The sequence below is a fragment of the Populus nigra genome, chromosome 18, assembly GCF_951802175.1.
Source record: "Populus nigra chromosome 18, ddPopNigr1.1, whole genome shotgun sequence".
Lineage (NCBI taxonomy): Eukaryota > Viridiplantae > Streptophyta > Magnoliopsida > Malpighiales > Salicaceae > Populus > Populus nigra.
Genome location: NC_084869.1, coordinates 8,191,176 through 8,263,264, shown reverse-complemented (window position 1 = coordinate 8,263,264; position 72,089 = coordinate 8,191,176). Strand labels below are relative to the sequence as shown.

General features: G+C 31.3%; 4 protein-coding genes and 1 pseudogene across 5 annotated transcripts; 4 read left to right on the top strand and 1 right to left on the bottom strand.

The window, feature by feature from the left end:
• The first annotated feature begins 21,928 nt into the window (after positions 1 to 21,928).
• On the top strand, positions 21,929 to 25,209 carry LOC133678263 (protein NRT1/ PTR FAMILY 4.6-like). Its single transcript, XM_062100533.1, has 5 exons — positions 21,929 to 22,037; positions 22,134 to 22,239; positions 22,400 to 22,617; positions 23,533 to 23,973; positions 24,066 to 25,209. Exons 1-5 carry the CDS (start codon positions 22,035 to 22,037, stop codon positions 25,053 to 25,055), a joined length of 1,758 nt encoding a protein of 585 aa, XP_061956517.1. The 5' UTR covers positions 21,929 to 22,034; the 3' UTR covers positions 25,056 to 25,209.
• Positions 25,210 to 36,957: 11,748 nt separating this feature from the next.
• Positions 36,958 to 37,941, bottom strand: LOC133678309 (uncharacterized). The gene is made up of 2 exons (XM_062100595.1): positions 37,693 to 37,941; positions 36,958 to 37,545 (listed from the first exon to the last, which is right to left on the bottom strand). Exons 1-2 carry the CDS (start codon positions 37,840 to 37,842, stop codon positions 37,102 to 37,104), a joined length of 594 nt encoding a protein of 197 aa, XP_061956579.1. The 5' UTR covers positions 37,843 to 37,941; the 3' UTR covers positions 36,958 to 37,101.
• A 5,664-nt stretch (positions 37,942 to 43,605) lies between these two features.
• LOC133679001 (hypersensitive-induced reaction 1 protein) lies at positions 43,606 to 46,472 on the top strand. Of its 2 annotated transcripts, none has more exons than XM_062101555.1 (6): positions 43,606 to 43,759; positions 44,290 to 44,483; positions 44,816 to 44,936; positions 45,057 to 45,148; positions 45,282 to 45,378; positions 45,827 to 46,472. In XM_062101555.1, the coding sequence occupies exons 2-6, from the start codon at positions 44,295 to 44,297 to the stop codon at positions 46,183 to 46,185; spliced, it is 858 nt and encodes a 285-aa protein (XP_061957539.1). In that variant the 5' UTR covers positions 43,606 to 43,759; positions 44,290 to 44,294; the 3' UTR covers positions 46,186 to 46,472. The 2 variants fall into 2 exon arrangements, with proteins under 2 accessions (XP_061957539.1, XP_061957540.1); XM_062101556.1 differs by lacking the exon at positions 43,606 to 43,759 and adding an exon at positions 43,819 to 43,994.
• Positions 46,473 to 53,532: 7,060 nt separating this feature from the next.
• LOC133678301 (peroxiredoxin-2E-2, chloroplastic-like) lies at positions 53,533 to 54,185 on the top strand (annotated as a pseudogene).
• On the top strand, positions 53,841 to 57,273 carry LOC133678300 (mitochondrial outer membrane protein porin of 36 kDa-like). The gene is made up of 6 exons (XM_062100583.1): positions 53,841 to 53,933; positions 55,125 to 55,225; positions 55,350 to 55,436; positions 56,081 to 56,142; positions 56,335 to 56,576; positions 56,666 to 57,273. The coding sequence occupies exons 2-6, from the start codon at positions 55,177 to 55,179 to the stop codon at positions 56,973 to 56,975; spliced, it is 750 nt and encodes a 249-aa protein (XP_061956567.1). The 5' UTR covers positions 53,841 to 53,933; positions 55,125 to 55,176; the 3' UTR covers positions 56,976 to 57,273.
• The last annotated feature ends 14,816 nt before the right edge of the window (positions 57,274 to 72,089 follow it).

Sequence of the window (72,089 nt, the reverse complement as noted above, 5' to 3'; positions counted from 1 at the left end):
AAAAAAAACCATGTGAGGAAAAACTGTTTCAATCCATAGTGTTTTGTGAGGAAGCTACAATGCTTTCCCCACATGATTTAGCCTTACTTATATTTACTTGTAATTGTAATTCATAACCAACTCAATATTTAAAAAATTAAATTGACAAAGATAATTTTAGAAAAAAAAACCACGTGGAAAAAAATACTATAGCAATCCATAGTAATTTATGAGGAAAGCTACAGTGTTTTCCTCACATATTATAACTGTAATTTTTAACCAGCTCAGTATTAAAAAATAAAATTGAAAAATATAATTTTGGAAAAAATCATAAAAAAAAATCATGTGGAGAAACACTATAGCAATCCACAATGTTTTAAAGAAAAAAAAATACAAAACTAAATTCTCAATCAGCTCAATATTAAAAAAAAATTCAACAAATATAATTTTTAAAAATAAAAAAAACTAAAATAGAAAAACCATGTGGGAAAACACTGTAGCAATCCACATTATTTTAAAGGAAAAAAATTACAAAGTGAAATTTTTAACCCGCTCAATATTAAAAAAGTAAAATTGACAAAGATAATTTTGGAAAAAAAACAAAAAAAAAAGAAAAAAGGAAAAGTACTATGGAAAAAAAGGGGAAAGTGTTAATTGTAGCAATCCACAATAACATGTGAGGAAAGTTATAATACTTTCTCCACATGTTTTAGGTTTATATATAATGGTTTTTCTTCTTGAAACTATTTTTTTTAACTATATAGGATAAACGATAATAAAGTCAATTTCAATTAAAAAAAAAACAAATCCCACCAAACTTGTAAACCGGAACAACTTCGGTTACCTTAGCAAATAGATAAAACATTTTAACCTTGTAAAATGGTAAAATGAAAAGAAATAAATTACAAAACTTAATTTTTAATTACATCAATATTTAAAAAAAATAAACAAAAACAAAAATTTTAAAAATAATAACAAAAAATTTAAAAAAGTGAAAAAAAGTAATACATTGTGAGTGAAAGATTTTTTTTAACCAGTTCAATATTAAAATGATAAAATTGACAAAATAATTTTAGAAAAAAAAATTAAAAAAAAAGAAAAGTATTGTACAAAAAAAAAAAAAGAAAGAGTAATACGTGAGTGAAAAAAAAAGAAAAAGTGAAAAGAAAAAAAGAAAAAGTGCAAAAAAAAAGTGAGAAAAAAAAGTAATACATTGAAAAAAAAAGTGCAAAAAAAAAAAAGAGTACAAAAATAAAAAATAACATGAAAAAAAAATAAACAAACTGTGAATTACTATTATAATAATTCACAATACATTGGATGTTAATAAACAGTAAATTCTTCACACCTTTTAATTTATTACTTAATTTCATGTCGGAGCTTCATTTAATGCTCCATCATGACCTCTCAAGCTACGTACAGTAATGGCCGAGCAAACAACAGAAAGTGCTGTGCAATCCCTGAAGATGAGACAACCTTTCTCTCAAATCTGGCAATCAGCAGCACAAGCGAGTGCCAAACCACACTGTCCTCCACTTCTCTTCTCTCAATCTTAGGTTTTTTTTTTTAAAATATAAAATGACTTAGAACTGCATTTGTTTTGCAGAAGATTCTGGACCTTCCACTAATCTAAATAATAATAAAAAAAACATTGGTTGATGGGTTCAGACGGATACTTGCAATCATAACTTCAAGTATGGAGTGACTTCGATCTGTTTTATTATCAGTAAACACAAGTAGTTAATTCTTTTTTCTTGTGGACATTACAGCTACTGCATGTGAATTGGCAACGTTTTTATTCTAAAAGCAACCAAACAAACAATGATTAGTTGAATTACCAAAATTTGAATTAATGGCATCCACAAACGTTGGTGGGTGGTTGAATTAATGGCAGCAGCGGATTTCAAATTGCATCTCACTTCTTACACTCTTTCTTGATGCAGAAACACACTCGGAGTGAACTCATAATGTCAAAATTAACTAATACATCGAGTTCACCAATTATTTTTTAATATTTTTTATTTAATTATATGATGAGAAAAATAAAGTCGCCACTATCATTCGTAGAAGCGCATTGATTTTGCGCCACCACTTGAAGGCTCCCATAAACTATTTCCTTGATCATAGAGTACAAGCTTTCCATCATCAGTCAGTTTTAAAGTATACCCTTGTGGTGCTGATTCTTTATTAGCAAACCACACAACGATTGTCTCAGGTATGTTATTGAACAAGAAGTGGTTCTCGTTATCATTGGGCATTTTCTGAAATCCAAAGGCAAATTCTTGATTAGGAGAAAGCCACGAAGGGTTTGCAGCAAGTGAAGATAGTGATGAGCCTTTATGTAGGGTTCAGTAAAGTCGATGGAAAAAACTTTTGGTAAGAGAAGCGGAAGAAGAAGAGAAGCAAAGAGGGATTGAAGAAGATGGAGATTTGAATAAGCTACGCATTCCTTGGTTTCTTGCTACAGATAGAATCTATAATCATCTTCTTATTTATTCTTGAAAGATTTGTTTGGTTTTGTGTGACTTCTTTGCAGTTTCTGAAATGAAGAGGTGGAACTTTTCAGAAATTTGAATTGATCAAATGCTTGTACAGGGAAAGTCTTGCAAGGCATTTCAAAATATCCAATGCTTTTTCCAAAAATCCAGCTATTGCTAACACAAAATCAGGATAAAATAACTTCTAAAATCAAAATCTAATTGCTTATGTTCATGAATAGAAACAAAGGAATTAAGAAAAGACACAAGAATAAATACATTCCGGGATGGTTCTAGTGTCTAATCCATACAATGAATATAGGAGTTATTGGTTTGAATTCTTTTTATTATTATTATTTTGAAAAAGAATGCTCCATGGAGCTGCAGTAACTAATATAGAAGACATTCTTGAAGGTTGGAGCGACTATGCATGCAATATTCTTACAAGCAATAGTTTAACATAATTAATGACAGTAGTTACCCAGAAGAACCATATACATATTACTCCATCAACTTTAGGAGATGATAGGTTTAAATAGAATATATAGAACAAATGTAAATTTTAATATTCCCGTGTAATAGCCAGATTGGGACAACCTACAAGATGTGAGAATCAGAATTTAAGCTGAAATAAAGGTCACAATCCAACTCTCTCAAAAGAAAAGGCTAAACGTGATGAGGAATCTATGGTTTATTGGTTTAAGCTCCTTCTAGATCATGAGCCACGGAACTAGATAACTCAAGATTGCACCAATACAAGGACAGTATTCTCTGCTTGTCCATCGCCTCTCCCACATCATCTTTAGTAAGACAATGTTGCAAACTACTTTTCAATTTTCCGTATGCTTTTCTAGAAAGAGGGGGAAAAAACAAAATGGTGTTAATTCATAACATGTGCAGTATCTGTTCTTACAAGGGTCAAATTAACTAGAGAAGGAACGAAAGCATGGTGACAATTCATGGGAGTTGATGCTAACCATCATGTAATGGCTTCTAGCCACCGAATTTGGGGAGGCCAGAGATTGTGCACCCAAGGCTTTTTGAGAAATTGCATCCACAAATTCCAAAGATCATGAGAACAAGGAATAAACACAGGTGGCTCATAAAGAAAACCAACACCACCGGGCATGAATAGTCCATTACGTGCTAAGATGACTCTTGTAGTAACGAGAACCAATTAATTCAATCCAAGTTGATGAAAGCTCTACATGAGCACGAGGAAAAGACAGGTACATAACAATAGAGAACGATGAAATATCTAATGTCTCTACTTTTATATAAAGAAATGGTGAAAATAGAAATCAAGTAGCCAAGCAGAAAAATTAATGAGTTAAAGGTATCTGCCATGAAGCTGTTTATTCATTGATCTCCATCGGCTAACACAACTTGGGATATATGTCTTTGATTTTCCATAGAAGTATCGCGATTTTAACCTTGACGACAAGGTATTCATACAGTGTTTTCCCAGTAAAATCAAGGTGGTACCATGATGACAGTTGGTACTATCTTATCTAGTGATGATTGCCGCACCCAATATCATGATAACTCATTTTATTTTCTAGAAAAGAAAAAGCTTTTTAGTGTAGAGAGAAAAGAAATATTTGAAACTTATAAAAAATATAAAGAAGTCATCACTTAATATTATATTTATTAGGAATTCTAATTAGTCATTTTAGAGTTATAAGATAAGAAAATGATTATATTAGAGGGAAGATTCTATTACTCTAAAGCATTTTTTTATAAGTTAAGTTATATTGCTACTTATCTTCATACCGCTGTGTCAAAAGTATATGTTGCTAAACTCTATATAACTCTTTAGCTGGTTGGGCACTCTTGTTCCACTGTAAGTGTTGCTATCACAAATGCTTCTGATTGTCCTTATATACATATTCATGTGATAAGGATATGAACCTTTGATAAATATTATTTTCAAGCTTCCTAGCTTGTTATATTCTTAACAAATTGTTAACGTGTTTCATAAAAACACTTCTCTGATAGTTATCTTTGGATAACTTGTATTTATTTTCTTTTGATAAAAATTATCTAATCTTACTATATAATTTCTTCAAACAAAACAAAAATAATTACAAAAATAATCAAATATAACTTGACTAATTCTTTATATAATTTGGATAAACTAATAATCTAAATAAATTCCTCTCCATCAACGCAAACAATCCTTCACTAATCAAAGTCAATCATTTTGACATTTACAATCTTTATATTTGGCTAATTTTTGACAAAACATAATAAGGATGAATTAGCATGCAAGTAATTCAAATAGTTCAATCAGAAACAGATATTGCATTAAAGTATACCTGCAAGTACAATTAAAACAATGTTATGTAGCATGAGAAAAATTCATAATATTTATGCAACAACATCTTAACAGTTCCTCACATGTTTCATGCAAACAGTTTATAACATATTAAAATTATACTTCATGCAACATGTTGTTTAACAGTTCATAATATGTTAAAAAACTATCATGTATTAAATATTATTATGCAACTAATTGCATTAAGTTTAAAGTGCATCAGGTATTCAACATAGAGGTTTCTATGCTAAAACAATATCCTAGTTATTACAAACTATAATATTTAATATTCATTACTAATTAAAAATCTGTAAAATTCCAAAAACAAAACAAAAAAAATTATATGACGGTCAACTTCCTCCAACTTTTTTGCATCATTTAGATGTATCCTTGTCTCCCTCTTGGTTTAACACCAATCTTAGTCCTTATCTTCACTAACAACAGACTGATACACATGTTTGACATCCAAGGTGAGTTAAATAAGTTTGTCGTTAACCTACATAATATCTTGTTGCATACTTATTAGCAATTTGTCAATAACATCAATCTTATGTTCCCACTTACAAATAAAACTATCAAACTTGTTTGATAGTACTTGAAATTGTGAAATTATAAGAGGGAGTAAGGGGTTAGTTTAAGGAGTTTCAGGCTGAGAAGAGATAGACTCTTCAGGATGTGACTTTTTTTTTACTAACCACAACTTCATATATGACAACAGTTGTAAGATAAGATATCTTTACCATTTTTGTTTAAAGGTTAAATGCAAGACGAAGAGGATGAGCAAATGGTTTGTCTTAGAATTTTTTTTTGTATTTATCATAATATGTCAAGTAAAGATGAAGATATTTTAGTGTCCATATCTTTGCTGTTAGCTTTGGCCGAACTCTTCTAGGTAGGGATCTTAAAATCTTCCTTACAATTCACGAGTACTCTATTTTTTCTCTTAGATTGAACTTGAAATTTACAATATCATTAAGTTTTGCGTAAAACTCATTAAAAGATTCATATATCTCCTCAAATCATGAGATTAGCATTAATAATTTGGAATTTTTTGTCGTCGTAGTTTTTTCGTGAGTAATTTCAAGAATATCCTAAGCTTCTTTGGCTATTTCACATATGGAGATTCTTTTAAATTCATCAAGATACATTGCAATGAATATAACATTCAAGCCTTTATTATTCCAATTCCAATTAGTGGATTCATCTCTGGTCCAATTGCTGAAAGGTGTTTTAAGCATGGTTCATCAATGCTCAACTAAGTGCCCAACTTTCTCAATTAGTGATTTGAGGAAAGTTGTCATCCTCACCTTCTAGTAGGCATAGTTCTCACCATTGAGTTACGGTGGTGAAGTCAATGTTGATATATTCAATAGGAAAAATAAATCTCACTCTAGAATGAGTGAACTTGCTCTGATACCACTTGAAAGTCCCATTTTTGTTCCTTGTATGTTAAGAAGCAATTTGCTAACATTGATTAGTAACCAAATAAATGTAAGTGTGAAAAAAAATTAAATGAACAAGTTATTTGGTTATGAAGGGAAAACCTTTTGAAAAACTCTTCAAAAGACAAAAAAAAAAGAACTCTTCAAAACAGCCAAACCCAGGGTAAACCATTCTTACTAGTTTAAAAGATTACAAGATGAGTTTTTCCAACGACAAATTCTTTATACCTTTACTACCTTGCTTGTCAAGACAAACACTCTGTTTTGTCTTCTACCACAATAGTTTGCCTGAACACCTGGTGATCTTTAAGCTATTGGCATCTTAACTGGAACATCTAGTTGCTAATAGTTAACATAAGAACTCTTTCTAGAAGTTTGTTGGCTGTCCAACTCTTGAGCGAACAATTATCATTAAAAAATATATGCTATAAAACTCTACAAAACTCTTTAGTTGGTTGGGCACTCTTTCTCCGCTATTAGTGTTGATCGTTTTTCTAATGTTTCTAATTATCATTCCTTATATACACATTCATATGATAAAGATAAGAACCTTTGATAAAAAAATATCTTCAAGCTTCCTAATATGTTATGTTCTTAATAGACTGCTAATGTGTTTCATAAAAACACTTGTCTAACAATTATCTTCGGATAACTTGTATTTATATTCTTTTGATAAAACTTATCTGATCTTTCTATATAATTTATCCAAACAAAACATAAACAATCACGCTATATTCTATAAGATAAACTTGACTAATTCTTTATCCAATTTGGATAAATTAACTATCTAAACAAATTCATCTTTATCAATGTAAATAATCCTTTATTAATCAAAGCCAATCATTTTGACATTTACAATGAGATAAACACTAGGTGTACGAGCTCAAGCCTATCCTTTTCACGACGACATCATTTTTTTCATTTCTATTTACTTCGTGAATTAACATATCTATAACCGACTATTCCTCATTAAGACCCCTGACTAATAATAGTCTATCAGTAGATATTAGTTAATAACTGGATGCAAGGTTGTTAAAATCGCGATTTTAACATGGCACGGAAAATGCAATACAAACTCGGATCGTAAAAACGGATCGTAAAATCGTAAAATCGTAAGGAATTTTAAAATACATTAATAAAAAATTCATGCTTCAAATAAAAATTGATACATAGTTTAAGCACCTGAAAATACATGTTTCAAATAAAAATTCATACATAGTTCAAGCACCTTAAAATACATGTTTCAAAATAGTTCAAACATCTTAAAATACATGATTCAAATAAAAATTCATACATAATTTAAATAACTTTTCATTAGCTAATAATTAACAACCATCTTAAGAGGATTATTAGTTTACATGACACAATCTGCAACAACCAACTCGCTAATTGAAAAAAGAAAAATTAGAACATAAAGCAATATCAAATTGATCGGGTTAAATAAATGGTTAAAAATATAGTCGAAGTAATCAAATTTATTAAAATTAGTGTTTTTATTTGTATAAATTAAAATTTGACACGAGTTAAGCTTTTAATTATGAGTTTTGCAAATCAACCTATTATAATAAATATAATTTTTTAAATTATCCCGTTACTATTTTTATATCTAATTTATATTTATAAAATCTCTTCTACTTGCTATCGTACTTTTAAAAAACATAAGTAATTTAAGGGGAATGAATAGTAAAAGATATGAGGAAAAAATCTGAATTAAATTAGAATTTAATATTATTGCCTTGACGAATTTTGTTACATTCTATCTCTGCAGCCTTCTTGATTTCTGACATCCACTTCTTTATGGTATGCACTATGCAGACAAAATTCACATGTTCTGCAGCGAGTGAAGACCGCGTGACTGTGCATTTAATTGCACAACCAATAGGCGCTGGACAACTGGAGCAGGGGGAGACATTTTGCTTCAGTGCATGCGTTCTGTTAAAATCGTGAAATCGGCCCTAAAATCGTGATTTTTTGCAATTTCACCTGATTTTAACGATTTCACCCGATTTTAACCCGATTTCATCCATTTTCGATTTTTTCAAACGATTCAGCACGTAAAGCATGTTTTGACTCGTAAAATCGTACGATTTTAAGAGTCAAAACACGATTTTAACAACCTTGACTGGATGGGCCTATATTAGGTTCATTGAACCCAATCCAAATTTTAGAAAGAGTTGTCACTAAACATCTATTTATGCAACCAAGGTTTATGGATAATGACCGATGAAGTTTTATTTATCCTAGGATGTGTTGTTATTATCAACCATGTTGATGTTTTAGTTTTAGATTTTTTCCCGATCAATATTTATGCACACTAATTAAAGATGACTCATGTATGCATAACCATTATCAATGGATAACCATTCAAGGTCAAAATATTTGCATCACACATAAATAGAACACCTTGTCACCCCTAATTGATACCTAAGAGTATTGACTTTTAAGGGTTTATTTACTCTAGGAATTGTTGATGGATGTTTGACTTATGCACTTTAAAACAAGGTTTTGATTTTGTAAACAAAATTACAATATAAGGGTACTACTCTCATTCAAATCCAAATTAATAACTTGTTATAAGTTCATTTACCTTTAGCATTTTAAGTGAATAGTACATATAAAAAATGAAAAAAATATATTAGAGATTAAGCTCATATGATTTAGTAAATGAAATATTTTTGAAAACATTAGAATGTCGACCTTTGTTAAGCAAGGTCTTTTAATATGATTCGAACCCTTGGTGGGTTTTATAAATAAGTTACAAAACCCACTGCAAATTTATATATAAGTATGAACATTATCCTCTTATATAAAATCAAATTCATGTATAAATAACATAAGGGATTGGCCAAGATAATCAAATATCGGCAAGATGCAAATTTTGAAGGATTCGGCCTAGATGTGCAAAAAAAAAAAAAAAACTTGAAATTACATTGAATGTATTCATAATGCACACAATTCAAGTCATATCAAAATATCAAACACACAATAAATTCAAATGTCCACACACGTGCAATCAATCTTAAAGTTTGTTCAATTCAAAAAAATCTTATCTCAGTACACACTAAGATAAAAAAATAAACTAAAATAATTATTCAAAAGATATTTGGGGTTCAAAATAGATCTTTTAAGGTGGTCAAAGTGGACTAAAAAGGGATGAAATAATGGCTGGACAAGAGGAAAGAGTGATGGCGCGTGACAACCATATGCTAGTGAGGGTTGTTATGGTTAGCATGTTGTTCCACATGCCACCAATACTTGATTGATACATGGAAGGGCCAATAGGATATGTCACTCCATGATCTTCCTTCTAGTGCCAACAATGTTATCCACCGTTACTAATTAAGAGAGTTTAAAACCAATGAAGTTTTGGTTCTTTTTTGTCTCTCTACTAGTTTTGCCTTCTCTCTCTAACCACTCATATAAAGGTCATTAGGTCATATGATATATATGGTGTTTAGTACTCGTCAAGGAGAGCAAAATTAGGGTGGTGGTGCTTTGTTTAGAGGTTAGATGAGAGAGAAATTTCAATGACTATTTTTCTTTTTCCCTGATCTACAATGATGTAAGGGTTTTAGCTTTAATTGATGGAGGGGTTTTATAGAGGGGTCCAATAAGAAGAGAATGGTGGTTGTCTTGTCAAAAATAGAAGTCAGAAGTGAGGGAAATTAAGAAGAGAAGTTTTGGTTGTTTCTTGGTTTACTACCACTATCAACAGAGAAGGATCATTGCTATTATTGTCATGGTTTAGTTGTTGGCATCATGGTTCAACTGATGTCATCATAGGTAGGTTGTTAGCATCATGGTTGGGTTGTCGGTGTTTATGGTAATGGAGGTTGGTGTTAATAGTGGCTAGGGTTTGATTGTGGGAGAGAGAAAGAAAAAGATGACTAATGATTTTTTTCATTTTTTTTTTCACACAATGACGGTTAGGGTTTTTGGAGAAAAAGATGAGGTTAGGGTTTTTTTTGTGGTAGCTCCCTTTTTTATTTTGGCTTAATATCTCTATTTATACTACTATTCTTAAGGGTATTATTATTTTTTATCCCTTATTATAAGAATATCCATATTATCTTTTTTGGTTCTTTATTTTTCTTATCTTGCACTTTAGCTTACTTGTTCATTTTGCTCTATATTTTGATTTTTGATTTTCTTATTTTTTGTATTTTGTTTTTTTTCAAAAAATAATGCTAACCACAATTTCATAAGAAAAGTAATTAAGAATTATAAAATGGACATGTTAATGGTTGAGATGTGTTGAAAGCGTATTCTTGAATTTTTGTTTTTTGAAAAACTAAAAAGATGTTTTGACATATGTATAAATGACTAAAATGCATCAAAAACATGTTTTTCTGATTTTGTTTTTATCTTTTTTTGTATTTTTGGAATATATTTTGCAATTGAGAGTCAAATTTTGGATTATGATAGATGCTTCTTCTTTACATTGCTTATGATACAAGACCTTTTAAACAATGTTTTTTCATGGACTTTATGTAGTAAGTTTGTAAGGAAAAGATAGTTTATGAAAAATTTTAAAAAGTTGTAAAGTCAAGAAACGACTTCACTAAGGAATTTTGAAATTTTCTGAAATGTAGTCATTTAAAGAGATGACCTACCTCATGGTCTAGCAGTGACTTATCTAATCATATTTGAATTGAAGTCTTCTGATAGTAAAGTTAACTTTCTGATTGCAACGCTTCTTCTCCTGATAGCAAGGACGATTCTCCCACTTTTAAGGCTTGACTTCTTGATGACAAGGTTGGTTCTTCTCATTATAGGGCTCTTATTTTTCTTCATGATGGCAGGAATCACTTTTTCCTGATGGAAGGGCTGAATCTCCATATTTTTTTACAAGAGTAATTTGTATAAAAATTGAAAATTGTACAAAGACATGAGGGGCATGCCCCAAGAAGTATAAAGACTCATTGTTGAGAGTTGATAGACCTCAGGAAATAGGTATAAAACAAACCAAAGAAAAAATCAAAAGGTCCAATACCTAGAATGCCTGAACAAGTTAGGTATCTAGTCGACTGATTCCTGGTAATCCCATAATCAGTCGACCGGTTGTACAAGTAGAAACTTAGAAAAAAATTTGATAAATTGGTTAACTGACTTCTAGAAGAGCTTGAAACCGATTTACCGGTTTTGCAAAATAGCTTAAATGCAAACTAGAGCTCAAAGGACACCATGAATGGTGGTACCTCATGATACTAGAAGGTGTTATATGAATCCGAGGGTAGTTAGGATCTGATATTGTGGTGCAAGCTCAATCAACCTAGACCGGATAAGCTAAAAAATATCATTACTAATATCATAATGAGGTCGATAAGTATATTGGAAGACCTGATTATTTTTCTCATATCAAATAAAGTAAACAATGGCTTAAAGGACTAACCAAGGAAGCAGATGAGTGAAATCCTTCTTTCAAAAGTGCGCCTACTGAATCAAAGTTCACCATGTCAAAGCAAGCCAACCCATAAGAATCTTACTCGTGGTAGCCCCCTAAAATACAACGGATAAAGGGCACTGAAAGAATAAATGGTTGTGTCTCAATATCCCACAAAGGATACATAATGAAGAGGTGATGATCTAATTTGCATGGTGTTTATCCATAATATGAAGCCGATCTAAATAAAGCAAGCCATTGTATAAAAAAGTGTCTTGGGATGAGACTTGGAAACTAAAGAAGGTGATGCATAGAGTCTGTGGGTTTAGAATCTCTAAGAACCTTTCAAACAGAGTCAATAGTAAACTTTAATAATGAATGACCCTTCCAAACATAGTGATCTAGAACATCAATCCAGTGATGAAAATGAATTAAGTCCCAAAAGGAGTTGAAGATCCTGCAGATGACCCATAGAAAAAGCTGAATCTCTATCTAAAATAATATTTAAGACCTTTGTGTTCCAAGGTAATCCTGTAGAAGATAACACCTTGAAAGATAGAAGGTCACAAAACTATCTCTCATCTGGAAACTAATAGTTCAATCATAGAGATGTACTCATACCATTGCCATTTCAAGAAACAAACTTCTCTATACACTAGTCTCTACTGAGTAGAATCTTCCTTCAAGATCATGGAGTGGCTGATGTAAGTCTAATATGCAAAAAAGAATCTCTCTCAATGAAAGTAGCTATGAACTTATTGTGCCCATACCGAGGAGTTGTTTGAAATGAGCTGTCATACATGTTTTAGAATAGCTAATCTATTCCAAGTGTTTACCTTTTTAATCCCCAATCCCCTTCCTTCAAAGAGTAGCAAACTGAGGCCAATGCAACCTTAGCCCCTGAGTAGGTAAGAGAGGAACTTTTTCAGAGGAAAAAAACTAGAATACTCTCAATCCTCCTAACAATAAAACAAGGTAAGATAAACATAGTATACCTGAATGAAGTAAAGAATAAATCTGATCAATTGAAGACGACTAATATAAGTAAGGGATGTTAATGTCCAAAGTTTGATTCCAGAGATAATCCGCTCCACCAAAAGCATACAATCATTGTGAGTGTATCTAGTTATGATTAAAAGGATAGTAAGATATTTAACCGACAAAGCTCCTGACCTAAACTCTTGATGATCCTAAAAAGCAGTTCTTAAGTCCTCATCCACCCCTGATAAATAGAAAAACTCTTATCTTGGTTAATGACTAATCCACAAAGCCTAGCAAAGGTATCTGAAGCTCCTCACAAAAGGCCCACTAAGTGCATATCAGCATGATAAAATAATATAAGCTTATCAGCAAAACAAATATAGGTAATAGGGTTCTGTTTACATCTCTAGTGAAACCAAAATCTGAGATCATGAGTGGTCTCCCTGATAATGCCTCACAACCCTCCATAACTAAAATAAAAAGATAGGGAGAAAGGGGGTCACCCTACTGAATGCCTGTAGTAGACAAGAAGAACCCATGTAATTCTTCATTCAATGCAATGTAAAAGGTAGCTGGAGAGAGACAAGCTTGGATCCATCTAACCATATGATCCGGAATGCTAATAACCATAAGTCTTATTATAATGGTAAAATTGATGTTCTACATCACTAAAGCTTATTATGATGGCAAGACTAGGTACTTGAATATGGGAAAAGGTGGTCCTTACCTTAGTACATGCATCTTGCAAGCTTAGCCTTGCTTCTAAGTGCACCTAGTCACTATCCTAACTGATCATTCCCTTAGATAGATCCTTCATAAACCATATATATTTAGATAGATGGTTAAATAGACATTGATATTTGGGAGTTTGGCTTACAATATCAACCTTGGTCGACCCTTAAAGCACACCAATTTATGGATTTTATTAGAGAATGCTTATTGAATAAACCATCCGTGGAAGATCAATTTTTCATGCCATCCCTATCAGATAGATCCTGGAATTTATTTATAAATAGAGCCTATATTATTAAAGGATACGAGGCATGCATAATGCTTATTAGTCCAAATTAGAAAGTGTATAAATATGACCTCTATTTTGAATTCCCCTTCTTCAACAATGTGGTAGAGTATAAGGCACTAATCATGAGACTAGGTTTGGCATAAGCTTTTAAGTACCATCCTTTTTTTATATTTATAGTGACTTCCAACTCATTCTTGGTTGATGCTAAGGGCAGTTTGAGGTTGTCCCTTATATATTATCGTATAGTACAATATCATGGTATAAAGAAGGGACATGTGATCTCTATCACTAGTATTAAGAGAAAACAATGAATAAGTTGATCTCTTATTTAGCTATTACCAACCTTACATACATTTCCTAGAAGGAGTGGAAAGAAATTATAAAGATGCCTAACATTAAAAGGTGTAGAGTTTTCTAATCTTATCTATTAAAACTAATCCTACCATAGCTAATTAAAAGAACCTTATCATATATCATCTAATCAGTGGTGAGCAGCTTTCAAATAGAATATAAGTGAAACAGCTTGTAGGAAAAGCATTTGGTTATTGTTTAATGAATGAACAACTATATAGAAGATTAAGATCATCCTTAATCCTTAAGTGTAGTCTCTATAAAGAAAGCCAATAGGTACTTTAAAAGATACATGAATGGATTTGTGGAATATACATATGACAAAGAGCTTTGGTTGCCTAAACTATTCAAGTAGGATTCCATTAGCCTATTATCCTCTACATACAGTAAAGCTAGTTAGGAAGTATGACAAGTGACAAAGGTTTACTTTTGTCCATCACCAATCATCCCCCGAAATGACACCAATCCCTTCTCCCTAGATATTCTCTCAATTAGGTATGGATATCTTAGACCTTTTTCCCCAAAACATCAAGAAAGAGATTGTGTTATCCTTATGGTTTTAGATTAATTCACCAAGCAAGTTGAGGTTGAAGCTATAGCTAACATCATAGCTAGTAAGGTGTTTTTTTTTATGTGAAAGAACATAATATGCTAATTTGGGCTTCTAAAAGTCTTGATAATTTATGATAACCTATGTTTAATTTCAATAAAATGAAAAAGCAATGCTAAAGAATTCAAATCGATGATATATGTTTTTTTTAATATCCTATCCTCAAACAAATGGAAAACTCATTCCATAAACATGATCTTCTTGAAAGGGCCTAATAAGAAATTAGATGGGGCAAATAGGAAGTGAGCCGAACTATTGGATGAGATTCTATAAGTGTACAAGATTATCCAAAATTTTTCGCTGGTAAAAACATTGTTCCTACTAGTGTATAGTGCTAAGATCATGTTTCTAGTCAAAATCAATTATCCCACCTGTCAAGTCCAATACTATTTCACTTAGGTTAGTTAACAAGATTTGATGACCACCTTAGACATCCTAGAAGAAACTTGACTAGTGATATCCATCAAGAACAATTCATATGGATAAAAGACTATCTAATAACACAACATCCAATAAACAAATGGATGCTTCTATACATAAGATCTTGTGTTAATGAAGATTAAAACTACATATAATATGAAAGGTAAGTGAAAGCCAGCATTGAACTTCGGTCATTTTAAGTTGTACTATCAATAACTTGTAATAACTTACATGAATTATAAACCATCAATAAACTATTCTCTTTTATAAAAATCTTATTTTATGCATTCTACTAATTAATTTTTTTAGGTTAAATCCCCTTACCCCACGTAGAAAGGGCTACTTTATCCAAGTATAACGGCCAAAAAAACTTCACCTGGAAGAAGTTACTAAAAATCTATATTAGAGAGGATCAAAACCCATATATATCACTCAAAGCTATTAGATTTAATAAGATGCTTCATAATGGATGCAATTGAATGAGTAAAACTTATATAGGCCCTTATTACTTAATAAGGACTAGATAATGGATAAATGACATAGGATAATAAGTAATAGAATTTGAGGATGTTGGATCCTAGGTTATGAGGGATGAAAGGCATTATATCCTGGATAACAAGATAGAAATACTTTTAATCCTATATTTTATAAGAACCACCCTCAGGGACTTGGATCCTAAGATATAAGGATAAAAGGGTCATCTAGCCCCATATAATAAGATGCAAGCAACAATGAAACATGGTTAAGAAGAAGGTTTTGAACCCAAATAAAAAAAGAAATAAGGAAGTGAAAAATAATGATGGATAAAAATAAAACATAGTTTAAATGTACATAAAAACCTACTAAGGGAAAACATTCAAATAATACATAAATATAAACCCCATAGGATTGGGGTTAGAAAAATTAGTTATAAAACAAAGAATACCTCTTTTACATTAACTAAGTCTTAGGTTGAAGACTTTTTTATAATTTATATATCATGTTCTACCTATGTCTAAGCCTACTCTCTATTTATAGCTGAGTTGGGATACATCTCTTTCATCTCATAAGGGACCTTTTTCCTTCTAATTTTAGGAGACCCTAGCTTCATTCCTTTCTTAGTTTCCCAACATATTCTCCTTGCTCATATTAAGCATATATTTTTCCCATATAATAATTGTATCTCTTCTAAAGTAGAGCTTTATAAATTTGAGCACCCTTAGCCAAAAATAAAAATTAAGAGAATTCCATCTATATTCTCTTAGACTTTTTGAAGATATACAAATCTATCAACTAAAATCTCTTGTTATACAAAACCCTTTGCAATCCTAGTGCTTATTTAGAACATGTTAAAGAACTTTTCAAAGAACTTCCCCATCTCTCCCAGTTAGATAGCTTCCTTCATGATCTCGTCTTTATCTTAGGCCAAGTTGGCTATCAACCATTGTAAGTCATTCATCCTATCTTTATCCTCCTTTAAGGTTTGTTCATTACCTATTTAGGTTTGAATAGCTACTTGTATAGCCATTGTAGCTCCATCGTTTTCTTATAAAGCCTTAGTTAGTTCTTCCTAGCATCTTTTTAATTACCTCTCTAACTCAACTTGACTAATTGATAAGTCTTGCAAATCCTTCCTTAAAGTAAGCAAAACCAACTTACCTTAATTGGCCATCTTATTATACACCTTTGCCATCTTTTTTTATTCATTTTTCCATATTTAAAGGTAGTGAAACTAGATATGAGCTACTTAAAAAATTCATAAAAGTTATCAAAATATTGATAATGAAAATAAAAGGGAAACATTTGAGAGGAACTTACCTTAAAAGCATATTGAAAGCTTATCATCATCTTTCAACTAAGGTTTTACATCCAAATATCCAAATCCTTAAAGATTTGACTTAACCATCCAAATTACTCCATGTAATTATTCGCATCATCACCCTAAAGAGTATGAGTATCCCCTAGCAAGACCTTTAGTACCTGTCTATAGTTTACAAATAAAGGTATTAGAGTGAAAAGAATCCACCCTGGCCTAACTTCCTCAAGTGAAGAGGAATATTTTAAAATTAAAATAAGGCTATATTTTTACCTAAATGATGAAAGGCAAGGGATGGTGCTTTGTAAGAAACTTCTTCAATTGAAGGTGGAACTGGTTGCATTTAAAAGGTTGATAGAAAACAAAAGATGACCTCCACTTATATTGAGGCCCTAGTAGGGGAAGGGATTGTTTCATTTGCCTTATTTTTTTTATCTTGTTTTCCTTTATTTGCTTATATTTAAAAAAAAAATAAGAGAAGGATTGTAAAAAAGACTTTACTTCCTTTAAAATGGTTCGGTTCACTCTCTTTTTCTTCTAAGAGGTTGAATTTCGAGGTAGTGTAAGTCTTCTCTAAATCTGAATGTACTAAAGACTTGGGTATTAAAAACTCTATTATAAATGATTCAATTATGGGTGACTCGAGTGCTAAGGAGGATGGAGAAGTATTAACAATTTGTCTCTATGTCATGCATTTTTTTGTACTTGATTAGGAAATACTAGCCTAAACATTCTAACAGGAAGTAGCATTTTTAGGATTGCAAAAGTCATTTAGGGTTACATTATTTTTTAAAATAACAAGTGCTATAATTCAGGAAAATAAAGTTAAGATAAAAGAAATTAAAAACATGTAAAACTATTATATATGTTTTCATCTAAGCTCCTTTCATAAGTTAAAGGGTTTATCTTATAGCTAACCTTCATCGTGAGCATCTGGATAGTACATTTTCAGTAAGTATCATATAGTATATAGACATTATTATATAACTCAACTTGCACTTTCAAGAAATAAGGACACCTCTAAAAATTCTTTATCCCATATGGATGTTAACTTGTGCTAAACCATGAACTAATCCTATATCTATTCCTTTATATGGTCTATCTTGACAATAATGATGTCATATTATGATCTTTTATCTCAAAATAAGGAGTAAAACTTGAACATTACTTTTTTACCCATATGTAACATATTATTCAATAACATATTTTGAATAACACTAGGTTAGATATCATCCTATATGACTTGTAGAACTTTTAAAAGCTATTTTTATGGCCTAGTCAATTGAGTATAGTCGGCTAGCACATAACTTAAGATGCCGAAGGAACTTTTCTACAAACTTGACTAAGGGTAAATTATACTTGTATATAAACATGCACAACTTGGTGATTAATCTTCCCTCTTCAAGGGGTACCTTAATTGAGTAATTGTGACCTAACATTCTTCTACTATAATTAATATTACCTAAAGGAACAATGATCTTGTAAGGATCATGCAATTAGAGTTTCTCCTTTATAATAACATCTTGGGGTACCCCAACCTGTTTTTGGGTTTCTTTGCCCCATCAAAAAAGTGTGTATTACTCATTTAGAGCCCCTAACTTATAGTAACCCCCGACCTAGAAGTTACTCATGATTGATCTACTCTACTTATGATTTAAAATATATTTAATAAGGAATTACCTATCCACAAAAATGTTTTGATCAACAAAAAATGGTAGAACCACTAGGAAGTCCAGTGAAAAATTCTAAAAAATGATAAAAATGACTTGAAAGAATCTTAAACAAGAAAATGACCATTTAAAACCTTTATAAGCATTTACAAGGAACAATTTAAAGTTTGAACATCAATAGAATAATTTATTGCAGGGTTCTCTCATTATAAATTGCTTTGGATTAGAAAGATAAAGTATAGGAGAAATGAAGGGAAAATGCCTTATATAGATCATCCCATGTGACCGAATATGTAAATCACCTAACTTACTCTTATTTAGGTAGGCCAATCAAGGTTGGGCTAATAGGATATATCCCATCTAACATGGCTAGGTTAATGATGACTCTTGAATTTTAAAAGATCTGGATCTTTAGCATCATCGAATGCACATATATATGGATTTCTAGACTCTTTGTAACATGTCCATCATACACGTACATTCCTTTATTTATATCATATTAATTACACCTTGAAAAAACATAAGTGATAATACTAATGAAGAGAATTGTCATTTGACTAGGTGTAGGATACATGTCACCATTCTAAGTCATACTTTATTTTCCACGTTTATTTAACATATATATAGGCAACCTTGAACACAAGTTAACTACTTTATGAAGGATGGACAAACACCTTAATCTTATTTCCATCCTTGCAACTAGGACTCGAGGGTGTAATTAATGCACTTGAGCATATGTGTACCTAAAAAAAGACTGAATAATATCATTATAAACCTTCATGTATAACTAAAAACTTGGATGACATACCTAATCCATCTAACCTAACTAAGAAATATGAAGTATATGCCTTAATGAATACCTTCAAATAATACTTTGAACTACTATAATACTCTTCATACAATCCATACCAAGTATTAAATGCTTACACATCCTTGTACCATAATTGAGCCTATAGAACAGTGTTAGGGCATGCTTATATCAAGTGGATGCCTCATATGACATCATCCTTCCAACTCAATAATGAACCACCAATTATTAGGGGTTCTTATCATAGATGATGGTTTCTAGGATAAGTGTCACAATATTTTTTCCTTTCTACCCTTGTCTTTATGCAAGTGACATGACTCATAGCTACATAAACATCCATGAGTCGTCAAGCAAAAGGTTTTAATATCTTAACTTACACTTTCTTATTATACTATCTTTTTTCTTCAACTTTTGATTATCATTTATTTTCTTGCATCTTATTTGAAAAACACATATAAAGCTTATTTTGTCTCTAAAAATTTAATTCTTTTATTGATTTAACCAATAAAGGGTCCCTGGAACCTAAAAGGTGTGGTTTTGCAAGTTTGCAGTCCCCTCACCATCATTTCTCTAGTAAAGGATTAATCATCTTATTTTTAATGTGGAAGCTTATTTACCTTCGAGGATGAATATCCTCATTATTAGCTACTTCTATGTTATGTATAAAAGAGAAAAGATATAGTTATAAAGGTTTTGTTGTGTTTTATTTTTTTTAATATAAAAAAAATTATGTAGTTAAGAATAATTTAGATATTCAATATAAATAAAAAGGAAAATTTGTAATGATAGATGTTTAGGGTGTGCTAATTGCCACTCCCTATAAATAAATAATAGGTTTAGAATGTCAATTTTACTATCCTTAATAACTCTTTTTTCTCAAAAACACTAATTCAAATGGTAATATCCCTCTTGATAATTTACTTTTTTCAAAAAATAAATATGAAAGAAACTAAAATTTTATAAGGATAAATTTCAAATCTTAATTAACCTCAATTATATATATATAATCATTCCACTTAGAACCACCAACCTAGTGTATAAGCTCTTTTCAACTTGCAATCACTTCAATATAGTTAAATATTTGATTGGAGTTTATCTTAGTATATTATTAGAGTAGGTTATGAGATTATTGTTAATGTAAAAGGATAATGTGGTTCCCACTTAACAAGTAGTTATTTTCACTCCATAATGTTTTTTAATGACTAATATGACCTTATTTTATTAGTGTTTAGTTAACTCAACAATTTTAAATTATGAAATAATTATTGTTAAAAAACCTATATTTTGAAAATTTTGTTTTATCTTTGTTTGGTTCAATTTTTTACTTTACAATATTTATATATTTTGGATGAACTTGCCAAATAGGGATTGATATCCATGATTATAATATTTTTATTTTTTAATGCATACCTTTAATAGTCAACTCATTACATAATAAAAAAAATACTACAATGTTAGTAATAATATGATTTATAGTGTATGGTTTTTCAAATAATTTAGGATCGTGATTCATTGAGTAACTTATAAGATTTGTAATATGTGTTAATTTAATATTAAGTTCGTGTGAAAAATATTATGTGACTTGTATTTTTGAAAAATAAAATCATGCATAATCTACTTGTTTGTTTGTATATTCCTTTTTTTTAAGTCCATTTTAAATTTGTTATTTTTAAGGTTTGAACAAAATTGAAGAATAATTCAATAATATAATTTAAGTCTTTATACTAAATAATAAAATTAGAATAACTTAGAGTGTGAATAACACCACCTAAATAACTTAGTGGTCTCACGTAGAGATAGTAATGGGTATTTACAAGTCCAGTTTTTTTTAATCATACTTTATCCATTATCTATAGTGTAAAAGATTTAGATATTCATATCCTATTCATTAGGTTTTGGCTATTATATGGATATATATTTGACTTTTATTTATTATTCGACAAAAAATAATATATATATAGTAGAATATTTATATTTTTTTTATTCAATATAATATTTATATATCTCAATGTTGACATAATACATATACATTAAATGTTATATAAATATTATATTGGACTATATATATATATATATATATCCCATGTTAAGTTTGATAATATTTAGATTTTATTCATTATCTATCTAATAAGATACATAAAAAAAAAACTTATTCATTTAAATTAGTTTAGGTTAATATCCAACGATTTAGGGTTAAATCTTCATCTCTTATACTACCTACCATTACCAGATTATATGATTGTGGGATGTGGGACATCAGAAATGGACTCTGGCGTTTACCTTCAAATAGCGGCACCGTCCCATTATAACCTTATTGAAGATGTTACTGTAATGCGGGCAATCATCTAGCATCACATTTCATTCCTAGTTATACATCATATCCACCTTTAGATTTACCAACCAAAACCAGGATACTATCTTCATAAACTGATAATCTGAAGTTTGGATCGATAAGAATAAATTGGACAAAATTAATCTACATGGGTAAGAGGGTTTGATATATTCTTCAATATTTGATTAATTTCAGGTAGGATAAGTGATCCTGGGAAAAGCAAACCTTCCCTCCCTTTCTTCCTTCTCTTCAATCTAGGATGAAAACGTCGACATCAACAACGTAAAGGGAAAATGAAGAATCATTTTCATCGAGTCTAGACCTTTCTCCTTGGGTTGGACCACCATTTTCTCAGCCTATAAAAGGACACCATACACCAAAAGTATTTCTTTAGTCAAGGGTGATCCTATCTAAAGCTTCTCATAGCTGCAAAAATTTGACAATACAGATGGTAAGATTTCGTATAACTCTACTCTCTCTTCCTTTTCGTCTTAGCTTCACTGCTCAGTTCACCAGGGTTATTAATTCCTTTTCCCCATTGTTGTAGGATGAAGCACACACGTTGAATACTTGTGAAGGTTACGTAGACTGGAGGAACAGACCTGCCGTGAGAGGTCGGCATGGTGGACTACTTGCTGCCTCCTTTGTCTTGGGTAGTTACTCAAATACCTCATGCTTATTTTTGTTACTATAACTATTTGAGAAACTTAAGTGAACTAATAAAAACACGACTTACAGTCTGCACTTATAGATGAATAACCAGTAATATATATATATATATATATATATAATTTCATGTATTGAAAATCGCAGTTGTGGAGGTTCTGGAGAATCTAGCATTCCTGGCCAATGCAAGCAACCTTGTTCTTTACCTCTCCAAGTTCATGCATTTTTCCCCATCCAGCTCGGCCAACGTTGTTACCAATTTCATGGGCACAGCCTTTCTCCTTGCTCTACTTGGTGGCTTTCTAGCAGATGCTTTTTTTACCACCTATTACATCTATTTGATCAGTGCTTCAATAGAATCCCTGGTAAGATTCTTAAACAAGTTTTAGCTGTTTATATCTGTAATGAATTTCCCTGCATAGTTTCATTTTTCAATAGAAACTAGCTAGTTTCTGCCATCCATTATGCAACATAAATGTTATCAATGGAAACTATATTAACAGTCAACATTTTGGCTACCAATGAGTGGCGTCGCAAGTAGGGAACTGGTTGAGAGAGCATCTATCAATTTGCCTGTCATTTCCCTTTCAAGAGTACCATTTAGTGGAGGGTCAGGCACAAGAATATCTCCTGAGTTTTTCAAGGATAGGCCATAAAACGACCTGACTATGCCCCAACATGTGCCACTGCCAATCGTATTGCTTCAATGTTGTTAACTTTATAGATGGTACTGGAACAAATCTATGCCCTACCGGATAATTAATGTCCTGACCCACCGTTGAAAAAATGTCCATGTTTCTTAGAAGAACTTGATACTGCCGACGACTGTAAGGACACAAGAAAGCTAGAATCGTCCAATCGTGCACCTAAAACAACAAGGCAAAATGGCAACTTGTACCCTAGTAAAGTTTGATTGATTTCTAGAACAGAAACGAACACTTCGGAAATGACAATAAGATAAGTGACAGTTTGACGCACGTATGTAATATTTTGTGTGATAATCTGATTGTTAGAAAAGAAAAGACGTAATCAATGATCCTAACACTCTCTTCTTCGATATAGTAAATTGTAAGACCTAGTGAAAATAAGCCGTCAATCTCCTCAACTTCAGCCTACAAGTTGTTCAAATTCAGTGTCACAGCAACAAACATAGCCAGACTGCAGACAATCTTTTCGTAGCCTTGCTAGTTTTTCTTTTCTTATCAATCCTCACTCGTGAGTGCGTTTAAAGATTTCCACAACAATTCAAGATCTTTAACTAACTATGATCTGCGGAACAGGGTATGTTAGTGCTTACAATTCAAGCTCGTGTAACCTCGTTGAAACCACCACCATGCTTTTCAGCGAGCACCAGTATCTCATGCGAGCAAGTTGATGGCAGGAAAGCATTGATGTTGTTCGCAGGCCTCTACCTGGTGGCACTCGGTGTTGGAGGGATAAAGGGTTCTCTTCCCCCACATGGCGCTGAGCAGTTTGATGAGAATACTCTTCAAGGAAGAAAGCAGAGATCTGCATTCTTTAACTACTATGTATTCTGCCTTTCCTGTGGAGCTTTGATTGCAGTGACTCTAGTGGTATGGGTTGAGGACAACAAAGGATGGCAATGGGGATTTGGGGTTTCCACTGCAACAATACTTCTCTCTATCCCAATCTTCCTCATCGGCTCCCCAGTTTATAGGACCAAAGTTCCTATAGGAAGTCCCATCACAACTATATTCAAGGTAAAAATCCAGATAGAACACAGTATAAAACCCTTTCATGCTGCAAAATAAGAGCTACGCAATCTCAATCTTTTTTCCCTTTCTCCCCGTAGGTTCTCGCTGCAGCGGTTTACAACACCTACAAATTCAGGGATTCTAGCAATTCTGCCATTGGAATGGACACAAGCAGGACATCCTATACCACAGAAACCAGTGAGGGAGAAGATAGAAATACGAAACAAAAGGAACCAAGTCAAACTCCAACAGAAAGCCTCGAGTTTGTTAACAGATCAGTCAAGAACAAGACAGTCAATCCAATGCTAGAATGTACAGCTGAGCAGGTGGAAGAAGTTAAGATAGTGCTAAGAATCCTCCCCATCTTCATGTCTACTATAATGCTAAACTGTTGCCTGGCTCAGCTTTCCACATTTTCTGTCCAGCAAGCAGCGACCATGAATACCAATCTTGGCTCCTTAGAAGTCCCACCAGCATCTCTTCCTGTTTTCCCTGTTATATTCATCATGATCCTGGCACCAATCTATAACCACATCATCATTCCATTTGCGAGGAAAGTGACAAAATCCGAAATGGGGATAACTCATTTGCAAAGAATAGGGACAGGGCTAGTCCTATCCGTCGTGGCAATGGCAGTGGCAGCCCTGGTGGAAATGAAGCGAAAGAGAGTAGCAGTCAATTCTGGATTAGTAAATTCAACAAAACCTCTACCCATCACATTCCTATGGATCGCATTGCAGTACTTGTTCCTGGGATCAGCTGATCTTTTCACATTAGCGGGCATGATGGAATTCTTCTTCACAGAGGCCCCAAAAAGCATGAGATCTTTGGCCACATCTCTATCATGGGCCTCACTAGCCATGGGATACTACCTCAGTTCTGTGCTTGTATCTCTGATCAACACAATCACAAGTAGGTACCGAGACACGCCATGGCTCTTTGGTAGCAACTTGAACAAGTATCGCCTGGAGAGGTTTTACTGGTTGATGTGCATACTAAGTGGATTAAACTTGTCTCATTATCTCTTCTGGGCAAGCCGCTACAAGTACAAGTCCATGAGAAAATCCCTTTCTCAGCCTAACAATTAGTAATGCAATTAATTAGTTAATATAATGAATTAGACTTTCCATTCTTGTCTGTTATTTTAGGGAGACGAGAGAGAGAGAGAGAGTCATGGTGTTTAAGATCCTGAAATTCTATTACTATATATTAATTAATTAGTAATTTATCTCCTTTTGCAAACCACATTTGTCTCCCTATCCTCCTTATACAACTGTTTGAAAATCCTCAATCGAAAATTAAAATGCAAACCCAATATTAAAAATATGACGACGACGACGACCTTTTTTTTCAAATTACACATAGTAAAGAGCTTTATCAGGAACGAAAACCAAACAAATTGTAATGATAATATAATTTAAGTTATGATTTTTATTTTTTTACATTAACTCTTTCCATTGATGAATTGGTCTCATTTTTCTCAAAAATATATTTAAGATTTTAATTGTATTTATAGAAAAAAAAAATATAACATTCAAAACTTTAAAGATTTGCCAGGATTATCTTCATTTTCAGTTAATAGTATCGTAGTGATTTAATAAAATGGAACCTCTTAAGTACATATTAAGTATTGTTGTGCTTCAATTCAACTGGTCAAATTTTATATTTATTTTTTAAAAATTATCAGTTTTAGTCCTACAAATCTTAGGGTTACTAGAGGCTTACATAGTCATTAACTTCAGGGCTCGTGGAATTAGTCGAGATATATACATACTGACTCAGACACCCACATTTTATATATATATATATATATATATATATATATATATATATATTGTTGTGCTTCTAAAATATAAATGTTTTTTACCCGTATTGTTTTACTTTGAAATCAAAAGCACGAGGTTTTTTTTTTCTTAAGAAAAAAATGTGTTTTGCTTTTAAAACTTAATTAAGCACCCCATGCTTTTAATTAAAATCAAAGAAGTTTATTGTGAAGTCTACTATTTTTTAAATAAAATACATTTTAAAAAAAAAACATAACACTTTTGATTGCTTTGCTAATGCTATTTTCATCTTACAACGCAATATTAAATAGCAATCAAAGCCAACCACAACATAACAATATTAAACAAATTATAATCAAGGTTAGTGATACCAAATTTAATTTGGCAACGGATTGGTTTAGAATTGAAATATAGAGTTTAGGGTTTTTATTTGTAAAATCTATCTTTTTTATTTTTTTCAATTTAAAAAATGTCATTTATTTACTTTTTTTTAGAGAACAATATAAATTATATCTTGAGATCTTACCTAACAGTTTAAGTCATTAGGTTGAGATGGTTTTTTAACATGGTATCAGAGTCTTCATGACAAAGCAGTCATGAGTTTAAATCTCATCATCCTTATTTATTTAATAAAAATTAAGTATAAAATAGTGTGAACTTGTGCAAGTTTCGAGTTTAAAGAACTTTCATTTGAGAGAGTGTGTTAGAAAATAACATAAATCATATGTTGGGACTTTACTTAACAGTTTAAATTATTAAATTGAGATAATTCTTTAACAATTCTAACCGTCAATAACAAAATTGTTAATTAATTTATTTGCATTTCCAATATTTCAGTTTAATAATTTGAAGATTAACAAAAAGTTAATTGGAATTGACAATTGATTAATTGGAAATAAAGGGTTTTGAAAAACATATAACACTAATGTTATCATATTAAAGTTAATAAAGTCTTAACTAAGATTTTTATTCATGACATTCACCTTATATTTTTATGTTATATATAGATTTTATTTTGAAATAGGACTTTTTAGACAAAAACATCATTAGTAAATGTTGTAAAATGTTAATAATTTTTTGAGGAGATTATATTTTAATTTGATAATATTAAAATATAAATACAAGTATCTAAGATACAATATTTAATCAGGTTTCATTTTTCTTAGTGAATTTTCAAGATTTTTTAATTATAGATATTATTAAATACAAGTAATAAGAATTAAAAATTAAAAAACTATTATTGATTACAATTTGTTATATTTTATTACTTTTTACAAACGACTACTAAAATTAAAATTGACTCTTTTAAACAAAACCATTAAAAAATCATTTATGGCTATACTCTTAATTTATATTCACCCCATACATAATTAAAATTAAAATATTATAAATTACATCAAAATTTTAAAAATTATTAAAATATTATAAATATTCTTAATTATTGCCTTGTTTTATCTTTGACTCCTTTGAATGAAAGGATTTTTTTTTTTTTTAAGAAACTGTAATAATATTGAAAATTAAAGACTCCTTACTCAAAAATAGCACAAAATTTATATTTAAGTGTCTATATTCTTTAATATTTATTTTTTATATAATAAAAACATAATTTCTTTAAAATAATCGATCAAGTAGGATATTTCTATATCACTTACACTACATATTCTTTGTTTCTTTCTTCTAATAAGATGAAATTACAATTATGAATTAAATTTTAAGTGAAGATAAATAGCAAAATTATAAAATCAAAAACAAATATATAAGAACACCAAGATATCAAACCTTAAGTTAAGTATATTCGTTCAAAGGGTATTGGAATTAAAACAAAAGGAGAACAAAGTTGTAAAAGAAAGCATGTAAATAAAGCAAGAAAATAAAATTGTAAATACTAGAAGAAAAATAACTTGAATTGAATTGAAGGAAGAAAATTTCAAATGTGAAGCCTGTCATCATTTCCGACTATCAGATTGCCTATTTATATCAAGATATTATTTCAATTACATTTAAACATGTAATTCTAATTTTATTAAATAACCTATATCATATAGGAGGTATATTAAATTTTAATATAAACTAAACTCCTTATTTTGAGTATAGCCTTTTGATCATTTATGTGAATTCAAACCCCCAAGGTCAATTATTTTTTCTTGGTTGATTATAACTCTTAATTAATCACCTAGTTAATTGCTTTATATTTTTCTTAATCAATTAAGATTCTTTAAGCTGGTTAATTAGTGCTGAGAATCAATTTTACCTTTTCTTTCCTTGTTTTAACATGAACAATTGTTATTCTTATTTCATTAACACATGGATATTTATTTTTTATATAACAATTCCCCCCATGTTCCTTTATTTTTTAAATGAAAGAATATTTCCTCGTCATATTTGTATTAAAATTAATCTATGAAATTGAACATTAACAATGTGGAAAGTGACATTATTTATCCAAAAAATTCTATCATATTCTTAAATGTGTCGGACTTGTTGGCCAATTTATTAATTTTTGAATGTTACATGTGCTCTAGTCTCTAAACTTCATGTTAGATTTCAACAAATCATAGCTAGATTCATATACTAACTATTATATTATAATTCAACTCTTCATCTTTGACAAAAATAAAATAGCATTATCCTTAAATGTTTTCAAAAAGAAAAAATTAATTGAGAACCTTACACCTCATTTATTTCTCTTTAATTCCTAACATGTCATTATCAAAAGCCACACTCATCTCATATCAACTAGTTCATAGTTAGTGATGCACTAGAAAATATGAATAGAGAATGTTTTGATCTACTTTATAAAAACATACACAAGAAGAATAAAATTGCTATTTGGCTTAAGATATTGAGAAATAAAAAACTTTTCTGCATGATAACCATGTAAATATTAATACATGAAAGAAATGAATCCCAATATGGCTCAACATCACCTTTGTAGATTATATCAGATGATTGGGTAAGATGCAATGAAACTTGTCGAGTGCAACAGAATGGCTTCACAAAACTTTAGTGAATAATGGAAATGTCAAGGATCTTTAATATTATTTAGTTGTATAGAATCATCACCAAACCTAATAGGCAATTATTGACCATTTTTTTCCTATTTTGGTCGAAATCCAACATTTTTTTTTTTAGGTATATGATGCAAACTATTTTTTTGAATGAATTAGTCTTAATAAAAAACCTATACCTTATAGATAAGGAGATTTGTGCTTCCATACAAATTTCTACAAGTCTTTCCAAAGACTTGTTATTGGGTCATTAGAATTTAGCATGTTGATAAAGAGAGGAAAAGAAAAAAATAGATTTTCCCTCTCAATAAGAACATGTGGCTTTTTTGCTATATTAGATATGCAAAAACCTTAAATATTCCAAGTCTAAAAATCCAAATAAAGCATATTTGAAAATAGTAGTAACTTTGACTAAATATAAAATAGTTGTCTTAAGACCATTTACATTTAGCCACATCTATAATGCATTAGGCAAATACCAAACAAGATATAAATATCATCCTTTTGTGATGAAAGGTAATGTTTATGGAGTTTTATAGTACACATATGCAAGGGTTACTTATACTTTAAGAAATTTATCAATACGAGGGCAATCCATAACCTAGACTTTATTTGCTTAGGGATCCTCTTTTGAAAACTTTTTTCTCTCGAAAGGTATGTAAAAACCCTTTTGTTCATTATAAAGAGGATTGATGTTTTTATGTCTCTTCTTGCATCTATAAGAGAATGACCTCTATAGGTACTACTTTCTCAGTATTAATGATAAGACTATAAGAGAAAGGAAAATAATATAGTTTAGAGAAGTATCATTACTTTTAGGGATCTACACTTTATGCTAGTGATAGATCCAGTGTCAAGGAATAATTATTGTTCTTATGAACCCTACAAGCCTCATTTTATAGCTATACAATCATGATTTGTCAAAGGTATTTTTTTTCTAAAGTATTATGTTGTGAATAAAGTTGGTCTAGACATAATAACTTTTAAAAACCTATAAAATATGGAGGAAGTAACTAAAATAGGAAAGCATCACTTTGTCTACTTAAACATACAAAACTATTAACTTTGTAGGCCATCGACCATGGTTTTTGTTATTAGATAAGAAAAAATAGACCTTATTCACACCAATTTCTTAAAAGAGATGGTAGAGAAATTCATTTTCTATAAGAAATACTCTTATAAAGGAAATTAAAGAAAAACCTTTGAAAGCTTAATAAAAGGTCAAGCAAAAGATATGTTCAAGATGTTTCTAGTAAAAATTGTTTTTTTTTAGTTGTATCTTTTTTAACCCTATTTGATGTTTTAGAGAATTCTTTTTTATTTAACTCCTTAAAATACCAATGATTCATCAGTGATATCCAATATCATTAAATCTTTAAACCCTTATATAATAATAATAATAAAAGAAGATAATAATGATGACGAGACTCCAATTCTTGGTTTAAGGTATATGCGTAAGGTAAAATTTTAACTATAAATGATGTATTTGTTGTTTTTTCTTTTACTTATATTATCCTACTTCTCTTGCATTCTTTAGGAATTAACTCCTAAAATTACTCCTCTACCTTTAATTCCTGCTATAAAGATAATACTGAAAACTATTTTCTGTCCTTTTAGATTGAGAGCTTTCTAATCATTAACTATTACTCCTATCATAACTACTCCTAAAAGTGGACACCATCAAACATAGCTACTACTTTTGTTGACCAGGGTGATACCCCTTCATTGACATCAAAAGAAGTTAACCACTAGTTTCTAAAGCTATCTTTTTTGTGCCCTCAAGGATAAAACCAATAAGAATATATACACTCCATGTAAAAGGTGGTTGTAGACCATTAGAGTCCACCTTTGTAAAGGTGGATATTGTGTTACTATAAATTTCTTTCTTCTTAGAGAAAAGTGGTAAATATAAGGGGGAAATGACGACACTAATACAACTGCAATTGATGTCCAAGAAGCCCCCCTACTTCATGAATATAAGATTGGAAATGTCCTCATATTACTATGGCACGAAGTGAATATAGTAGGAAATAGAGTAAAACACACCCTAAAGGGAAAAATCATATCATCTATTGAGTCTTATTTTACTATTTAGGCATTATTAGTTAATGCGCCTATGAATTTTATAGAATATAAACCTTTATCTCCTATTATTACTATAAAAGTCTAAAATAATAGGAACACCACATTTTTTTATTATTAGGAATGAATAAATCAAGCTTGGAGTCATGTTAATGATGACAATCTTATTTTCAAGCAAAAATGTAAGTTTTTGTTATTGATTTCTCAATCTTTTATATATGGATATTAATAGAAACCTTTTCTCTTATTTAATCAGGAAATGTTAATGATCTTTTGTACAAAATATTATCCTCTAAACTAATAAAGATTTGTTCTTCTAAGTTGAAGCTTGATGGAGACATCCAATCAAAAGAGATTTTGTTAGCCAATGTCAAAGAATTGTTTACTATACATACCCTAGGAGACAATATTTTAGTCAATCAAGCCTCAATTAATCACCTGCAACAACTTTTAGATTTCTCAAGAGCCTCATGGTTTAATAGATCTTAACACATATGAGTCCTTAGTATAATTGTTAAAGAGTATTAATCCTTTTACCAGTATTGAGTAGTCTATCACAAATATGATATATGATTATAAAGCTTCTCAAGAATTTTTTAAAACCTAAAGGCAGTCTTAGGATACTAAATATTTGACTACCTTTTGTTTAGGGATGCCTCAACACAAATCTAGTCCCAAGAAACTAAGGTTATGAAAGAAGAGTTTTTCATGGTTAAAAAGGAGTTTAATAACACTAAGTACTATACAACAAAGGTGATACATGATTATGAAGCGTCTTAATAATTTTTAAAAATCTAAAGGTAGTATTGGGATACTAAATATTCAACTATTTATCCTTTAAAGATGCCTCAACACAATTCTAATCCTAAAAAACTAAGGTGGTTTGTATGAGGAAAAAGTTGGCCAAGGTTAAGGAGAAGCTTAATAAGGCTAAAGCTAATTTGATCTTTTATAAAGATCAAGGCTAGAAGTCATATAAAGAAAAATATAATTATTTAGAGTCAATAAAAAACATGTTGGCACTTCTCAAATAGTAGAAACCAATAAGGAAGAACTTCTTAAATGATTTTTATGGTGTTAGCTCAACCTTAGAAACCATTAAAACTAGAATAAGTAGCAGTTTCCCTTAGTAAACAATCCTAATATTTTATTATATGTACTAAATTTAATATTTATAAAATTCAATTTTACATATTTTGGTTTGTTCTTTAACTTCTTGAATACTGATATTCATTCCAATTTTTATGACTGATTGTACTTGAATATGAACTAACTTGTTATAATTGGAAAATCAAAAACCTAAGGTATTTTATGAAATGAGGCCTAAATTACAAACAATATATATTTATAAAAGTGTTAGACTTGTGATCTCTAGACTTATCTTCTAACTTTTTTAGGGGTACTAACTTCTAGTGTTTTTTTCATGTAGAGTTAGTTTTTTTTTTCCAAAATCAACCATTGATTAATAAAGAATGTAACACCTCATCTTGATCAACTAGATGATATCACCTCATGTAATAACTTTAGGAACAAAATATAGAACCTCTTTGTTTGGGGATCATTTCCCAAGTTTTGGATTCTTATAGCCAATTGGTGGTATGGCATTTCTCACCGGATCACCTACTACTACAATCCAACATATACTATTAAACTTCATCAAGATTACTAACTTCTTATGGTTTTTTCATGTTCAATTAGAACAAACAACTAAAATTCTTGACATTTTTTTGCATAATTAATTCAATCATTGGTTATACTTGGTAAATGAAAGTCATGGTTCATGGTAAGCCATCTCATCTTGATTATAAATTGATGGGATCTTAAGAGTCTTTCATAAACCTCGAACATAACTAATAAAACTTTTTTTTATCTTAAGAATCTAAGTAAGAGTTTAATTTTATGAATCTAGATAATATATTAACTAAGAGAACATAGTTAGTCGCTTTCATTCTAAAAGATCTAAAAACATTTTAGGAAAGGTTTTGCAAAAATGTTTTAATCTTCTTTCTTCAATCAACATGTATTTTATTAAGATACTTTTCTTGTACTTGGCAAAACATCTTAGTAATGGTTTTAATGTTGCTATCTTATACAATTTCAACCATGGAACCTATGTTGCTTTGGTCATTGGTACCACCATATTCGATATTAGTAATATTTGATCGATTAACAAATCTTATAAAGATGTTGGGATTATACAATGATGATCAAAGGCCACTTTATATCATAATCTATATTGAGCTAAATTGTTGGCTTTTGTATTGTATTCTCTTATTGAAAAAAAAAAAGGATTAAAAAACCTTTTGATAAGGTTTATAGCCACTTCATGTATAAAGTTAAGGTAGGATGTTCACATTTATATTCACCAACTAGCTGGTTGATAATAAATAATGAATCTCTTATTATTGTGATTGACTATACCTCCAATTCTATCAGTCTTTCAATACTTTATATTAAGGCTTTAGATTTAGCATGATTATTTGTAAAAGGAAAATTAAGCTAAAAAAATGTAATTTAATGACCTACTAGGGATATTATCCCTACTCCAACCTTGTTTTTAGTTTTTGATCCATCAAACTATAACTACTATAAAATAGATTTTGTCATGATAATATTTATATTTTGTTCCATCTCATAATTGATGTTAATGCCATAGGTGATTAGCTAAGAAACCATCCAATGCTAGGTTTTTAACTACTTTTTTATGGCATAGAATGCAAGTAAAACTTATGCAATTTTAATGTTTATTTTATAATACAACTTGTCATAGCATGCACTACGTCGAATGATGGATCTAGCTCTTGGATTGAGGGGAGTTTTGGGTGTACTGAGATTAATTATGATTTTGAAGGAGTCGCCACCTAATATCATAATCATTAGAAAATCTATTAATTTGTGAGAGTTTAGATAAGAAAATTAATTGTGTATAAGAAAGACACATCTCCTTTAATGCACCCTACCTATAGCAAGCAACATTGTTGATTGATTGTTTTTTTTATAAGTCACATTTCTATTCATTAGTATATCTAAGATTCAAGATAGATCTCTCTTAATAAGAAGGTCTTTATCTTATCAGGCTAAATCCTATCCATTTTATGACCCAAATTTAATGTTGTATTTCTTCTTATTTTTCATTTTTAATACCTAAGGATATAATTTATAATGTAATTTTGTACTCCCAAATATTAAAGTTTACAGTTAATTCCTAACATTTTATTTTTGTTAATTCATTTAATTTAATATTGGAAATATGCGTTACATTGTAAAATTCATATCTCAAATGTTAATTAAAAAATTAATTTTTATGGTTTTTTTTTAAATTTTGGTCAAATCGTAATAGATAACCATAAACTAGTTATAATTCACATTTTTTGTATTTTTTTCAAAGCATGATAAAAATGAAATTTTTGTTTTCTTATAAAATATGCATGAAGAACTTTTAGAATTTGTTTGTATGCACACGAATAAAATATTTTTTTATTTTTCTTGAATAAGGAATTTTTTATGTTTTTTGTATTTTTAAATTTTTTTGAAAAAAAAGTTATTTTTAATATCGAATCAGTATCTTACAGTGTATGTTTATAGCTCTGATATTAAGTGAAATGGTTGGAAAAACACATGAGAGGCCCATAAATAATTTTAAAATGCTCCCTGAATTTTTTCATAATTTTTGGAAAATATTTGGGGTTTGTTTGGCAAAACAAATATGTTTTTAGGATGGTTCGAATTAGACAAAAAACAAAGACCGATCCATCCCCGGTTAGGAGAAAAGAGTACATGTGTATCGTGATAATGACGACCAGGGGGGAGATCTATTGATAGATATGGCATCTCGTATACCCGTGACTTCAGTACACTCTGAGAGGTATGAATCAGCTGGGCATTATGGTGATTCTACTTCTTGACGAGCAAAGGCATCACTACTTTTGGTATCAGATGAATAGGAGTAGACAAATAGGCCTCCACTGAAGGCGACAACTATTGTGCTTACACCATATTTAGACCCTGCCTTTTTAGAACATATAATTAATTTGTGGCAACGGGACTAGTTGGAGCTTCCAATACTATACATAGATGAGAGAAACTTGTCACTCTAGTACATTAGGTGAAAGGCATGAGAAGGATTAAGGTGTGTAACATATTCAGGAGAGGAAGATGCTGAGATTATAGGATATTGGTTGAGAAAATGGAAAGGGTGATTAATCAGATTTTGATGACAAAGGAGCTGCAAGTTGATTGTGTGACCTAGTTGTTATTCGGGAGTGCCCACTCTTGGTGAGAGACTATTAGGGAGAGGAGGTCTAGAGAGGTATTGACTTTGTAGGATTTCATATTAGAATTTGAGGAGCAACATTACTCTTGGTAGTATAGGAAGAATAATGAACAAGAGTTCTTAGATTTGAAGCAAGGAGATATGACCATCCTAGAGTATAAGATGAGGTTCCAAGACTCATCTATTTTTGCATCTACATACCTCTGTATTGAGCAACACTAGATAGAAAGATTACAAAATGGACTCAAATCAAATTTAAAAAGAATACTAGTAGTCATGCAGTTTCAAACAGTGTGAGAGTTAGTACGATTTGCTCAAGCTATGAAGAGAGTCGCTAGGGATTAACATAAGGAGGAAGTTAAACGAGGACAAGTGATAAAAGCGAATATGAGGTATGAGGGACTTTATTTCTCCACTAATAGGCCTCCCCTCTTGAAAAGGGAAAAATAGGCAACCATCTAGTTAGTTCTAAAATAGGAGAGGGAGTTTCACCTTATAAGAGAGTTCAAAAGGATTCATATAGATTAGTGGAGGAGGATCCTCTAGTGGACAAGTTCGTCAAGGGGCAACTACTACAGAAAGGTTTATTGAGTAAAGAGGGCCCATATATTCACTATATGCTAGGTGCAATTAGAGACACCCTAAGGACTATTCATCCATATCAGGGAAGTGTTACATCTGTATTAGAGAGGGACACTGGTGGGGAGACTACTAGTACTTGGGTAGAGGTTGCTATTACTATAGAGAGACAAGCCACATGAAGAAATAATGTCCCCGTTGATCGGCAGCAGCTACTTAGGGTCAGAGAACTGCTATACAGAGTCGATAGTAATTAGTTATTGTTGATAGACCTATAAAGTCTGCCTAGTCTATGGTAAGTGCTAATAGAAGTCGACCTAAAATTCAGGAGGAGAAGACCCAGGACCGAGTGTGCCATATGACACATCAAATTGTAAATAACTTACATGTATTGCCTAATAGAATGGATATAATGGATATGAGAGTAATTGTTAGTACATCATTAGGAGAAAACATAGATGTTGATGATGATGTATATCAAGGGTTTATAAATTTTATATAGGGAGATTATAATTAAGGATAAACTTGATGTCTTTGAATTTGTATGACTTTGATGTAATATTGGGTATGGATTCGTTGAGTATACATTGAGCACAAATGGATTATTTCACCAAAAAAATTTATTGTTTACTTGTATTCTTTTTTTTTTTTGGCATATTTTTAATTAATAGAATAGATATTGAATCTTGTCTTATCGAGTGTCAATTTGTTGATAAAGTAAAATATTTTTGGATCATTTATGCTACTTGCTATTTGTTTCTTCCTTCAAACAAAAAGAAATTACAACTATAAACTAAATCTTGAGCAAAGGCAAGTAATAGCCTTGTAAAATCAAGTGACATATAGGGAATTAAGATATTGAAAAGTAATAGTTGAATGAAAGATATATATATATATATATATATATATATATATATATATATATATATATATATATATATATATATCACAGAGAGAGAGAGAGAGAGGGGAATTAAAATCAAAGATAGTAAAAAGAAAGAAAGGAAATAAAATTGTAAATACTAAAAGAAAGCTAACTTAAATTGAATTGATGGTAAAAAATTATATAAGTGAGCCTGATTATTATTTCTTTCTGACTATGGAATGATCTATTTATATTGGTATAGTGCTTTAATTCTATCTAAACATGTAATTTTAATCCTAGACATGTCATATATATTAGACAAAGAGACATATTAAATTCTAATATAAACTAAACTTCTTATTTATTAATAATCACATGAATCCTAACTAAGCTAAATCATTTGGTTAATTTAACCCATTAAAAATTCTCATTCTGAGTATGATTAAACATTTTGATCATTAAAAACATAGATGTAATAAAAAAACGGAAAACAGAGATGAGAAAAGGAGGAATATTAAAAATAAAATAAAAAAAACCTAAAACTCAATCAGCTTCTTGTAAACTATCAAGAACGACAGACCCAACCAGCAAGCCGGCAGCACCAACCCCAAGTGCCCCTGCCAACACAGCTTGTACGGCCACCAGCCCCGCCGAGTCATCAGGTATAACGACAATCGCCACCACTGCTGCCACCATTATGGGCAGCGCAGCCGAGGCCAACGTGGACGGCGAAAAGCTTGCCGTTTTCTCCAACAGACTCAACAAGCCCAGCTCTTCAGCTTTTGAAAACACACCCAATTTCTCTATTGACGATAAAGTGAACCCCAACTCCTCGGCTTTAGATAAGAGTCCTGCTTTTTCTACGTTGCTAAGGACTTTACGTTTCTCGAGCTTTTTGAAGACGTCAAATTCGACTTCTTCACTGCCTTCGAAAAAGATCCCTGCACCGTACCATTGTTTCTTCCAGCTCTCATCAAACTTGTTTACCTGCATGTATATATAGGCATTGCTTTAGTTGGACAGAGAGAGAGAGAGAGAGAGAGAGAGAGGAAATTTGGATGTCTTTCTTAGCAATGAACCATGGCGAAGCTATCGTAAAGGGTTTCTCGTTAAAGAACTGAATTACTTAATTACCTTCTTTTTGGGAGCCATGGCAACGATTGTAAGGGCCACCTGTTTGGCGGGTGACTGGAGGCCAAAGCGGGACTTGGAGGTGTGGAAATGGGGGCGATTTAGTCCTCGAAGATAAGCAGCAGAAGATAATGGTGGTGCCGTCACCGCCATGGATGGTCTCTGATTATACTATTGAGAGGGTTTTTTTCGATTCGTAACGAATGAGAGTGGTTTCTCCTGTTGATGATGATGCAGTTGCCACGTAGGATGGTCTTTTGTGTAATCTTTATTCTCCACCAATCAAATCAGTTATAGCTTTATCCTCGACATTGCTTTTTTTTTTTTTTATCTTTTAGATATAACTTCCTTGACCGTTCTTCGCCCATGTTGGATAAATTTTATTTCAGTAAAAAACAATAGGTATTTTCGATGCAAACCATCTAAATCAATAAATACAAATTAATGTAGTCCAATAATATAATTTTTTTTCTAATATAAAAGACTGAATGTATAAGTATTGCTAACATAATTTTTAATATTAAAAAAATATAATTATGAATTGAGAAGTTAATATTTAAATATAATAAAAAAAAAAGAATCATATGTGTTAATAATAATAATAAAAAATCGTCAACGCAACCCAATATGTAAGATCTCAAAATAACTTTTAATGTAGTAGAAAAATAAAAGAATACTATGAGTGCATTAATAACAAATAATTTTTATTTTTATAAACATATCATAAAAATAAAGTTTATTTATATAAAACATAAATAAAAACCTATAGATGAATTAGAGTAATCTCTTCAAAGAATTAAATACATAAAAATAATTTTAAAAACCATTGTTATTTGAAAAAGGCTAAATAAACAATGTAACAAATTAGAGAGAGCAGGTTTTAATTTAAATATAAATTTAAAAAATTACTTCCAAATAAATACATATATAAAAGTATCAATTAAGAAAAATAATATAAAAAAATATAAAGAAACAAGTCAAACTTGCTTGCTTGCTTCATTTTGAAAAGGGCATATATGGGCCTATAAGGATAGGCCCGCATGTTGGCCTTTTTTTAATTTGAAAATGGGTTGGATAACATATCGTCTGCTCCAAATTGTTTTGACAAAAACAAAGGCAGGCAACGCATCGTATGTTTCTAACTAGATTCTAGCCACAATGATGGTCAGAAAATTGGGGCTAATGGTTTTTTTAACTTAGAAACCATTTCAAACTCATTTTTAGTCTAAAACACCTATAAAACATGTTATACACCTTAATAAACATGTATATGGCCTCAAATAACTAAAAAATCGATCCATAAACCCTAAAGCAACTTGAAATCGAAAAATTTATTGAGTTTAAATTTACCATTTTAGATGATAAGAAGGTCAAAGAACACCTAGTAAGATATCCTTCATCAAATAGAACCATTTACACTAAGATCGTCTCTTTGTGGTCTAAGTTGATGTCAACCAATACTTTTTTTGTTTATTACTAGATTCTAGTGATTCACTTTATCCTCTCAAATTAGGAGCTAAATAATAACAGAAAAAAATTATGGACCAAAAAAAAAAACTAAAGGGACCTAAAAGAAATAAATTAAAAAGTATAAGGAACCACCAAGTTTTCATGATTTTTCCACTTCGATCCTCCATCTTTTAATTATGATCTTTTTCAATAAATTAGACCTAATTGACCATTAGTTTAGCTATGAAATGGATGAATCGAGGAGAAAAAATTTGGAAGCCCGAAGTGAAAAATAATTAATGTGGGAGTCCATAATGAATTGTGAAAGGAGATACATGATATGTAAATAATATTTTTCCTATGCCTTTTATAGTTTCTTATAACTAGCCAATTATGTAAGCCTCTTTTAGGATTATTATTTCGTAATGTCTTTAATGAGTCTAACTCATACCTTATGAGTTTGTCTTAGATGCATTCTTGGGAGATTCAATTTAAAGATTGATTAAAACAAACTTAATTCATTGAGTTATTTGATAAGTCTATGGGTAGTTATATCAACCAACTAGAGAAGATCAATTTTATTTGTTCTTTATTTTCCTTAATTAGTTGTTGACATGGTTAAGATCATAGTTTTGAAACCTGGCCCGGTCCGGCGGGTCGACTCAGGACCTGGCCGACACGGAGCTGGAACTAGGCTGGGTTGATGAAAAAATAGAAAAAGCCATGACCCGATAGGTTGACCTGGCAAAACATGGTTAAAAACCCGGTTGCAACCTGTTGACTTTTGTTTTTTTACTACAACGATGTCGTTTTGAATTTTTTTTAAAAAAGGGATTGACCTAGCAAACCCGGTAACCCGGCCGACCCGGTGACCCAGCCAAAACCCGAAACCAGGACCTTGGACTGAGCCGGGTTTAAAAAATATGGTTAAGATTGACTAGATCAATTAAGTCATTAAGAACTTGGTTGGGTTGAACAAATTCATTGGGTCAATATCTTATTTGATTTAACTAAAAACCTAACACATGTTATGTTCTGAGTCCCGAGTTTTTTATAGCAAGTCATCAAGTCAGTTCGATAGATTTTAGTCTTAGCATTTCAAGCTAATACTTAAACTTTTGAATTAAATGCTTCTTTAATACTTAGTATTAAAAAGATGGATTTAGTCTCAGCATGTGAAAACTAGTTTGGGGATAATTCTTAATTATAAATCAAAGATTAAAAATAAAAAAGAAATCAAGTTGTTCCAACTAGCATATTTGCTCGCGCTCTACAACGAGTTAATAATAATTTTTATTTCAAATATAAAAATAACATTGGATCTAGCTAGTTGGGTTTAGCTCCTTGGATCTATTATCACATCAAAATAATATAAAAATATCAAAAAATATTAATTTTAAGTAAAGAAAAAAATAAAATAAAATTCAAATTTTTTTAAAAGCATTTTTGAAATGCAAAATCAAACATGCTTTAATAAGAAAATTTAACCCAATCTGAAATGAAAAAAATTATCATAACCCAAGATTTGTACAATATAAAAAAAAGTCACATCAATTTATTTTCTCTTTACAATATGAAAAAGAAATTTAATAAGAGAAAAGAAAAAAAATTTAAAGAGAAAAAAAATAAAATTGTAAATATCTCAAAAGGAAAAAAAAAATAAAGGGAAAGAAATTAGTTATCGGTATATTGGGCGTTGCTCTACTGTAAGCTATTTATGGTGCTACTGTAGAAAATACTTTATTTGCATGCTCTACTGTGCGCTATTCATGGTGCTACTATAGAAAATACTTTATTTGCAGATGGTGATGGTGCAAATACATTTCATGCTTTTAACCCAACTCAAGTATGTTTACATTTGAAAAAAAAATTTGTTATTGACCTGTTGCGGAGCATAGACCAATATGCTAGTTATTATATTATTACGTAATGGTTATTAAAAAAAAACAATTTAACAAATATATTGAGATATTTTTTTATTTTTTAACATTGATTTTTTACATTATCACATCAAAATAATACACAAACATTTTAAAAAATAGTAATTTGAATTAAAGAAAAAAATAAAAAAATTTCAAAATTTATTAAAGTATTTTGAAATGCAAAAACAAACATGCTTTAATAAGAAAATTCATTATCATCACCCAACTTTTGGACAATATAAAAAAATTCTCATCAATTTATTTCCTCTTTACTGTATGAAAAAAAATTAAATTAGAAAAAAGAAAAAACATATATAAAGAGGCAAAAAAAATAAAATTAAAAATATCTTATTGCCCGGCCAGACTTAATATCGATGGGTTTGGCTGCGAGTCGGACCCAAAAGCCTTGCATTTGACGGAAAGTTGGACCCAATAGCGTTGGGTTTGGGGGCTAAGCCAGACCCAACAACACTTTTTGACTAATAAACAGAAAAGACAACACCCTCTAGGTGATACAGTGTCGTCCACAGTACAAACACTCTATGTCTACAATGTGATCCATAGTGTAATAGTTCCATTTTGTATTTGATTAGTGGTAAACTAGATTGGGATAATCCCATAGAACTAAATTAATAAAGAACACTAGGTTAACTCACAAATTTCACGACCATGAACATAAGATTAAGATAATATCATAGAAAGAAACACATGGAATTTTTTTAAAAAACCATTCAAATAAGAATACGATAACTTCAAAAAAAAAATGAAAAGAAAAAGGTGGTGGCTGCGTTCGAAAGCAAATTGAATCAAATCATGAAACTCAATTATCGAACAACTTAATGTTGAAAGATATAAATGAAAAACAAAATTTAATTTAAAAGAGCATTGGAAAGAAATATGAGTCAACTCAGATTGACTCGCAAATCTCATGACCATGAAAATCATGAAATCTTTTAACTGAGTTCAATAAAAAAGCTTAATTCACAATTAATTTAATTTTAAAGGATGAGATCATGAAAAAAAAAAGAATTTGAAACATTTTCCAAAGGAAAAAAGACAACTGTAAAAACAATTGGGATCAAATTAGATAGGAAAAAAAACTCATGGAAGATGAAATTGTAAAAAAATAAATAAACAGTATAACGAAATTGAAAGGAAATGAAAAAAAAGTACAAAGATCAATTTTTAATAAATCAAATCTTGAACGATGAAATTGAAATAATTCAATTTAAAAAAAAGACTAAAAAAAAGTCAATATGTGTTAACTTTTGAAACTAGTGACTTTGATCATGAACCTGGAACTAATCCCATAAAAACAAAAAAATAAAATTGAGTTAACCTGTTAACCCCATGATCATGGGTATAAGATCAAGAACACCTAATAGAAAAGAAAAAAAATAGCAGGAAGATCAATTTTAAATAAATTAAATATTGAAAGATAAAATTGAAATAAATCAATTAAAAAAAAGTCAACATACGTTAACCTTTGAAATTGGTGACTCTGGTCATCAATCTGAAACTAATTCCATATAAGACAAATTGTTAAAAAAATAATAAGGAAGAACTCTAAAAAAAGGTTAAAAAATAGCTTTTAAAAAGGAAGAAAAAACTCAAGCCAACCTGAACAAACCTTTTAAACCCGATCTAATCTCTAAACCTCACAACATATGAAATCCTTGAATGGGTTCAATTATGAAGCTTAATTCTCAATAAATTTAATTTTGAAGGATGAAATTATGAAAAAAAAATATTAATTTAAAAAACTTGCTAAAAAAAGATTGCAATAAAAAGAATGAAAATCAAATTTAAAAGAAAAAAACTGAGAATGAAATTGTAAAAAAAAAACCTAAAAATGATCACAAATAAAATAAATAGCAATGAAAAGAATACAGATCAAATTTGAAAGAAAAAAATGAAAGGGGTTGAGATTGGAAAAAAAAGTGTAATTTTATAACATATTAAAATTAAAAAATATATATATGGATAAATTTTAAAAGACTAAAAAATAAAAGGAGATGAAGTAAAAAGCATTTGTAATTTCATGTTTTATTCAAAATAAAAAAAATAACAATAAAATAATTTTTTATCATTATAGTTCTGTTTTCAAGATAACATTGCTAACATATTATTTTAATTTTTGTAATAAAAATAAATTTTAAATTAAAAATAAAATAATCAAAATTATTAATTTAATTTATTTATCTAAATATTCTAAATAATATAATTGAACTCAAGTGATTTAATATTTTATTTTAAATATAATAATTATAATAAATTATTAATTAAATTTAATTCAACATATAATTTAATCCCAAATAGATCGATAAAAAAAAGTGGAAGTGAAAAGTGATAATAAAATAATAATTTATATTCCTAAATGCTATAGAACATAGCTGATAAATCTGATTGGTAAATCTAAAGTCTTGATTACATGTTAGGCATATTAAATTTAGATTAATAATTTTTTTAAAGTCAAACTTTAATTTTAATTTAATTATGAATTGATCGAGTGAATTAATCGAGTTAAACCAATTATATTTTCCATTAACATCATTTTTGACATCCGAATCAGGCGAAGAAACAAGTTGACCTTTGTATCAATCTAGCAGGCCGGGTTTAACAGTGCTATAGAATAACAAAAATTGACGTCGCTCGTCAACAGCTCTGTTTCGGCTTCCTTTCCCTTTGCTTAAAGCCGGGTAAATTTCTCATCTCTCTCCCTGAGATTTCAATTCATTATTATTATTATTATTGTATCTGAATTTCAATTCCTTAAATTCTATACTTAATCCTAAGGGGACTTTATGATTAGAAAAATTCTGTGAACTTGTAATTTAGTATGGAAAGTCCTTTGTTTCACATCATTCTCTCTTAAATCTCCATTTCGTTTGCTTGTTAATTTCTAAGTCCCTTTCTCTAAAAAATACAACAGAGGTGATTGAGATTTGTGTTTCCCCCCCTTCTTGGTCATGTTTCAGATGTCTCAAAATGTTTCCTAAATTTTGAGATGGGTTTTGTTAAATTTTTGGACCCGAATTAGGATGTTCTTCGCAGTTTGTGCTTTTTAAAAAAAAAAAATGTTTCCTATTTCCTGTGCGATTTTCAGTTTTTCTGAATCTGAAAAGGCATAATAACATAGACTGTAATCAAATCTGTATTAATTTTGCCTATCTTGTTTAAATCCCTTTTGGTTGGCTTATATGTTCATTCGAGATGTCTTTGAGTGCAGAGAAGATGGGTAATCTGTGTTGTTGCGTACAAGTTGATCAGTCCTCAGTAGCTATAAAGGAGGTATTTGGAAAGTTTGAAGAAGTTCTTGATCCTGGATGTCATTTCCTTCCTTGGTTTCTTGGAAGCCAGCTCGCAGGCCATCTGTCTCTGAGGTTGCAGCAGTTGGATGTTCGATGTGAGACCAAGACGAAGGTCTGTTTATTCACTATTCAAACACTGTTAACCCCTCTCTGTCCTTTTCTATCCTTTTCTTTCCCTTTTATTTTTATAAATATGCTTTTTCTTTAGAGTGGGCAGGACATATCTACAGCATGAGCATAGTGAATCATAAGTATGCGTATAAATCTATATACTGGCTTAACTTTGTATCCTATCTTGTCTTACTCTGCCTTCAAATATACAGCTGTCCAGCTATCAACAATGGATGGTAATTTAGTTTTTATACATGTGGGTGCTTGCAACTTGGATGATTCATGGCACTCTAGTGGTAGCTGATACATACTGATCTTTGTTTTTACTTTTAGGACAACGTTTTTGTCAATGTTGTTGCATCTATTCAATACCGTGCCCTGGCAGACAAGGCAAGTGATGCTTTCTACAAACTAACCAACACAAGGACTCAAATCCAGGCCTATGTTTTTGATGGTAATGAGTTGTAGTACAGTTGGATATTTGCTATTCTTGTTACGTTTGATTTCTGATTCATTTATTCTTCACATTGTAAGCTGAGCAGGTCTTCTCTGTATAATTTTTTTTTCTCTTTAGTAATAAGGGCCAGTGTCCCAAAACTTAATCTCGATGATGTGTTTGAGCAGAAGAATGAGATAGCCAAAGCTGTGGAAGACGAACTTGGAAAGGTAATAATCATCTAGATTAAGTATTTGGCCATGTCATATTGTGAAAAGTGAATATATAGTTAGAGATCAAGCTTTCACAAATTTTGGCATTTTCCCCAATGGTCTAATGTCATCATCTAATAATTTCTTGCAGGCCATGTCTGCTTATGGATATGAGATTGTGCAAACGCTCATTGTTGATATAGAACCAGATGAGCATGTGAAGCGGGCAATGAATGAGATCAATGCAGGTAAAGTATTGGTATCTCTAAACTGAGATAATTAGTGCAGAACCCCTTTTAATGACTTCCGTTACTGGGATAGGTGGACAGTTTAATTGCAGGTGTTGAACAGTTATATTTGCAGACAGACTGTGCATTTCACCAGGTTGAGATTTGTTCAACTGGTTCTTGTAATTAGTCCCTTTCTAAATTGCCCCCTTTTATTTTGAATGCAGATTTTCCCATCATTGTTTTGTTGTTTTGTATTTGGTATTAATCTTGCACTGCATTTCTTTGGTCCAGATGATATCCTACCCGTGTGAATTCAACATCTCCTGTAGTGAATAATGTCTATTAACTCCGGTCACTTTCATGATTCTTCTGATTGGATTTTTCTGTGATATCAACGTTGAGAGATTTCAGAATCTTTGCATGTGTCGCTCAACATCTTTTCCTAATAAACCTGTCTCTTTCTCAGCTGCAAGACTGAGAGTGGCGGCTAATGAGAAGGCAGAGGCTGAGAAGATTCTACAAATCAAGAGAGCTGAGGGTGAGGCTGAATCAAAGTATCTCTCTGGACTGGGTATTGCTCGCCAGCGACAAGCAATTGTGGATGGCTTGAGAGATAGCGTGTTGGGCTTCTCTGAGAATGTGCCAGGGACCTCTGCAAAGGATGTCATGGACATGGTCCTGGTCACCCAGTACTTTGACACAATGAAGGAAATCGGTGCTGCCTCGAAATCTTCTGCTGTGTTTATTCCTCATGGACCTGGTGCTATTCGTGATGTTGCTACTCAGATTCGAGATGGACTTCTTCAGGCTTCGGCCCACAAGTAATTGTGCAGATTTTCAAAGCTTTTACAGGGTTTGTGTTTGAGAGGAGCTTATGCTTGCTATATATTTCTGTAAAGGTTTCGCATGTTGAATTCTGGGTTTTGGTGATTTTTGTTTTGTTTTCCATGTGAGAGTTGCATGAATCTGATGTTCTCTCAATTTTGGGAGTTTGTGAATGATAATTGAATGATGCTTTATACTGTGCAAGTGGATACAGTAGAAGGCAAACATTAAATACTACATACGAAAAAGTGCTGCTGTGGTTAAATTAGTAATATTTTTTTCCCCAACGATGATTGCTGGTATTCCTGATTTTCTACTTGCAGAGTTTTAGCTCGCTGCATGTCTCTGTAACTTTGGTTTGTTAATGGAAGTTGATCCTTAAAAGTCTTAAATCAGTAAGTAAAACTAGCCAGGGAGCAGCAGGGCAAGAAAAAAAAAAGTGGCGACTCTCTCTTGATCTTATTGTGGCAAGTTCTCATCGTCCCCATTGCTTTCTCGACTAAAAATTAGCCCTGATTTTCAGCTCCCGTCTGACGGTGAGAAGAAGATGCAGTTCTGATTGCCAGTTTGATTTTCCTCCTGATCTTGTTTGCATTTCCTAAACATGACTAATGCTCTCTATAGTATGAGGATGAATCTGCTGACATTATGTTTCTAGGGATGACTTTCTGCCAATTTTGTTCGATCTTTTCCACAACATCCTAATTATCAGGTTTTCTCAAATCATGTATCTTTTCAGATTTTCTTGATCAGGTCTTGTAGTCATGTTCATGTGTTGAAAGATAGATTCTTTTCTCGTCAAAGCCCGTTTAATATTTGAAAAAAATTAATTTTTTTCAAAACGCTTTTAAAACACGAATTCTTAAATACCTGAAAATTCTATAACTATTAACAATGAAGCTGCAAAAGTGTGCAGCCAACAGAAGCATGCCTGGCGTAATCTGTCAAGTGAAGATTGCACCAACACTCAACTGTAGATAAAATACATCTACGAAATCCCTCCATTTTTTACCAGAGCTATGAGGCCGATCTTCAGTGATGTGTACAGATACATATTTTAATAAATCAAAATCCAAAACAGCTTCTTAATTCGTTAAACACACCATGCTTAATATTTGTGATATTATAAGCTTCAACAGAAGAAAAAGAAAGAAAGAAAAGCTTGAATTCCTGGAAAGGGTAAGATATTGAATTAAGCTGATGTGTATGGTTTGCCACCTTCAGCTACTTTAGAAACAACGTGGCAAAGTTCTTATTCTGTATTTTTGTTTTATTAGTTTTCGTCGCACTCAACTATTTTATACAAGAATAGTATGATGGTCCCAGCAACGATTGTGACCGGCAAGTTTATACATGATTTCGATAATTCGGGGTCTAGAACGAGTTGGCTTTTGATTAAAATAGGTGGAGAATTGATGGTTGAAATTTTGGATTGATTCATGCCTTGATTAGGGACAAAATTGAGTCAAAATTAATTGATTTTTTTTAAAAAATTTGATATTAAAATTATATATATTTTTATTTTTTTATAAAATAAAAAATTAAATTAAATTAACCTAAGCCAAATCAAACTTGTAATTCAAAACTTATCAGGAGTTAATTCCAAATTAGATTTAAAAACTATACACTAAACTATTTGCTTTTCCTTTCGTTTTATTATTTTTCATGAAATTTTATATTTTATTAATTCATCCTATCCTTAATTTCTACAAATCTTACTTTTTAGAAAGCATAAATAATTTTTATTTATGCATGGATTTCTAAAAAAAAATTTCTACTATAATTGTTACTATAATTGTTAAAACAAGTTTTAATTAAAAAAAATAAAAGTTATAGCTTAATAATTTTTATAAGATTGTATGGAAAAATGACAATAAAATTTAATTTAGAAAAATTGTACAAAAATTAATAAAAAAATATATTTTATTAAATATCCATGAAATTATTTTTTAATTACATAAGTTAGTGATAAGATATTATTATTTTTAAAATAAAGAATAATATTAGCATTTTATTTGGAAAACATGTTATTATTGAATGTTATTAAAAAATAATAATTTTATTTCAAGATAAGCAGTCTTAATTTCACAAATGATTTTGTTTCTAAATCCATTTTTTTTCTCTTCAACACCTAAAAATCAAGTTCAAGAATTGAATTATACTTTTCAGATTTCCAATTTTTTTTTCTCGACGGTATCAAAACTCCGGCCATATCAAAACTCGTGGCCACCATCAACAAACTCCTCTCCTCAGCCTGAATGGATGGAAATGAAGATTAGTGATTATCATGGCTTGAAAAGACGTCAAAGAACTCTCTTGCTAGGAGCCAAAATGCAAACAAGTGAAATATTGTTCCTTAAATATTATGAATATTAGTAAATGAAATATACTGAGATTGAAAACCCCCTGAAAGCAATCCAGAACTTAAAAAATGCCACTGCACAATGAATAAATACTATATTATGTTTAAGTGATGAGTGAATAAATAGTTTTTTATATATCGGTGCATCGTTAATTTCTAATAAAGCCCATGATTTAAGTTAAGTTATTTCGTTAAAATATCATAAGAAAATTACATTTAATCTTCTATGATTGGTTGTTTTTTCACTCTATCTTTATAATTTAAAAAATTACACTAAAATTTTTAAACTGTATGAAATTACTAAATCATCCTTATATATAATATATCAAAAAATCATAAACAACATATTCCACACTCTCTTTTATCAAGTCATGAGTTCTCTCTCCCTTTCTCTCTCTTCATCTCTTTTTGTTTTAACTCTAAATCAATTGATCAATTAAAGCTTATAGATATCCTCTAAATCCTCCAAATTAAAAACACAAACTTCACTGGATTGCACAAGTTTCATCCTACTTTTGCAAGACCGATTGTTTATAGGGTGAGATGCTTGACAAGCCAAGCAAGACATAGAAAATGGATCAGGTTGACGATTACACAAGGTCCCCCAAATTTTCATTCCTCTCTTTTCTAATCCTACCTCTTTCTTTCTTATCTTATGCTACTTTATCTCTCTCTTCTTTGTAATTACATAATGTCTTTATGTTTTAATCTATTGACTAAATTCTTACTTTTATTTTGCTTCTTTTTTAAAAAGATTTCAATTTGTATATAGTTAGTAATAAAATGTAGGAAACATGAGTGGTTTTCATATGATATGAATCATAGGTTGCAAAAACCTTAGATATAGATGTCTGATAAATGCCTCATTGCATTAAAGCACGTTGCAGAAGTGAAAGCTCATAGAACTTGTACACACTCTGTATTTCTCATATATCTTCATGGTACTAGCAGGATCATAAATCTCTCTTTTCCAAGTTGGTAAAGTGAGGATGTTGGTTCTGCAACTGTCCCCACCTTTATGCCTAGTCAAACCTCATATAAAATGAACTTAAAAAAAAAAAAACATGTTTTATGATGAAGACATCCACTTTGTGTGGTTCTCAAAGCTAGAGATGAAGAGCTTGAGAATTTATGTCTCATATTCTAACTTTTCTAACACCATATTTTTTCTTTCTAAGAGTTGCCTCATCATATGTTCTTTTGTTCTAATTTCAGAATTATAGTTGCAAATTGGTGTGGTTGTGAAGATAAGTGCCTTTAGTGTTTTTTATTTAACCTAGAAAAAATCCTTTGAATTAATGGAAGTACATCATTTCTTTCTATTTTTATTTGTTAAACATTTTATTTAACAAGTTATATCTCCTCTCCCTCTTTCTAGTAAGATTAGAATTAAGTCAGTTTAAAGGGAAGTTGAAGAAATAATTCCCATGAAGCAAATGAAAATGGATTGGGTTCTTTGTATACCTTTGGAAAACATGTATTCCAATGTAATTTCTAACTAATTTCATGGAGTTTTTCTGTAATTTTTTTTGTATCTAACTTAATGAGAAGGCCTCTTCAGCATATACATTTTATCTCTTTCTACATGTATTATTTGAAGAGATATTTCAAAGTAACAGGCTGAAATATCGATGGAGAAGAATTAGTTAATGAGGCTTTTCAAGCTGGTGCTAGGGCTCTTGGCTACCATGACAAAAGGAAAGGATTCTTCTAGTGGTCAAGGGAATTAGAATGGTAAGAAGATGAAGAGAATGTGGAGGTTTCAATGGAGGTAACGGAAGAAGAGAAAAGGGTTTGGTGGAAAATTATTGATACATTTGAACTTAAAGAGAATGAATGGATACAATCACTATATCAAAAGAATGAGGGATGTCCACCATATGTTTGATAAAAGTTCTCTTTGATTAGGGTTTTTAATATGATAAAAAAGTAGTAATACTTAATATATAAGAGCTTTTTAGTTATTAAATAGAATATAATGGAAAACCTATAAATAATCTAATATTTTTTATTAATTTTTTTGTACTAAAACTGGAGGATGTACGATGTTATAAATTTATTAAAGTTTAGAATGTAAAGTGTAATTTTTCAAAACACAGAAATAAAATAAAAAATGATCAAACTATAAGAGGCTAAATGTAATTTTCTGAAATATTAATCACATTGAAATCAAATGTTCTATCATAAATCCTCAACTTAAAAACAATAAAAGACCCCCCCTCAATATCCTCTTATACTAGAAGAAGATAGAGAAGATGAAGCTCTTATTTTCAAGTTAAGAATCAAGCCTAGGATAATATGACTTATTAAAGTCATGATCTTTTAATAAATTTTTAAGCATTTTAACTTACCATTTCTTTTATTTTTCAACAGATAACTATTACTCTTGTTGTTTCTTTTTCTTTTTTCTCTCATGTAGAGATGACAAACATATGTCATCCTCTTCCAAGGAACTTTTTTTTTAGAAAAATATCAACTCCTCCTACTATTGTGGCTCCTAAAGTTCCTAGTTTTAATGTTATTTAACTAATTTCTTCTACTATTATTGGACATCATGAAAGCATTTGACAAGGTTTCAATACTAAAAAGACAGATTCTTCACTACTCACTGCTGTTAAACCTACTATCAAAACTAATTCTCTCAAACCTTCAGTAATGAAACCTCTTATGGATTATGTTATTCATGTTGAAGGTGTATGCACCCTACTCAAAGCTGTTTTTTTAGGGTACATCTCTTACTAGAAAGGATAGTAGCAGTGAAGAAAGAGAAGAAATGAATGAAGATATTAATACAATTGCTTCTAATTCCATTGAAGTTCTATAAGGAGCTTAATTCATGAATGATTATAGTCTCTTGCTTCCATGGTATAAGATAAAAAAAAAGGGGTATTTGCATCAAGAGCAACCCTAAAGATGAGTTTATGTTATCAATCATCATCTTCATGTCTACTTGATAGTTGATATCTCTAAGGAACATGTAAGGGTTAAAATCTTCTCTTCCTTTATGTTACTAGAAAACTAATGCACGTATGCCTTTTGATTTCTTACTGAAGAGAAAAAAGTTATAATGCCAAATTAACCCTCTGTGGTGTCTTGTCTAAGCCAACATGTAAGTCATTATGGTTATTTAAAGAATTTCAATTCTTGTGTTCTAATGTTAATAAAACCTTAGTTTTTTTTTTATTAGGAAAACTTGGAAATCTTACTCTTTCAAGTTGCTACTCCACCATTAATGGATATCTCATCTCCTTAAATAGACCTTGAGGAAAAAGACCAATTGATAAAGTCATTAAGAGCTAATATTAAGGAGGTTGTGCCTATTTTTTCCTTAAATGACAATAGCTTAAGTAATAAAGTCTCTATTGATTAGATGAAATAGCTATTAAAGGACATCCTTTCCTTAAACCTTAAGGATTTATTAGATCATAGTGTAAGAGAAGTCTTGGCACAATTATAGAAGGATGTTAATCTTTTTACCAGTACTAAAGATGTTGTAATAAAAGTGTTACAAGATTACAAGGATATCCATATGATGGATAAACATATGGCTATACATGAAGTATTAATGCACCAACGTGTTTATTTGTGGTTGGTGATAATGACTTTGTTGGAATATACGAGAATATAAAAGACTGTATGGGAGTGTTTCTAGATGTGGTTTTGTATTGATGTAGTGAGTTAGACAATGAATATCCATCTCTAGACATGTCTGTCATTAGTTGATCCACCATTATCTAAGGGAGATATTAGAATTTCAAGCTCTTCATAAACAAGATGCTAGCCTTTTTACATTGCTTATACTAACTGTTTCTACAAAATATTAGTGATGAGTTTAGTTGAATTCTTTTTGGGAGTCATGTTTTCTATAGCTTTAGAAATAAATTTTTAATCTTGGTCCCACTAAACGTGCCATTCTATTTGTTACCGATTAAAGCTATTTAGGAACGGACCTATGATGAGGCAATAATGATCTTTAATCAATCTAAACTTCTTTTTTATTGATACATACATGAACTCTAGTCTAATTTCTAACTTCTAATTAGTTATTCCATTAAGGACTCTCACTTTCAATATGACTATATTTATTTAGTTGTGTGCATGTTCTTGATAAATTGCTATCTTTTGGTCAATTGTGCCTATATGAACACTAGATCAATTGATCAATTCCTCCTTCAACACTCCTCATTGATTAAGAACTCTTCAAGCTTAGTTAATTCTTCTACTTCACGGTCAATTTCAGCTCTCTTTCTTTACTTTGAGGTGAACAAGCAATATTTTTTATATTTAAAACATATATGTTTATTTTAGGTGTAATAAAAAATAACAAAAATCCCTCTTAAGAAATAAACTTAAAATCATATTTGATAATTCAATGAATTTGAAATAATTTAATTACTTTCAAATTTTAATATCATTGCTTTTTAAACACTTTAATAGTTTTGGTACTCAAATTAAAGCACCAATAAGGAATTAGTATATAAGTTAAGACTGATTAAGATATTTATTTATGTTATTTCAAAATTTTTAAGATTTATACATTTAAAAATAATGTGTAATTTCACATGTTTTAGATGTTAATAAATTTTTTCATCAATGTTGGTTTTTTTTGGAATTGGAGATGAGATTGAATTTACATTAGTATGGATCAATTTACATATTAATTTTTGAATAAATTAATATTTTATTAAATCTAAAAAATGTTATTGATGAATATGTGAAATGTTGTTGGTGCATTGAAAAATCTCTTTACTATATGAAAAAAAAAACTAAATAAGAACTCCATTTATTCCTGCCTTAATTAGTAAAATTTCCATAGCTTAAAAAAAAAATATAAGTTACATAATTTTTTTTAACATCGTACATAAATTTTAAATTTGAACAAATAGAAAAATCTACCCTAACATCGTACAAAAAATGGTACAAAAAATCTACCCTAACATCGTACAAAAAATCTACCCTAACATAAAAAAAACTAATATCAAATCTTTACCACGATTTCTGTCAGGGACAAACTCCTAAAAGCCACCCTCTCCGACTTCAACTCCGACAGAGAACTCCAAACCACCACAATCTCTTCCCTAACATCCAACAAAAAATCAATCCTCTTCTTCATCCCAGGCGCCTTCACCCCAACATGCTCTCAAAAACACCTTTCAAGCTTCTTGGAGAAATTGGAAAAGCTAAAGTCAAAGGGGGTTAATACAATCGCATGCATAGTAGTGAATGATGTTTTTGTGATGAGAGCATGAAAGGAGAATTTGGTATAAAAGATGATGATGGAGTGTGCTCTCGTCTAATGGGAATGGAGATTTTACAAAGGCAATTGGGTGAGAGTTGGATTTGAGTGATCAAACTAGCTAGTTGGGCTAGGAGTGAGGTCAAGGAGGTATGTATTATTCATGAAGATGGGGTTGTTAAGGTTTTTAATTTGGAGGAAGGAGGAGCTATTACTTTTAGTGGAGCTGATGATATGCTTAAAGCTCTTTGAATTTTCTTTTGCTTTCAATTTTTACTTTGATTTTGAGTTCCTCTCCGATTAATAAATTATAAAAACCTTGAATCCTCGTGTTCTGTTATAGAGAGGAGGAGTTTTCTTCTTGTCTTTTATCAAGTAATGATTAAAAAGATTTTTGCCGAAGTTAGTGTTTTAGTGGCTGAGTATGGTGCAGACTAGTTAGTGGCTAGGGTTTTATGTTTATTAAAGAGTAGGAGAGGTTTTTTTTTTTTTTTTCATGGATTTTCTTTTGATTTTTCTTTTACTCTCTCTCTCTCTCTCTCTCTCTCTCTCTCTCTCTCTCTCTCTCTCTCTCTCTCTCTCTCTCATTATGGTATGTAACTTGAGCGGCAATTTTGTAATTTTAACTTGAGTTCCTCTCTGGTTAAATTGTCCAAACTTTTTTGTTGATTTTTTTATGCATGTAAATGAGGATTTAAATTATTATACAATTTAATTATAATTTCCAAGAAGGGTTGTTATATGTTTCCTTTGATCCATCTATTGTAACTTGCTAAATGTGCTAAAAGTTATTAGAAGTAAAACAACTTAAATGTAGCAAGCACCCTCAATGAAATCCCATGCAATTGGACGGGGCTAACGAAATCACCTCTGCGATTGTGATGAACAACAAGTTAAATAGCCAGAATTGATGGAGGGAAATTTTGATGATTGTTAGTGAGACTTTGATCACACGAAAGTGTTCATATGAAGTTGTTGGTGCTCGGTCGTGATCAACCGAGTGAAACCACTGAATTGCTAGTACGATGAATAGGTTGTCTATGTGCTGCTTCACTGAAATATTTTAGAGAAGAAGACATTAGGCAATTAAGGTTAGGGCAGAATGGGCTAATACATGTGCGTAAAGTTTCTAACCATGTCCATGTAAGATAATCTGTTTCCTTACAGAATAGTTGGTGAAAAGTCAATGAATTAATCGAATCGATTAGGCCACCTGTGACAGGACTTGAACTTGAAGTTCTTGGAAATTTCACATTTTTTAAATGTTGCGTCAGTCAGTACACGAGGAAACTTCCCCTTTGGCTTTCTCTCTCCATTCTCAATATATTCTTTTCTTGCCAGCGACAGAACAGGTTAAATGAGAATGTTAAGATTTCTCGATTGTTAACAACAAATGGGCGGGTGTCCTGGCTTATACTTCGATATTGGCAAGAAAGCCAGAGGTATAATTAATTACCACCTTCGGCTCTGAGCCTCTTAATCTCATCTTTGTTTGTCTATTACAACTTCACTTCCCTCGATATATACATGTATTTTACTTGTTTCATTTTTGTTTTTCTGAATCAGATGTTCTCTACAAAGATTATGCTCAGCAGCCACCAACATACTTCAATTACCAATGCTTCAAGTGGAATTTCGATCTTTCCTGTGAAAGTAATCTGTCTCCCTCTTCATTAAGATTTTCAATTATGATAAGTTCAATCCTTACTTTTCATGCATTGTCTCGTGCCTTCATTACTGTCTTCTGAAGAATTGGATGTGTACCTTATGCGTGCTTGTTGCTTCAATTTGCATGACTGCGGAACAGTGTAAATAGAAATGGTGTTAAGAGTGTAGAAACTACACCCTGCATCACTCGCATCTAGGTTCTGACTTCTCAGGTTTGATATTCCTGCATGTTTTGAACTTTGACGGAGATTAATCTCTATATGGTTAATTATAATTAAGTTCCTTTTTAACTTTGAGATCATCAGATAGATAATCTCATAGTTTTCACATTTACAGTCTGTTGTCATAGGTTTCCCTCCCCTCAGTGATCTGCATTCGATTGTGTAATGCATATGCTTCATTGCTCTGTATAGGCAGCCAGATGGGTAGAGTATACGGGCATTTCGTAGCTCAAATGAGTTTGAAAGAATGCATATAATCGGATCACTGATAAATGGATCTGCCTGTCTTCTTTCTGTTCAACCCTGGAATCTGAACATGTTTTCCATCTAAGGTTGGTTTTGGAAAAATAAAATATTGAGCTAATTATCTAATAATTGTCAACTTGTTGATTTTCATGATTCTTGCAGCTCAAGAAATTTTGCCAGGACTCACAACAGTTTTCAGATTTACAATTCCTGATTCTAGCAATGTAAGTAAGAAGTTGAGTCACCTTTAGCTACTCTTCTGAACATCTATTTACAGTCGTTAACGTCTTGAGACTTTTGACAACGAATTATCTCTCTCTTTTCTGACTTATTTTGGAGCATATTAAAGCATGACACTCTGAGATGTAGTCATCATGTTTAATGTCCTCTAAAGGCAATGGTGACTGCAATAACAGGTGGAAGTGAGATTCATGCAAAACTATTTTGGGATTACATCAGGCGTTGGCGTGAAGGCATATCAACAAGGATCCTTCAAAGGAAATGGATATAACCCGATTGTAAATTTCTCTGGTGTGATTGGAAGCACTCTTTTCTCCCTTGGGACTGACATTAGCTTTGACATATCAGCAAAGACATTTGACCAATTCACTGCCGGCTTAAGCTTCAACAGTCCCTTCCTTATTACTTCCTTGACATTGTGAGCAATCTTGTGCCAAAATTGAGGGGAAAAAAGGAAAAAGAATAAAGAGTTATCTTTTTGTTATCTAAACATTTCTTATACTGCAGGGATGATAAACTCGACACTTTAAAAGCTTCCTGTTATCGCGAATTGAACCCTCTCACCAGGACTGCCATTGCAGCAGAATTGAAGCATAGCTCGTTGTTGAATGGGTCAACAACACTGACAATTGGAGCGCAGCACGCGTTGTTTCCATTTACATTGATTAAGGCTCGTGCAAACACAGAGGCCAAAATAAATACACTTATTCGGCTAGAATTGTGGGAAAAAGTCCTCCTATCCATGAATGGAGAGGTTGATTGCAGGGCCACAAACAAGATTTCGAAGATTGGACTTTCTGTGGCTCTCAGGGCCTAAATTTACATAAAACCTGTGCGTTTAGTACATGTCTGTTTCTTAGCCAACAAGATGAATTTCCAAGAGTCTCCAGTGGGGGTGAGAAGCAGATGGATTACTTGAACTACTTCATACTTCGATATGTCATGTGAGCAGCGTAACATGAAATAAATAAGCGAAAGCAAAGGCGACACCCGGATATTCCTTTAATGTTATGACATGTCATTACTATGAGATATTTGCCATTATATAGATTTCAAAACATTTGTTTGGACTTTTTCTTGGAATCAAATGGTGCGAAGATAAAAATTATAAATTATTAAGGTTCCTCCTTGAATCACTACAAACAGCTTCTCCATACAAGCACATGTCTGACAATTGTTTAAGCTTCAAGACTCCTTTCTCATCCTGTCCTGGTTTGCTATATATATATATATATATATATATATATATATATAATCGTGGTTGTTTGGGTCAGCTTACGCGCATCTCAACTAATCTCTCGAGGCCCTGAAGTTAACGATCAGGTAAGCCTCTAGTGGCCCTGAGATTTGTAATACTCAAACTAGTAAGACCAAACCCAGGGTCTGAGTAGTTGAGCTACACACCTCAGGGTTTCCTTGTTTACTATATTAATTAGATAGGTGATGTGCAAAACGCCGCAGGCAACATCATTTTTTTCTAGGAAGACGACCCAGGCGTTTCCAAAAAAGTAAAAAAAAAAACCCCGTGATTTTGGTTATTTACTTCACTGGTTTTAATAAAGTCCTATAATTCCAATAATATAAATAAATAAAAATAATAACAATAAAGAAACTGATAAAAAAATAGCAAAGAAAACAAAAGTAAAAAAAACTAACCCAAGCTCATCTTGGTTAACATAACAAATTTGCAACTTAATCATGATACTAGGATAATCCAGTTGAAAGCAAATTGAATAAACCAATGAAGCTCAATTATCAAATAACACAATGTTGAAGGGTAAAATTAAAAAAAAATCAATTTAAAATGAAAGGCAACAAATTGTTTTTTTACTCAATCCAAATTAACCCATTAACCTTGCGAAAAAGGAAAGCGAAAAAAAAGCATAAATATCAATTCTCAATAAATCAAACGTTGTTGAAAAATGATATTTGAAAAAAAATCAAATTTAATAAAGAATGTAGAACAAAGTCAACCTATGTTAATATTCAAAACTCATGGCTTTGGTTATGAGCCTGAGATTAACCCTATAGAAAACAAACCCTTAAAAATAACAAAATAAAATTCTCAATCACAAAATAATAAGAGATGAAATTGAAAAGAAAAAAAAGCGATAAAAAAAAAGAATTGAAAGTATTAAAAAAAGGGACCAAATTTAATATAAAAATAAATTGAAATCAAATATTGTGAGATAAAATTGAAAACAAGATTCAATTAGAAAAATGATAAAAAGAAAAAAGGATGAAATTAAAAACAAAATTCAACTAGGAAAAGGTTAAAAAAGAGATAAATAGCAATTATGAGAATGAGAATCAAATTTGATATAAAAAATTAAATAAAACTAAATGATGAGGGACAAAGTTGAAGAAACAGATTAATCTATAAAAGATTTTTTTTTAACTAGCAATCAAAAGGATGGGGACTAAATCATATACAAAAAACAAATGAAATGAAGCTTTTGTATTTTACCAAGGAGAAGAGAAAGAAATTACGGAGTAGAATAAAAAAGTCCACCAAAGCCACACCATCAGTTTGCCACCGACACACACCCCACCACCTGTAAGATCTCAGTACACCGTTTTTAATACCATCATGGAGGGCAGTGTTTGACCATCATAAGAGCCTTTATGCACCACCCGAAAAGCACGAGCTTCTTCCACTCGAATGCAAGCACCGTCCATTTTCTCCTTTAAATTATATTTTATATATGTTAAAATAGTCAATTTTCCCTGAGTCTATTTGATAGTTATAAAAAAAGCTATAATGAAATGACTAAAACACTACTGGACCAAATTTCAAGAAAATAAAATTTCAAATGTAATTATACTATATAAAAAAATAAAAAGTCAAAACAATCTTCGCCTTCTAGTTATTTTTTTTTCTTTAAGGGTAAATTCATAATTTTACTATGCAAAAAAAAAGAGTAAAGAAATAGATTTATCTCCATTCAATTTGGTAATGTCAATTGAACCTCATGGAAAAACCATTTTACTCTTCAATTTGTGCTTCTTTGATTTATACCATGAAGAGCAAAAATATCATTATATTATAGCAATATATTGTAAAATGATTCTTGCTCCATAATTTCTACTGGTAGCGTTAGTATATTGATTGGGGTTTAGATCAACCACTTGTATCTTAAACTGGAGGTAGATGCTTATAGCCCCCATATTTATAAATGGGCATCCATGTTTAAATATGTTCAATATAAGTTTTCGTCTCATATCTAGCCTGCATCTTATTTTATTAATTTTATTTTATTGTCATCTAATACTTTAGAAGAATTCAAACTTTCCACTCATTTATTGTCTATGAATATAGCAGAGATTAGTTAGTTTTAACGAATTATACAAAAAACATAAACTAATTAGTTTTTTTTTCCTTTAGTTAAAAGGAACTTATACCTCGTTTCCTAAAAGGTTTATAATTTGACCTTTTATTCATAGAAAAAAAAATAGAATAGATATACACTCAATGCTTTTGATAATTATTTTTTAATAATATTTTTCTTCACCCCTTAAGATATTCTTTAAAAAAACACATTCTTTTAGATTATTGTAAATGTATTTCATCAATGATAACCCCTTTTGTCTTTCTTAGCGCTTTCTTCTTCTTCTTCCTTTTCTTTTTTTTAATTTTATTAGTAATTTTAGATCTAGATCTTGATATTGGATTAGATGTTCCTAATAATTTAAATAATTATGGATGATCTAGCATATAGGGTTTTGTTTGGTTTATTGCTTTTAATATGTGAGTTTAAACTTTATTTTTGGTTCATGTCAAATAAATAGTTGTTTACATCTAAAATAAACATACACATATCAATCACAAAGAACATTAATTATTCACCACAAAACAAGGAAAGAAAATTGAAACTAATCGTGAATCATCATAATTGACTATGTTTGAAGTGCTTGATCGACCAAGAGAGTTAAATGAGTAGTCAACTATTCAACCAAACAATCAAAAGGTTATAAGAAAATGCAATGTGTTGATTTTAATGAAACTTTTTCACTAGTAGCAATGCTTAAATCTATTCAGATCCTACTTGTTACCTTGGTTATGAAATTTGATAAATGAATTTCAGAACTTTTTTTTTTAATGGGAATCTTGTGAAGGATGTGTATATGACACATCTTGATGGCTTTGTACCCAAAGACCATGTCTCAAAGGCATGTAAGTTACAAAGGCCATTTATTGAGCAAATCAAGCTTCTCAAATTTAAAATCTTTGTTTTGATGAGATAATCAAAGAGTTTGATTTCAGACAAAACAAATACGAACCTTACATGTACAAGAAGGTTAGTGGGAGTGTATTTGTATTCTTAGTCTTGTATGTTGATGACATACTTCTCATTGGAAATGACAACTCAATCTTAAAATCTATCAAAGTCATGGTTATCAAAGAACTTTAGTATAAAGAACTTAGGAAAAACAACCTATATATTAATATAAAGATCTATAAAGATAAATCTAAAAGGTTGATTAGCATGTCCAAAAGTATATATATTATGCAATGATCTAAGATGAGATATCTTTCAATATCACTTGTCTATATCTCTCCAAGAAAATGTGTCCATAAACATAATAAGAGAGATAAAATGAGTAATATCATATACATTTTAGTTATATAATCCATCATGTATGTCATATTATGAATTAGGCTTAATGAATCATATACATTGATTAGTGCAAGTAAATACTAAGCAGATCTAAGTGAGAGTCCCTTGAAAGTAGTTAAGAATATTCTCAAGTAGTTGAGAAGTACTATGAATATGTTCTTGATGTATGGAGAAAAGGATCTCATTATGAATGGGTTCATAAATGCTAGTTTTCAATATGATTAGGTTGACTTAAGGTTATAGTTAGATTATGTGTTTTGTCTAAATATTGATGTAGTTGACCGAAAAAGTTCTAAGTAAGAGACCATCATTGAATTAACTACCAAGGCCAAGTACATTGTAACTTCCAATATAATAAATGAGGTTGTATGGATCAAAAGTTCATATTAGAACTTGGATTGGTTCCTAGGATGGTTGATCCCATAAATATCTTTTATGACAATAATGGAGCCATTACATAAGTAATGGAACCCAAGTCTCATTTTAGATCCAAGAATATATTATGGTGTTATCACATGATATAAGAGATTGTGAATTAAGATGATGTGATCATAGAAAAAATGCTAACTAACAAGAATATTGTCGACTTTCTATCTAAATAACTGTCCTAACAGAAAAATGAAAGCCATTTCTAAGCATTTGATATGAGATACAGAGATAGCTCTATTTCAAATGAGAGATGAAAATATAATGACCTAGAAGCCAATAGACATTAGCCTGTGGAGGTGTAAACATAATATATTTGCTTAACAAAACTATTAAGCCATTCTTTTATCTTTTAAGCTTATTCTAATTACATTCGATATGAGATAGATAAGTGATTGACTCTAGTTCAAATAAGAGATGAAAGTGTTATGACATACGATTTAATATATATTATGGATTTAATACATATTGTTTAACAAAACTATTAAGAAATTATTTTATCTTTTAAGTTTATTATAATTACATTATGTACTTATTTAATTAAAGTCCAAATAATAATTTCTTTATGATAAATGGTGTGAGACATATCTCATGTATTTGGTATAGCTATTAAATATCCCTAGTTATAGCTTTGTTAAGAATAAACTTCAATATAAATTGTATGCACTTGATCTTTATCATATAATGATAATGGGGATTCTCACTTGTAAATTATAATGATACTAAGAATAGTGTGTAAATACTTATTAGGGAACAAGTTTATTAGATGTGGCTTGTATAAGAACCTAATTGATACTTACCTAGTTTCTATGGGAAACTCATAGAGATAGGTGCAACTAGTCTTTTGATTTAAGGTTATGAGATTATCTTGCATAGTGCACCATGTAAGTTGACACTTTTTGGATGAGCCATAAAAGGTTGCACAAAAATTAGTGATTGGATATATGTTGAACCATATGGAGGTTTATGAATAACCATGATGAGATTTGTCACTATCTGTAAACAAAGTTAATGTCATTGGCCACACATTAAGTAGATAACTTTGGGAAATATGTGCTCATACTAGTAATTAATTTTATAAATTATAATATGAAGTTTATCTAATAGAAAATGAGAGCAAAATAAGAATTGATTATATATGGCAAGCACATTCTAGACCCTGTATCATTTTATGACAATGTATAATGAAGAGACCGAATTGCATGGTACCATACTTAGAAAATCTTGATTGAATATTTTCAGTCACTTTGGGTGTTATAATATAGTGTTAGCTTATGCATTTAACTCTATAAGACAAGTTATATGGATACAAGTATTTATATCGTGTTCGATACAAGTAATGTTGCTAGCATTAAGAATATAGTTGAGTTATACTACAAACACGATTGAAAGCCTAGAGGATCACACATATAAAAGAATCAGAAAACATGGTATTAAGAAAACTAGTAAATTCTAAAGTTGCAAGAATGGATGCTAAATATTTGTTAAAGCATAGACTTTCTTTCCAGTATGATTCTATCTCTAGGAATCTTGAAAGAATAAGTCTAATAAGGTTTAAGATTGTAAATCAAAGATTTGAGCTCGACTTTAAGGCTGGCCAGGCTAAGAGGAAAGGAACTAGAAAAGGAAGACATTGTCATCCTGTAGATCTAAGTATCATTCCTCAAGGCTGCTTATTGTAATGCACTCTGAAGATATGACAAATGTCCTTACCTAAGGCTTGGTTGTTATGGGCATCAACATATTAGAACAAAATGACACTAAAGTCACGAGTTGCAGTGAGAAAAGAAAGGTTGTGGAAAGAGAAGAGTTACTACCACAACTAACTGTCCATATTATGGAAGAAATGTTTGCAAAGACCTTCGAGCAAAAGCTGGTAAGTGGTGAAAGGTTTCAAAAATAGGCTCTTATAGTTTTCAAAAAGTAAATGACAATAGTGTTTTAATGTGCTTTTTATGTTTGTCTATGTGTTTGTCTTTGCTTTCATATCAAGTTGGCAATCTTGGCTCAAGATGTCAACATATGGTTTTTGTTGTAGTTGATCCTTTCCTTTTGATCAATGAAATCATGCATTTTTGTAAATTTCTTCATCTTTTTATCTTTGCTAAAAACACATTTATACTAAACACCTTCTGCTTTCAAGAAATTTGAAAGCGGATCTTTCACTAAATCATGAGCACATTACATTAAGAATGAATGGATAAATTTTGATAAGTACACAATTGCAATAGAAGAAAATGAATGGGAAGAAAATGATGTAAAAGATTCGCTAGGCTAATAAAACATTTAAAGCGAGCTTGGAAACTGGCAAAAATAGAGTTAAAGACAATTAATGTTGGTACACGGCAGGATGAAAGAGATTTGAAAATAGGGACTCTATTCACTACCTAGTGAAAAGAAAAACTTGATCTCACTATTACGCGAGTATGTCGATGTGTTTACTTGGTCCTACACGAAGATACCTGGTTTAGATACTAATATTATAGTATATAAAGTGCCATTAAATAAAGGAAGTATACATGTGAAGCAGAAATTACAAAAAACTTGTCCAAATATGGTGCTCAGGGTGAAAGCCAAGATAGAAAGGCAATGAGATGGTGGTTTTTTGGAGGTGGCTAGGTACCCACAATGAGTATTTAATATAATAGTATTTTCCAAGAAGGGTGACAAAATCAAAGTATGTGTAGACTATATGAATTTAAATAAAGCAAGCTTGAAAGACGACTTTCATTTGTCACATAATGTCCTGATTGATAATGTGATGTGAAGCTCAATATACTCATTTATAGTTGGTTTCTCTTGGTACAATCATGTTTTATGTAGAGAACTATTATATTCTACATCATTGCCAAGGTCTCTTCGGCCTTAACTATCATCAATATTCCATTCACAATATACTTCAAACATTGATGCAAGGATAATGACACAGCGTCAGCGGCATGTATCCAAGGCCTTCCTAATAACATGTTGTATGACGAGTGGATTTCCATCACTTGCAAGGTTACTAAAAACATTTGTGGGCCAATGAACAACTCTATTTTAATGGTCCCCACCACTTGCATTAGAGAACCATCATAAGCCTTAGTTGTCATGGTGCTTCGTAGCATATGGGTTGAATCAACTGGCATTTCATCTAACACATGCTTCGGGAGTACATTTAAAGCTGAATCGTTGTTTATTAATACTTTGCCAATTGAACAATCCTTGCACCTCATAGTGATGTATAGAGGTTTATTATAACTCAATCCTCTAACATTCAGCTCGACTTTAGTGAAGTATAGGTAATTTATTTCATGGATTCTTCCAACTAGATGATCCATAGTCATCTGGGTCATGTCTTGGGGCACATATGCCTCGTTCAACACTCTTTGCAGCGTATTATGGTGGGGCTCGAAACTCATAATAAGAGATATCATGGATATCCTAGTAAGGGTTTTCTTTAGCTACTATACTCATTGTGCTTCATCAATTTTAGGAATTCACTAGCTTTTTTCTCACTTACGGGTTTGTTTATTTTCATATCTTTGATGACATCTACAACCATTTTGCCTTTGTCTTTTCGTTGTCTTTCTAGTTTTTCAAGTGTAACACACCTGCCACTTTGAGTTAGTCCATCAATCTCGATCTAAAACATAGAAGTAATATCCTTAGTATAAGGAGAATTTCTGTAATTATGAAGCAATGCATTATAGTTTCCATTATAGGTAATGGTAGGCCTTGTTGAGACAAGCTTTGGTGGATCACTCTCGGTAAATTGAAGCCTACACATCTTTACTTTCTTCCCTTACAAACTTATCATGTCTACGACATCATCCTTTTCCTTCTTCTCTATCTATAACAGACCACAAGTCATCATTTATATCACCTTTTGGTGAAACTCTTCATAGTCATCAATGTTATATCTCATAGCTTTGTTGAACTTACAAAAATTATCACTCTTTCCTGAACCTAATTCATTTTTTGTTGGCAAACACTTGGCTTGCACTAATATATCATATAATTTATCCATGGTTACCCTTAAAACATTCTCTTTCTTTCTTCCAAAGTCAACAACATTTACTCCCCCACTACTTGAAGCATGATTAAGTAAGGGGTTGGAATTAATGTTAGGGGTATCTTCTAAGGTTATCCATCCTACTTTGAATAATCACAAGAGCTTCCTCTTGATTGCTGAGCAACTATCAATACTATGACCAGGGTTTCCAGCAAGGTACTCATATGTTAGATCTGGTTTGTACCAATTTAGGAAGGAAGGCTTTAGTAGTGGAAATGAAAGAGGGGCCACATGACCTATACTTAGCAATTTTGCATACATTTCTTTTAAGGGCATAGGTAGAGGCAGGAGTTGTTCTTGGTTTTTTTGGTAGGCTCTCCTTAAAATGTTTTTGGCTTAGTTTTGTGGCAGGTTGGTAAGCTGGTTTATCAAAATAGACTTGAAAAAGTTAACAGTGGATATTTAGGAAGACAGGGTTTGGTAGCTTTGGATTTGGTAATTCTTTTTACTCTTATACCCTTTATTCCACGGTGCTCACCTCAGCATTCTTTTTTTTCCTAGTAAACCCCTTCTTCTTGGTAAGTTTTGATATTCTACCAACTTTTATCTTTTATTCTATTCTCTCAGCAATAACAACAACATTATAAAAATATTAGGTAGAGCTACTCATAAGATGCTCATAATATGAGGGGACTTAAAAGTATTGACAAATAAAGTCACCATCTTTTTCTTCAACAAGGTGGTTGTACATGCATTGCCTTATTTTTTCACCTATAAGCGTACTCCCTTATGGTTTCCTTGTTGCTCTTCTTTATAACCATCAAGCTCGTTCGGTCTTGAGCGATGTCAATATTATTATTGTTTCAAGAAAGCATCAACAAGATCACTTTATTTTTTTACCCTTATGTTATTTAAGGCCATGTATCAGCTTAACGTAGAACCAGTCAAGCTATCTTAGAAGAAATGGATAAGTAACTTCTCATCGCATATGACTTATGTTATTTTTTTTATAGTATGACCTCAAGTGTGTATTAGGACATTCTAGTCTTGTTACTTGACAAATTCTGACACGATAGATTTCTTGGGCACCACTACATTTGGCACCAAGCATATCTCAACTGTTAAAACTAGGGCACAGGCGTCAAATCTCTCAACAACCCTTAATCTTTCATCTCAGATAGCCCACTTATCTTGTTTGAGATGATCAGAGGATTTAACCCTTGTAGGATCCCTTAATTGATAGATTTATAGTGGTTAGTATTTAAACAGACATAATCGGGCGAGTCATCAGAATGCTTGTGATTAGTACTTAAAAGTGTATTTTTTTATCAAGGTTTTATATCATCAATTTGCACTTGAAGTATCAATAACTCCTTAACTAGAGCATGTCTTATAATAACAAGTCTGATAATATAAGATAACTTTAATTTATGGTAAATGTTCATTTTAAATACAGGCATATCTCACAATTCAAATGATTGATTGATGTGATTAACTATTGAAAGTGAAAGGACAAAGAAAAGGCTAAACTTAGAAAAGAGATGTTGATTCAATTGAAATTGGAACACTGTTCAGTCATTGTGACATATTTAGAGCTGTAGATCTTGGATTTAAGTTTGGTTTATATGGCTAAAAAGCTAAGAAATAAGCCTACAACGTCATGAAGAGTGAAAGACCCAAATCTACCATTTTTAAATTCAAAGCTTGGCCCCAAAAGAAAAGTCAGAATATGTCCTGCAATCTATTCCAAACACTGCTCAGAATTTTATTCATAGCTGGAGTTCTAGAAGGTACAATGATATAAAATTTGGTGGGTTGAAAGATAAGACAAGTTCATATGTTAGCAATGACATTTCATCCAGACAAGAACTTGAGGATTATCCACCACGTCCACCAGAAGCATTACTTTGTATTTTAGCCATATCTCGAGTTGTAGTGATCCAAATGCTCTGAAATGTTGTAGGTGGAAAGAAGAGATGATTTCCAACAACTTTCATGAAGAACACTTTGTCAAATTCTGATTACATCAATGTCATTTCATCCAGGCAAAATGCTTGAGTGTTGTTGTCCCCCAAATCCACTAAATTAATAGTTGGCCACTACATCAATAATCAATTACCATATGAATAGTTTTGAATTTTAGCCTATAAAAGGAAGCATTTGCTATTTATTTAGGCATCTTGGTTTTCAGATCAATATCATTTTCTTGCTTGCTCTCTTTTTGTAATGTTCAAGTTTTATTTCATGTTTTATTTTCATTAATCTCTTGTTTATACTTTTCATTTCCTTTACTACTCTTAGTTAACTTATATCATAATTATGTTCTTATCTTGTTTATTTATGTTCTTCTTCATCATTATATCTAGCTATGTTAATGATGTCAAGGTGAAAAGGTTTCACTAATGGTGTTAGAATATGTATAATATAAACTCAACATGGACTTCAATGTTTATATCCAAGAAAGTTTGTTATTAATATATCATATCTTTTTATCTTAATCATTTTTAATACCTTGCTTGTTAATGGTTAATTTAGATTTGTGTTGTATAACACTTGGTACATCAAATGCTTGATCCTTCATAGTCTTCGACCGACATCGTTGTTATGAGAGGAACTTGATTTGTTGTTAACATAAGTTAGCATCATAAATTCCTGACAATATTTAAAAGTATGATGTTACTAAAATAAGATAATTAATATGATCATGTTAAAAATTTATAATGAACTATTAAGGATAAATCATCCGATTGGAACTTCCTTTGTGTGTGGTTTCCAATTGAGTAATAAAAAGAGTTTACACTATATTTATTTCTAATACCATTAGTGGATCCTCTAACCTTGACAACTGTTTTTATCATTATTTAATCCTCACATTAATCTCACAAGTCAAAGATCTCTTTAACTCTTTGTTACATTATATATATTATTTATAATTTATATAGTTGACCTCCATGTGGATCGATCCCAGTCTTGTCGAGTTATTTATTACTTTGACACTCCTGCACTTGGGATAAGACATCAACTCTTTAATCGTATCAACTCGTTATTCCTTATAGTCTAGTAACGAGATTTACCCCTAAGGTTTGTGAGTCGAGGATAATCAAAGCTATTGACAGTGGTAACATAGTTATTTATTGGTTGGATGTCCCTTCCTCAGACTATGCTCACAAGAGTTACTCAAGTAAGCTATCCATCTGAACCATATTATTCTTAACGCCTTCTGTCTCTTTATGGTAATAGGCCCAAGGTGAGCCCTTTATTCATTCTTCATCCTTTTATGAAACTTAGTTTGTAAACTCTAGTGAGGGGACGTATATTTTGAATACATGTTATGCGTATTCCATAATTCATAAACATAAATGCATATGGATGCATGATGATGTATATTGGATATGGATTAGTTATACCTCAGGTTGATAAATGGCCATCATTTCTTTTTTTATTTATTAAATATAAGAAATTTTATAGATCAAAACGAAACTAAGCTGGAGACCAGCAATTCAGAATATACAAACATGTATATATAGAGGCTAGGAGAACAAACACCCTTAATCAAATATTAGTACATTACAAACTAAAATATAGCTTAACAAATGGTTACATAGACAACACTGTAGATAGCAGCAGATTACCCAAAAAAAAAAGAACAACAAGAACACAAAGCCTAAACAGATAGGCAACCAGCAGCACCAACCATTAGCAGGAGGACATGTTTTAAAAACCCAAAACAACACCACATAAACTCAAAACTCATGGAGAAAATAGCAGCATCAAGAACCACAACATCATGATTATCAGAGATCAAACAAAGTGAAGTCATAAAAAAAAAGAAGGGTCAAAAACCTCATGCCTCTCCTGAAACCTGTTGGCCACCCCAGGTCAAACCTTAGTAGAACTTCTGCTTTGGGAGAGAACAGCAACATCAGTCTTCACTTGCTGGCCAGAGTTAACCACAGTATGTGCACCAGCAACCAAACTTCTGTTACAACTCATGTACTACTTCCAACCCCTAGAAGGCTCCCCTCCTTTAGCAGCAGTAGCCATATCCTGCATATGATCATCAATAACATGCACTATGGTCGAAGGAGTACAAGGCATAGCATATGGGGACTGCATGGGAGGGGCTGCAATTTGGCCACCTTTAGCGAGTTTGGCCTTTTTATGGCCATGAACTTCCATCTAACTATCAACCACAGCTGCCACTTCAGCACACATTGGGTCCATACAATGCTCACTATGAGACATGCCACTATAAACCTGTTGTTGTTCCATAACAGCTGTCTCTGCAAAAGGGCCAGAGCTAGAATAGCCAGGACGTAGATTCGCAAGAGAGGAAATTGTTTGTGCTTCTTTCTCTTATTACCATCAAATTTGGTGCAGATAGAAACGGTATGGCCAAGAACCCTATAATGTTTACAAAACCTAGAAAGGGACTCATATACAATAGATTGCAACAGAGGCATTCCATTAGGAAAAACAATATTGATTAAAGTAGGCAATTCAACAACCAAATCCACCTTTATGAGCTATCTCGCATACAAAAGCCTGGACATAGAAGCGGTGAGCATATCATAGTGAATAGGTTTACCAATCACGCTAGCAATCTTAGATAAACAAGATAAAGACTGGCATTTTAGGGGGAGGTTAAGGAATGTAACCCAAACTAGGACCCTGAACATACCAGTAGCAGCAAAATCAAAGTATTTAGGCATAGACTTTAAAACCATAGGCCTTCCAAATACTAAGTAAGGACCACCACTCAGGACTACAAGTTTATCATTTTTAGAAGAGAATGTATAAATCAGCCATCCAGAGTTATGCATGGTTAGCTTAGCATTACATTTCCAGGTGCTGGAAATGAGTTTGTTCAAAGCAGTATAGCCAAGGAATTTCCCAGCAACATATTCAATTATACACAATTTCCATATATCCTTATTGTTGCCTAAATCATCATCCAGTAGGGGACAAGATGTAGCATTGTTAAAATCAAGATAATGAACTAGAGATGAAGTCCCACTCCAATCATCATCAATAGAAGGTTTACGAGTACCTGGTGAAGGGTCGTCAACAGGAACTCGTCCATGTTCACCAGGAGAGACATCTCCAACAACAACTTTCATAATAGAAGGAATGCATAGGGAAGCATCACAAGAAAGAGCATGTACCCTAGAAGGTCGGGGAACTAAGGGACTTCGTTCAGGGCTAAAGGAATGCCCACCACCAGAGCTAGAGGGAAGGGAAAAATCAACTTTAGCATCATAACAATGTTCAACAAGCACTGGGTCAGGACCAAATAGACCAGACCTATACATAGTAGCTCTAGAAGGATGACTTGACTAGACAGCACTATGACCAACCCCAATGGAGTCAAAACTATGAGACACTAGAGAAAGGGATACTAGAACAGAAGTCAGCTTATCCTGTTTGGCAAGTGATTTTCCCTAATTCTGAGCACTAGCATCACGAGAAGAACCAGTCAAAGGTCGTGAAGGTTGATATGAACAATCTTGCTGGGAAAAATGAAGTAAAGCAGATTTCTTCTTTGATTTCACTATAGGAAACTATAGTGAGTCAAAAAGATATCGAAATCAGACAGAGACAACATTCACCTCATTTGAAATACTTCAAAAAAAAAGAACAAAACACACCCATCGTGAAAAAGAAACGTGTTCCCTGAGAAGAGAAACGTTATCACAGTGAAGAGCTCTTTCTCTCAGTACTCGAGAGCTTCTCTCTCCTTATGGCCATCATTTCTATATAAACGGGTAGGGTTCTGATTTTTTTCATTGCTATCAAAACAAATTAATCTGAGTTAATGCTTAATAAAAATATACTCATCACAAAGAGATATTGCTCAAAAGGTTGGGTCTAAGCCCTTTCCATTAATAATTGATGAAAACTTTTACATTTGGAAACTAGTATACTCATCATCATCGTTTACAATGAGAAAGGAAAAGCCTTTTTTTTCTATGTCCCTAAGAAAAGCATTAGTCTCAGCCATGCTTTGTTGATATTGATAGACATCTTTTCCAGCGTACTAGGCATTATGGCTAATTCTTCAGGCATAGATAGAGGCTCGGTCAATCTACTAATCCATGTTTCTTATCTTCTCCAAGAGTAACATGTTATTCCTATTCAATTGATTGTTGTTGGTGTCAATCACCTGGTTATGGCACTCGAGTGGTCCATTCTTTTCTTCCAAATGTTTTGCCTTAGACTTTTCTTTGTCAAGCTTTTTTTCTAACAGGTTGATCTCAATCTCTTATTATCCATATCAGTTTTAAAGGCCCCAGTAGCTTTTCTTTTGGCTTTTACTTCAGCCAGCTCACTTTCCAGCATCATATATTTCTTGTATAGCCTTTCATACTACTCAACTTGGCTTTCTAACTTAGCTTGGGGCCTTGAAGACATATCAGCCCTTTCTTGGCAATCATTGAAATTGGTTTTTAAAGCCTCTAATTTAGTACTAATTTACATCCAATGTGATCTCAATTCTTCTCACACTTTCTCATCTTGGTTTCTAGTAGTCTTTTCTTCCTTTAGTTGTTTCTCTAAGGATATGATTTTCTTGTCTTTTTCCTCAAGTTGTTGCTCTACAAACTTTCTTAATTTTTTTTCAATGAGGAGTTGCTCCTCGAGGGATATCTTGAGGGCTTTACTAGAGTCCAACTAACACGACCAAAAGATTGATGTCTTCTTCCAGGTACAGGAGTGTCAAAGTAATAAATAACCCGGCAAGACCGGGGTCGAACCACAGGGAGGTTAACTATATAAATTATAAATAACAATAACAACAACAATAATAATAATCATTTAAAGAGAGCTTTGAGATGTGATATTGATGTAAGGATTAAACAAGGATAAAATAATTATCAAGGTTAGAGGATCCACT

Bases quoted from the DNA above. Each gene is read 5' to 3' on its own strand.
- LOC133678263 (XM_062100533.1), top strand. The intron at 22,618-23,532 runs GTAAGATTCTTA...TCTGCGGAACAG, and splicing joins GTGCTTCAATAGAATCCCTG to GGTATGTTAGTGCTTACAAT. The intron at 23,974-24,065 runs GTAAAAATCCAG...TTCTCCCCGTAG, and splicing joins CCATCACAACTATATTCAAG to GTTCTCGCTGCAGCGGTTTA.
- LOC133678309 (XM_062100595.1), bottom strand. From the start codon at position 37,842: ATGGCGGTGACGGCACCACCATTATCTTCTGCTGCTTATCTTCGAGGA. The intron at 37,546-37,692 runs GTAATTAAGTAA...ATATACATGCAG, and splicing joins CCATGGCTCCCAAAAAGAAG to GTAAACAAGTTTGATGAGAG.
- LOC133679001 (XM_062101555.1), top strand. From the start codon at position 44,295: ATGGGTAATCTGTGTTGTTGCGTACAAGTTGATCAGTCCTCAGTAGCT. The intron at 44,484-44,815 runs GTCTGTTTATTC...TTTTACTTTTAG, and splicing joins GATGTGAGACCAAGACGAAG to GACAACGTTTTTGTCAATGT. The intron at 45,149-45,281 runs GTAATAATCATC...AATTTCTTGCAG, and splicing joins TGGAAGACGAACTTGGAAAG to GCCATGTCTGCTTATGGATA.
- LOC133678300 (XM_062100583.1), top strand. From the start codon at position 55,177: ATGGGCGGGTGTCCTGGCTTATACTTCGATATTGGCAAGAAAGCCAGA. The intron at 55,226-55,349 runs GTATAATTAATT...TTTCTGAATCAG, and splicing joins TATTGGCAAGAAAGCCAGAG to ATGTTCTCTACAAAGATTAT. The intron at 56,143-56,334 runs GTAAGTAAGAAG...CTGCAATAACAG, and splicing joins CAATTCCTGATTCTAGCAAT to GTGGAAGTGAGATTCATGCA.